The following is a 72089-nucleotide window of genomic DNA, read 5'->3' as shown; positions in this document are numbered from 1 at the left end:
GTATCCACATTTAGGTTTAGGGTTAGGAATAAATTTTACATCATGTCATTTGGCAGCCACCATCAAAATAGAAATCTCTAGAATCTAAATTAGAAGTTGGTGCAAAATTAGAAGATTCCAAAATAGGTAGTCCAACTCCTAAGAGGCATAAAGTTTGATCCTGGACTCTAATTGATGAACCATTTGCATTTTTGAAAATCTCTCTAAGAACTCTATAGAACTTTGAGAAGACTTAATCTTCCCTAACTTTTTGGGCCCATACGAGGTCATTGTTTGCCTCAAACTAAGCTTCGAACTGTTTTTAGGAGGTCTCCAGGAAGCTTAAAATTTTAATAACTTTCAAACCTTGAAATACATCATTCTTTTTTTAGAGTGCTTGAAATTTCAATTACAACATCCCCTCCAACTTGCACACTCTATCTCTTCATAATTATGGATCTATAACAAAATAACCCATTTTGTGCACTATCATGTATCTTGAGGTGCACAAACACACTAAGCCAGAAAATTAATAATGCAAATATGAGAGTTGGAATTTTTATTTGGCCCAAATGGGTATCTAAAAAAATAAATATGTTAAACAAAAACTATCACTAAGCATATTTTTGAGTAATACAAGATTATGCTAACACCACTAGATGCTTTTGCATCAATTATATTTTATCTCATGTTAAAATAGTTAGTTGAATGAAAGTTACTATGGATGTTCGCTCAATTAACTCAAAAAATCTAGCCACTAGCCTCTTGTTGATGGTAGGAGTGCCTTGTGTGGTAAAATAATTGAAAGGGCTAAATTTCTATTGACATTGAATCTTTGATGGAATGGGGGAGGAGATATTACTAATTAAGGTACATCTAGTAGATTCCAAGTCATCCATGATTCTTTGCATTCATAATTAGGAGTAGAGTTAGCTAAACTTAAGTTGCAATTGGAGTTAAAGTTAGAAGATCAAAACTATATAATTTTCTTTGAACATTGTGAAATCAAATCTTTAGAGGTACAAGAGTTGATATCCATTGAATGAATAATGTAAGTCCTCCATGTGATTACCAACAAATCACATTTATTTCACTAGGCAAGTATCATAGTTTTTTTAGTGGCTAATATTCGCCAATTGGCTAATTCTAGAAAATTTTGGCTAGTAATTTAGTTCTTAAAAATATTTAAAATCACCACATTTTTATAAAATCTGTTTCTAAAAATATTTAAATAATGTAAGATTTTCCAATTAGATAATAGAAATTATTTTATTTTTGAAAATAATGTAAGATTTGCTAATATTGTTATATTTTTTTTTCTGGAGGGGGGTTTCTTAAAGTTTACCCTAGTGAGTATCCACAATAGAAGGAACCTTGAAGTCATTTCATGTTCTTACTTTGCAAGCTTAGCATGCAAGATGACCTTATATCAAGAGATGATTGAATGTTTGATGTTTCACTCCAAAACATTGAGTAGTTGATTCTATATGTTCTAGTGAAATAAAACTCACATCAATAGTTGATATGAGAAGGGTGATTTCCAATAACATGATTGTAAAATTTATGACTTTCTTGACCTAATTTCCCATGGAGGTTACCCATCCCAGTACTACTCTAGCTTGAGCAAGCTTAACTACGAAGTTCCCTCCATGGTTAAACCCACTATGCTTGCAACCTCTTGGTAAGTCTTAATGCTTCACCTCTATGAGCATCACCTAGATCCAATGAGTGCTAAGTGTTCCATTTATTCTCATGAGAGATGGATTCATGTGTGAATCACTACTCATGATATATGGGTCAATGAATTTGACTCAAAAACTACACAGTTAAATCCTGATAGCAATATCACAATTTGACTTGTTGTGGAAAATGCCTCTTAGTTACAAATTTCCCCTTGTTGAGGCAAAAATGGCTCAAATTTTAATCAAGGATCAATACAATCATACCGATTCTAAAAAAGTGCACCAAATTGGGATATGATAATTAGAAATGTGTGAAATGGGCCACATATGGTAATAAGACCTGTGTATATCTAAATGATGATCTTAAGTGGATGAGATTAAAGAAGCAAAACCATAACTAATAGGGCCTTCATAGAAATTGGAGATATTGGATTGATAAAAGATAAGTATTTTAATTTTATTATTAAAATGCATTACAAAGCCCTATAATGCAAGCTAAGATGAAATACATTAAAATTAGTGCTAACAAGTATGGTATTGTACACCTTAGCTACTTTCTTATGGTTTAGTATACTATGAACCTTGTTTTAAGATGCCTAGATCCCATACTTTTTGGTTTAGAATGTGTCCATCATACCCCATAAATACTCATGTACCCTTTATTATGAGATAGAAAGTTGATCGTGCAACCTAATCTCTATCTATCTATCTCATTTGTAACATATTTATGTCACTAGAACCCACAACACAACATCCTCATTCCATTCTAAGTTGTAAATGTTTGAAAGTATTTTCATATGCAAACCTATTAATATTATCATTTGGACTCTATAGGATCACCTAACTTTAAATTGAATCATAAAAACTAATTGTTCTTGAGTTTGATGTGAGGATGCAACCATAAACAAGTGTCATGTAGTGGCTAGTATTTGCCTAATAGTTAATTATAGTTTAATATAAGATAATTTAATAAAAATTAGTTTTAAAAAATATTATATTTAATAATATAAACTTACCAAAGATTAAAAATTTGAAATTATATATTTAGAGATATTGTTTTATTTATAATATAGTGAAATAATTATTTATTAAATTAATTGAATGTTAAGGTTTAAAGTAAAATAATTATTAAGTCTAAGGTTAATTTTGATATTGTTTTAATATAATTTAAAATGCTTTAAATAATTTTAGACATGTAAATAATCAAAACAATTAAAAGTGAAAAACACAAATACTTTCTTTAATAAAAGAATTAAGAAAAATATAAAATATATTTGTATACAATAGCATGGATTGTTAATCTTAATTTTTTTTATAAATGATATGTTTCTATTAATGTGGGTAGTTCCTTCTAAAATATTGGCTCATTCTGTCAAATTTGTGTTTAAGATGTGAAATCTATTAACTGACCATTTCTTAGATAAATGATTTTGATCATTTTATAAGTTAAAAAACATGTTAACTTTAGAATATTTTTTAGAAAGTTAGAAAAGAAAAAATACTTTGGCAGAAATAAAAAAGTTTTAATAACGAGTTAAGATAAACACATTACAAAAGAAACAATACTTTGGTAGAAATAAAAAAGTTTTAATAATGAATTAAGATAAACTCATTACAAGCATGTAGCCTTTTGGAAAATACTAATAACTATTTTTTCCCAAAAATCCTTCAATTTTTTCCCCAAATTGATCAAAACATAGTCCAAAATCCATCAAACTTGTCACTTTGAGTCACAAGCTATCCCTATGGGTCTACACTCTCTTTGTAGGTTTGTGATATCATCATGTGGAAACATTTGATCTTGGAATAAAAGTGGTATACTTATCACAGTCAAATACATTTTAAAATCTCGCAGGTCACATTCACTTTTGGTGGGGTTCGATAGGTTTTCACTTTGAACATTCAGGGTATGTGCAAGATCATGGTGTACCAAACTATGGCTTTAAGTGGCAATGAAAAATCAGCAAATCAGGGTTATGTCAACTTTACACATAATTTTGAAGTGGTTATGGACTTTATATCAAAAAGTTGTAAGAAACTAATCTATAGGAAATTGAATGTAGTTTCTAAACTACTAGGCCTTATCAAGAGAAAAAAATAATTGATTGGTCAAAATTTTTAATTTTAATGTAGTACTACAAAAATTTTAGGGCAAAAATAAAAAGTAGGTGTATGTCTGACCACCTTAATCAAAATCAAATGATAATATTTTTTAAATATAATTATAGATATGAAAACTAGACTCATGCCCGGATGTGACGCATATTTTTTAGTATTTTTATTCCAAATAAATAATTAAATATGAATTTTCAACCAAAACTTTTTTGAAAAAAAAAAGTCTCGTGTCTGACCACCTTAACTAATAGAAAATTTTACCATTTTTTTTTTTTCTTATACTAGGTGAAGCATAGAATGTGATGCAACTTTTAGATTTAAAAAATGTTATACCATTTGAAAGTTATAGCTATTTTTCAATCAGTATGTCAATCAACACTTTACAATAATTTTTATTGATAATTAACTAATAAATACTTATCGAACATAGAATTTGATAGAAATTATATTCATGAAATTTCGAGAGTGATATTAAAAAATCCTTTTCGTTTCATTCAATTTCAATCAGAATAACATTGTCAGACGGCTACCCGAAGTCTGAGTATCACTAAAACCCTCTTCAAACACATCTTTTGGGTTGACTGGGTAGGCTTGGTAAATACCAAGCCTAATCAGATATCTGATTTCAAATCGGATATCCGATATGGCTCGGTGAATTTTGGTGGAAATTTTGAAATCCCAACCCATTTTGGAGGGAAAACATGATTTAAGAGTTATGATTTATAAATTACTTTTGTTATATTACTATGTAAATATGTATTATAATATTATATATATATATATATATATATATATATATATAATAACATAATATAAAGATATAACATATAATATATTAATATATAATAATATATTATGTTATTCTTATTATAATCTATAAATATAATTTATATTATTATTATTTTTAATAAATATAATAATGTAATATATATTATATATATATAAGTATGTTATTAATATATATATATATATAATAACGTAATATATATGTTATTAATATATATATAAGAACGTGATATATATATATATATATATAATTAATATATATGTATATTATTAATATATATGTATATTATTAATATATATGAGTCAAAGGGGGTCATAGTTTGATCTATGACCTCCTTCGACCCATTACATAACGACATATGTCCCTAGGGGTCCTAGGACCCCTAGTGACATATTAGAATCATTCTTATGGGTCGAAGGAGGTCATAGGTTGACCTATGACCCCTTTCGACACATTACATGACAACATATGTCCCTAGGGGTCCTAGGACCCCTAAAGACATATTAAAATCATTCTTATGGGTCAAAGGGGGTCATAGGTTGACCTATCACCCCCTTTGACCCATTAAATGACGACATATGTCCCTAGGGGTCTAGGACCCCTAGGGACATATTAGAATCGTTCTTATGGGTCAGAGGGGGTCATACGTTGACCTATGACCCCCTTTGACCCATTAAATGTTGGCATATATTTCTAGGAGTCCTAAGACCCTTAAGGAGATTTTAGAATCATTCATATGGGTTAAAGGGCGTCATAGGTTGACCTATGACCCCCTTCAACCCATTACATGATGACATATGTCCCTAGGGGTCCTAGCACCCCTAAGGACATATTAGAATCATTCATATGGGTCGAAGGGGGTCATAGGTTGACTTATGATCCCCTTCGACCCATTACATAATGGCATATATCCCTAGGGGTCCAAGGACCCCTAAGGACATATTTGAATCGTTCTTATGGGTTGAAGGGGGTCATAGGTTGACCTATGACCCCCTTTGACACATTACATGACGAAATATGTCCCTAGGGGTCCTAGGACCCCTAGAGACATATTAGAATCGTTCATATGGGTCAATGGGGGTCATAGGTTGACCTATGACCCCCTTCAACCCATTACATGAAGACATATGTCCCTAAGAGTCCTAGGACCCCTAGGGACATATTAGAATCATTCATGTGGGTCAAAGGGGGTCATAGGGTGACCTATGACCCCCTTCAACCCATTTACTAACAACATATGTCCCTAGGGGTCCTAGGACCCCTAGGGACATATTAGAATTGTTCATATGGGTCAAAGGGGGTCATAGGTTGACCTATGACCCCCTTCGACCTATTAAATGATGACATATGTCCCTAGGGGTCCTAGGACCCCTAGGGACATATTAAAATTGTTCATATGGGTCAAAGAGGGTCATAGGTTGACCTATGACCCCCTTCAACTCATTAAATGATGACATATGTCGCTAGGGGTTTTAGGACTCCTAGGGACATATTAGAATTGTTCATATGGGTCAAAAGGGGTCATAGGTTGACCTATGACCCCCTTTGACCCTAGAATCATTCTTATGGGTCAAATGGGGTCATCGGTTGACCTATGACCCCCTTTGACACATTACATGATGACATATGTCCCTAGGGGTCCTAGGACCCCTAAAGACTTATTAGAATCGTTCATATGGCTCGAAGGGGGTCATAAGTTGACCTATGATCCTCTTCAACCCATTAAATGATGACATATGTCCCTAGGGGTCCTAGGAACCATAGTGACATATTAGAATTGTTCATATGGATCAAAGGGGGTAATATGTTGACCTATGACCCCCTTTGACCCATTACATAATGACATATGTCCCTAGGACCCCTAGGGACATATGCGAATCATTCTTATGAGTCAAAGGGGGTCATTGGTTGACCCATGACCTCCTTTGATTCATTGCATGATGACATATGCCCCTAGTGGTCCTCGAAACCTTAGGGACATATTAGAATCGTTCTTATGTGTCTCAGGGGGTCGTAGGTTGACCTATGACCCCCTTTGACCCATTACATGATAACATATGTCTCTAAGGGTCCTAGAACCCCTAGGAACATATTTGAATGCTTCTTATGGGTCAAAGGGGGTCATAGGTTGACCTTTGAACCCCTTTAACCCATTAAGTGATGACATATGTCAAAAAAGGTCGTAAGACCCCTAGGGACATATTAGAATCGTTCTTATGGGTCAAAGGGGTCATAGGTTGACCTATGACCCCCTTTGACCCTTTACATGATGACATATATCCCTAGGGGTCCTAGGACCCCTAAGGACATATTAGAGTCGTTCTTATGGGTCAAAGGGAGTCATAAGGTGACCTATGACACCCTTCGACCCATTACATGATGAAATATGTCCCTAGGAGTCCTCGGACCCCTAAGGACATATTAGAATCATTCTTATGGGTCAAAGGGGGTGATAGGTCAACCTATGACCCCCGTCGACCCATTACATCATGACATATGTCCCTAAGAGTCATAGGACATCTAGAAAAATATTAGAATTGTTCTTATGGGTGAAAGGGGGTCATAGGTCAACCTATGAGCCCTTTTGACCCATAAGAATGATTCTAATATGTCCTTAGGGGTCCTAGGACCCCTAGGGACATAGTCATCATTTAATGAGTTGAAGACCCATAAGAATGATTCTAATATGTCCCTAGGGGTCCTAGGACCCATAGGGACATATGTCATCATTTAATGGGTCAAAGGGGGTCATTGGTCAACCTATGACCCCCTTTGACACATATGAATGATTCTAATATGTCTCTAGGGATCTTAGGACCCTTTGAGACATATGTCCTCATGTAATGGATCGCCCTATGACCTACTTTGACCAATATCAATGATTCTAATATGTCCCTAGGGATCCTAAGACCCCTATGGACATATGTCATCATGTAATGGGTCAAGGGGGTCATAGGTGTGACCTATGACCCCCTTTGACCCATATGAACTATTCAAATATGTCCATAGGGGTCGTAGGACCTCTAGAGATATATGTTTTCATTTAATGTGTCGAAAAGAATGATTCTAGGACCCCTAGGGACATATGTCACCATTTAATGGGTCAAAGGGGGTCATAGGTCACTCTATAACCCCCTTTGACCCATAAAAATTATTCTAATATGTCCCTAGCGGTCTTAGGACCCCTAGGGACATATATCATCATATAATTGTTCGAAGGGGGTCATAGGTTGCATAGGTCAACCTATGACCCCCTTTGACCCAGAAGAACAATTCTAATATGTCCCTAAGGGTCCTAGGATCCCTAGGGATATATGTCATTATTTAATGGGTTGAAGGGGGCCATAGGTCAACCTATGACTCCAATGGACCCATATGAATGATTATAATATGTCTCTAGGGGTCCTCGGACTGCTAGGAACATATGTCATCATTTAATGGGTCGAAGGGGGTCATAGGTCACCTTATGACCCCCTTTGACCAATAAGAATGATTCTGATATCTCCCAAGGGGTCCTAGGACCTCTACAGACATATGTCGTCATGTAATTTATCGAAAGGTGTCATAGGTCAACCTATGACCCTCTTTGACCCATAAGAACGATTAGGACCCCTAAGGACGTATGTTATCATTTAATGTGTCGAAGGGGATCATAGGTCAACCTATGACCCCCTTTGACCCATATGAAGCATTCTAATATGTCCCTAGGGGTCCTAGGACCCCTAGGGACATATGTCATCATGTAATGTGTCGAAGGTGGTCATAGGTCAACCTATGACTCCCTTTGACCCATACAAATGATTCTATTATGTCCCTAGGGGTCCTAGTACCTCTAGTGACATATGTTGTCATTTAATGTGTCAAAGGAGGTCATATGTTAACTTATGACCTCGTTTGACCCATATGAAGCATTCTAATATGTCCCTAAGGGTCCTAGGACCCCTAGGTACATATGTCAGCATGTAATGGGTCAAAGTGGGTCATAAGTCAACCTATGACCCTCTTTGATGCATATGAACGATTCTAATATGTCCCAAGGGATCTTAGAACCCCTAGGGATATATGTCGTCATTTAATGATTCTTAGGGGGTCATAGGTCAACCTATGACCCCCTTTGACCCATAAGAATGATTCTAATATGTCCCTAGGGGTCTTAGGACCCCTAGGGACATATTTCATCATTTAATGGGTCAAAGGGGGTCATAGGTCACCCTATAACCCACTTTGATCCATAAGAACGATTCTAATATGTCCTTAGGAGTCCTAAGACCCATAGGGATATATGTCATCATGTAATTGATCGAAGGGGGTCATAGGTCAACCTATGACTTCTTTTGACCCATAAGAATGATTTTAATATGTCCCTAGGGGTCCTAGGACCCCTAGGGATATATGTCATCATTTAATGCATCTAAGGGGGTCATAGGCCAACCTATGATCCCCTTTGACCCATATGCATGATTCTAATATGTCCCTAGGGGTTCTAGGACCCCTAGGGACATATGTCATCATTTAATGGGTCGAAGGGGTTCGTAGGTCACCCTATGACCCCCTTTGACCCATAAGAATGATTCTAATATCTCCTTAGGGGTCCTAGGACCCCTAGGGACATATGTCATCATGTAGTTGGTCGAAGGGGGTCATAGGTTTGACCCATAAGAATGATTCTAATATGTCCCTAGGGGTCCTAGGAACCCTAAGGACATATGTCATCATTTAATGGGTAGAAGAGGGTCATAGGTCACCCTATGACCCATATGAAGCATTCTAATATGTCCGTAGATGTCCTAGGACCCCTAGGGACATATGTCGTCATGTAATGGTTCGAAGGGGGTCATAGGTCACCCTATGACCCCCTTTGTCCCATAAGATTGATTTTAACATGTCTCTAGGGGTCCTAGGACCCTTAGGGACATATGTTGTCATTTAATAGGTCAAAGGCAGTCATAGGTCAACCTATGACCTCGTTTGACCCATATGAAGCATTCTAATATGTCCTTAGGGGTCCTAGGAACCCTAGTGACATATGTCATCATGTAATGTGTTGGAGGTGGTCATAGGTCAACCTATGACTCCCTTTGATCCATACGAATGATTCTAAAATGTCCCTAGGGGTCCTAGGACCCCTAAGAACATATGTCATCATTTAATGAGTTGACCTATGACCCCCTTTGACCCATATGAACGACTCTAATATGTCCCTAGGGATCCTAGTATCCCTAGGGACATATGTCATCATTTAATGGCTCGAAGGGGGTCATAGGTCAACATATGACTCCCTTTGACCCATATGAACGATTCTAATATGTCCCTAGGGGTCCTAAGACCCTTAGGGACATATATCATCATGTTATGAGTCATGAACGATTGTAAGATGTTCCTAGGGGTCCTAGAACTCTTAGGGACAAATTTTGCCATGTAATGGGTCGAAGGGGGTCATAGGTCAACCTATGACCCCCTTTGACCCATATGAACGAATCTAATATGTTCCTAGGTGTCCTAGGACCCCTAGGGACATATAAGAATCATTTTTATAGCTTGAAGGGGGTCATAGGTTAACCTATGACCCCCTTTGAGTCATCATGTAATATGTCGAAGGGGGTCATAGGTCAACCTATGACCCCCTTTGAGTCATCATGTAATATGTCGAAGGGGGTCATAGGTCAACCTATGACCCCCTTTGATCCATAAGAACGATTCTTATATGTCCCTAGGGGTCCTAGGACCCCTAGGGAGGTATGTTGTGATTTATTGGGTTGAAGGGGGTCATAGGTCAACGTATGACCCCCTTTGACCCATATGAAGCATTCTAATATGTCCTTAGGGGTCCTAAGACCCCTATGGACATATGTCATCAAGTAATGGGTTGAAGGGGGTCATAGGTCACCCTATGACCCCCTTTGACCCATTAGAAAGATTTTAATATGTCCCTAGGGGTCTTAGGACCCCTAGAGACATATGTCATCATGTAATGAGTTGAAGGGGGTCATAGGTCATCCTATGACCCCCTTTGACCCATAAGAATGATTCTAATATGTTCTTAGGGATCCTAGGACCCCTAGGGACATATATCATCATTTAATGGGTTGAAGTGGGTCATAGGTCAACCTATGACCCCCTTTGACCCATAAGAATGTTTCTAATATGTCCCTAGGTGTCCTAGGGCCCGTAGGGACATATGTAATTATTTAATGGGTCAAAGGGGGTCATTGGTCAACTTGTGAGCCCCTTTGATCCATATGAACGATTTTAATATGTCCCTAGGGATTCTAGGACCCTTGAGGACATATGTCATCATGTAATGGGTCGAATAGGGTCATAGGTCAACCTATGACCCCCTTTGACCCATGTGAATGTTTTTAATATGTCCCTAGGGATCCTAAGACCCCTGGGGACATATGTCATCATGTAATAGGTCGAAAGGGATCGTAAGTCAACCTATGACCCCCTTTGACCCGTATTAATGATTCTAATATGTCCTTAGGGGTCCTAAGACCCCTAGGGATATATGTTATCATTTAATGGGTTGAAGGGGGTCATAGGTCAACCTATGACCCCCTTTGACCCATATGGAGCATTCTAATATGTCCCTAGGGGTCCTAGAACCCCTAGGGACATATGTTGTCATGTAATGGGTCAAAGGGGGTTATAGGTCAACCTGTGACCCCCTTTGACCCATGAGAATGATTCTAATATGTCCCTAGGGGTCCTAGGACCCCTAGGTAAATATGTCATCATTTAATGGGTTGAAGGGGGTCATAGGTCAACCTATGACACCCTTTGACCTATATGAATCATTCTAATATGTCCCTTGGTGTCCTAGGACCCCTATGGACAATTGTCATCATGTAATGTGTCAAAGTGGGTCATATGTCAACCTATGACCCCCTTTGACCCATAAAAATAATTCTAATATGTCTTGATTGGTCCTAGGACCCCTAGGGAGATATGTCATCATGTAATGGGTCGAAGGGGGTCAAGGTCACCCTATGCACCCCTTTGACCCATAAGAATGATTCTAGTATATCCCTAGGGGTCTTAGGACCCCTAGAGACATATGTCATAATTTAGTTGGTCAAAGGGGGTCATAGGTCAACCTACGACCCCCTTTGACCCATATGAAGCATTCTAATATGTCCCTAGGGGTCCTAGGACCCCTACGGACATATGTCATCATGTAATGTGTCAAAGGGGGTCATAGTTCACCCTATGACCCCCTTCAAACCATATGAAAGATTCTAATATGTCCCTAGGGGTCTTAGGATGCTTAGAGGCATATGTGATCACGAAATGTGTCGAAGGGGGTCATATGTCACCCTATGATCCCCTTCGACCCATATGAATGATTCTAATATGTCCCTAGGGGTCTTAGGACCGCTAAGGACATATGCCATCGTGGAATGTGTCGAAGGTGGTCATAGATCACCCTATGACCCCATTCGACCCATATGAATGATTCTAATATGTCCTTAGGGGTCCTAGGACCCCTAGGGACATATGTCATCTTGTAATATGTCGAAAGGGTTCATAGGTCATCTTGTGACCCCCTTCAACTCATATAAACTATTCTAATATGTCCCTAGAGGTCCTAGGATCCCTTAGGGACATATATCATCATGGAATGTGTTGAAAGGGGTCATAGGTGATCCTGTGAGCCCTTTCAACCAATATAAACGACTCCAATAGAAATAATATAGTAAAAAAAATATATATATATATATTATAATAATAATAACATAATATATTATTATATTTTAATAACATAAGTCATAATATTAATAATATATTATAGATTATAATTTACATATGATAATAATAATAATAAAATATTATAGATTATAATTTATATACGATAATAATAATAATATGTATTAATAATATATATATAATATATTACATTATTATATTTAATAAAAATATAGTAAAAATAATAATAATGTATTATAATAATATATATTATATTTATAGATAATAATAATAATAATAACATAATATATTATTTCATACTAATAGATTACATATTATATCTTTACGTTACGTTATTATATATATATATATATAATATAATATTATATTATATTATTATATAATATATAGATTATATATTTTATATGTAATAGTTATGTTATTATATTATATATTATATCTTTACATATTTCATAACTCAAATTAGTTATATCACTTACAAATTCATTTTTCCCTCTAATTTTTGTGCTGCCGGTATCGGATATCAGATCTCATATCGGATATCCGATATGAGATCCAATATCCGATATGAGATCTTATATCCAATCTCATATCAGATATCCAATAAGGCTTGGGCCTTACTTTCCAGGTTTGGTACTTGGATAGGTGAAAAAAAGTCATATCAAATTTTGAAGCGCTTTTAGACGTGTTCAAACTCTATTTTTATCACATCGTCACTTTTTGGCACACCATGATTCTGCACATATTGTTTAAGAACATTCAATCACACCATGCCAAGTGTCCTATTTTATCATTAATTGTAAAAAACCTTTTTATTTCTCTTGTTGGCCCATGATTTGGTTCTCTCATGTAATTGGTTGTAAATTTTTGGTAAATCAAATAAGGGTTTTGGGGGTTAAATCTTGGATCAATCTTGACTCTCCATTTTAATTGAAAATCTATAACAGGCCAATGTTGTCTCATTTATAATTCATTAGCTTAGGAGATGGAGGTAGTAGAGAGTTAGGAGATTAGATTAGAATAGCTTAGGGAGAGATTTTATCAAATTATTGTTATAATGCTTTCAAAGTAATGAATAGTTCAATATTGATTCTTCATGGTGAATTATGTATTGTTTCTTTAAAGTGTTGCATGGTTTCCTCAATCTTTAACTCAGATTAGTGATGAGGGTACAACACAAGACAAATGATCACAACATGAAAGGAGATTTTTATTATCTAAAATGATAAGCTATTACATGCATTACAAAAAAAACAGACCCAAATATATGCCCTATGGGCTACAATATTATGAGATTATGGAGAAAAACCCTTCTCATAGTACCTTCTGCCAAACCCCACTAAAAATGTCTTTATATCTCAAGAATGGGCCTTAGGTATCCACATTTAGGTTTAGGGTTAGGAATACATTTTACATCATGCCATTTGGTGACCACCACCAAAATAGAAATCTTTAGAAACCGAATTAGAAGTTGGTGTAAAATTAGAGGATTCCAAAATAGGTAGTCCAACTTCCAAGAGGCATAAAGTTTGATCCTAGAATCTGATTGATGAACCATTTCCATTTATGAAAATCTCACTAAGCACTCTATAGAACTTTAAGAAGACATAATCGTCCCCCAGTTTTTAGGGCCATACAAGGTCATTTTGTGCCTCAAACTGAGCTTCAAAGCATTTTTAGGTCTCCAAGAAGCTTAAAATTGTAATAACTTTCAAACCTTGAAATACATTGTTATTCTTTTAGAGTGCTTGAAATTTTAATTATAACATCGCCTCCAACTCTTCATAATTATGACTCTATAACAAAATAACCCATTTTGTGCATTGACACACATCTCGAGTTGCACAAAAACACTAAGCCAAAAAAGTAATAATGCAAATATGAGAGTTCGAATACTTATTTGTCCCAAATAGGTATCTAAAAATAAAAACACGTTAAATAGAAACTATAACTAAGCATATTTTTGATTGATACAAGATTACACTTACACCACTGGATGTTTTTGCATCAACTAGATTTTATCTCATGTTGAAGTAGTTAGTTGAATGAAAGTTGTTGTGGATGTTCACCCAATTAACTCAAAAAATCCAGCCACTAGACTCTTGTTGATGGTAGGAGTGCCTTGTGTGGTAAAATAATTGAAAACACTTAATTTCTATTGACATTGAATCTTTGATGGGATGGGGGATAAGATATTACTAATTAAGGTACATCTAGTAGATTCAAAGTCATTCATGATTCTTTGCATTCATAATTAGGAGTAGAGTTAGCTGAACTTAAGTTCTAATTGGAGTGAAAGTTAGAAGATCAAAACTATATAATTTTCTTTGCACATTGTGAAAATAAATCTTTAGAGGTACAAGAGTTGATATCCATTGAAAGAATAATGTAAGTCCCTCACATGATTACCAACAAATCACATTTATTTCACTAGACGAGTATCACAGTATTTTTTAGTGGTTAATATTTGCCAATTGGCTAATTCTAGAAAATTTTGGGTAATAATTTAGTTCGTAAAATATTTAAAATCGTTGCATTTTTATAAAATTTGGTTCTAAAAATATTCAAATAACGTAAGATTTGTTAATTAAATAATAGAAATTATTTTATTTATAAAAATAATTTAAGATTTGCCAATATTTTTATATCTTTTTCTGGAGGGGGGTTGCTTAAAGTTTACCCTAGTGAGTATCCATAATAGAAGGAACCTTGAAGTCATTTCATGTTCTTACTTTGCAAGCTTAGCATGCGAGATGACCTTATATCAAGAGACAATTGAATGTTTGATGTTTCACTCCAAAACATTGAGTATTTGATTCTTTATGTTCTAGTGGAATAAAACTCACATCAATAGTTGATATGAGAAGGGTGATTTCCATGACCTAATTTTCTCTTGTTGAGGCAAAAATGGCTTAAATTTTAATCAAGGGTCAATACAATCATAATGATTCTAAAAAAGTGCACCAAATTAGGGTATGATAATTAGAAATGTGTGAAATAGGCCACATATGGTAATAAGACCTATGTAAGGAAATGATGATCTCAAGTGGATAAAATTAAAGAAGCAAAACCATAATTAATAGGGTCTTCATTAAAATTGGAGATATTGGATTGATAGATATTCACAACTTCACAAATTTAAAAATTAGCTATAAAATATCAATACATCAAATGTCAATTGATAAAATATTTTTTTTATTAGTTAATTGAAAACAATAACGAATACTAAATTTAAATTAAACATCAAATTAGATTGATTTTTTTAATTATATTATAGATGTAATTATAATGAAAATAAAGTTCAACATTGAGTTGCTAGAGTATATCAAAAATAAAAAATTATTCATAAATAAAAATATAAAGTGACTAATAGTATTTTTTTAACTATATATAATTGAATATATATTTTACTTAAAAATTATACTTATTTTTAATAAAATAAGAGAATATAGGCTTTAGTTTTGTAATATGTTGTTTGTAGGTAATTTCTAATTTAATTTTGAAAATATGACTTTATTATTTCACAATTCTTTTATTTTATTGAGATATTATACACTTATGTGTTATCTTTGAAATTTAAAATGATTATAATAAGATTCCTTCTATATTATGGAAAGTATGTGGAAAAGATATGAAAATCATGACTATGTTTTTAAAATTTAAATTTCATTAAGTTTAAAATAAATATTAGTTTTTCTTTTTTCACATTCCTTTATAGTCATTATTGTTAGAATGAGGTTGCCATTGCACCAAAAGATCAATACAACCACTCAACTTATAGTGCACAAGAGGTAGTTAAGTCCTTGTCACGAATCCTGAGGGGAGCACTAAATGCATTTCTGACAATCCCCCCAAGCATTATCTGAGTGTTTAAGGATTCAAACTTGTGATCAAGCTCTAATACCACTTGTTAAAATGGGGTTGTCGTTGCACCAAAAGACTAATCCATCAATGCTTGATACAACCACTCAACTTATAGTATGCATGAGATGGTTAAGCCCTTGTGACGAATCCTAAGGGGAGCGTTGAACACAGTTTTAACAATTATATCAAATGCTTCTCTTCTTTACTATGACTTAAGTTAGCAATCAATGTAATTACTCCTATAGTAGGTGTCATATTGAATAATATTTGTATATCATTATGTCATGTCTAGTTAGTTATTTATGTGTTTATCCCACACTTAGGATTATTTAGATAGAGGTTTAAAAAAAATATCATATAGAAAAATAAGTTTGTCTAAAGGTTAATCTCAATTGATCAAATAAATACAAGTACTTTAGTACCAATCATCCCATGACTAATTACTTTAACATGAGGAATAGTAATTTAGGAAAAGTACCTAAGACTAATAATTTTATTTAGCTTGAGAAAGATAAGAAAAAATAAAATGAATAAAGGAATGGCCAAATGTGTCAACTTTATAAACTAATATTCACTATTATAGCTTTTATCTAAAACTTTGCAATTTTATAATTATTTATATTTCATTTATCCACTATACTTCCCTTCTTAGACTTCTGTATATGAAAAACATTTGAAATCATGACTTTGTATTTTGTTAGGGTAGGATTTGTCCCCCACTACTAACATAGTGAATTATTGAGAGACTATGAGAAATCGAAGGGCCAACAAGATTATGAATGACCTGAATAGGGTACATGTGAACAATCCTAGACAAAATGGCAATAAAAAGGGAATTTTCAATTGAATGTGAGTTGTTGTTATTATTACATCTAGAACCCCTCAATTTTCTACTAGTGTTAATCAAATAAAACTTGCAAGAATGGGCATTTCATTTCCCCCTCAAAACTAGATTATTCATAGTATGGCTTGTCGGCTCCCCTAGGTATCTCTATTTCTAAATTTTTTTTTCCACTTCAAGAGAATGCTCATATTTCTTGGAATAGGGAGAGGGATAGCTCATCCCTTGTAAATCATATTTGGGTGGAGTCTTTTCTTGAGAAAACCACATCTATTCTCAAGGGCCATAGAAAATATTAATATGGAAAACCCCTATATGCTTATGAATACGAAGAAAGGTAGAACAATTAGATTTCAAAACCCCCTCCACGCTTTTTCCAAAATAGGTTAGAAATGAAAACCCCGATTCTACAAATCATAATAGGGACTCTATTGTGATCGATATTAGAAGTATTTATACTAAGCAAATGTAGGAACATTGCAAAAATATGGTCAATTTGCAAAGTGGTGTGGATTCTGATGGTTAATAGAAATCATTACAAATTGGTGGAATGGGCCATTTAAGGATCATGTAAGTATATCTATACTTCTAGAATTTTTTATAATTTTTAGACTATAAAATGTTTCCCTTAAATCAAATATATTGCATCTAGATATCATGCCTTGTAGAAAAGTTACTATTTTAAATTCATTCAGTGGTAACTAAATTTTACACTAGTCAATATAAATTTAGAAAAGTATTGAGATGTGTTAGATTATCCAACTTATCTATCTAGAACTTGTTCATAGTCAATTACTCATGAGAATAGGTGATCACTTAGGTGACTATGTTGGATTGGAGGGAAATTTCATTTTTTCCTTTGATGTAATTTTTTAGTAAATACATATCCTAACTGAAAAAAATTTGATCTGTTTGAACTAAACACTAAGAATGAAATGTGTTCTATTAAACATGAGTTTTATCAAGGTCCCATTCATGACAATGTTGTTTCAACATAGTTGCACTTTGTTATTAGGATGCTAAGACAAAAATTACACAATCTCAAATGGGTCAAGGTGATTAGCATTCATTCTAATGAGGATATGGGTGGACTCATCATTTAAAACCATCCCATAAACTCAAACTATAATCTTTGACCAAGATCAAAAAATGATATGAAGAAAATATTACATAATAACCGAAAACCCTAGATGGGTTGATGATAGAGGCAATTTCTTAGCAAGAAGTGGTTAAATATCAAATGGAGGTAAATAATTTGGCATCAAAAGAAATATTAGATCCCTTAAGAAGGCTTTGGAGTTGGAGAAAAATTATGAAGGTTTATAGGAATGATAAATTATGAAGGATGGCAAGGAAGTCCTTTGACCCCAAAATTGCAATATATATAAGCAATGGTGGGTATTCTTGTTGGAAACTACAATTGCAACAGTTTATGTATTGTCATTGATGTCAAATCTACTGATGGGACATGTTTCTATCTAATATAAATGTTATATCTATTTGATTAATGAAGAGGATTCGAGAAGTTGCTCATAAAAAAAGAACATAGAGGAAAGGTTGTGTTATGAAAAGGGAAGCTACAATGGACATTTGATTAATTAGATTTTGACAAGACAAAGTGATTATTTAATTCATGCTAAGTGATGCTAGTGTCAATTGAGCCATAGTAAGTGTCGAGAAAATTTAGAGTTGATCGAGCATCAATATTGACCAAGAAAATAAATTTATGCCAAGCTAGAAGTTCTATAGAAATCAATAAGTTCAATGGTGACTAAGTGTCAGAACTAAGTGATGGCTGAGTGACAATATTTTGAATGCATATGAGAAATCATGATTTCCAACTGAATTAGTTGATTTCTTGAGATATAGAAAGTGTGTTGAAGATAAGGATTAATGAGTTGGATGAAGGAGATGATTAGGAAAGATACCTAATAAATGAATTTGATGAGAAGTTTCTAGAAAAGAAGGAAAATGAATAGATATGTAATGAGCCTGATGAATTGAATCATGATCCCTAAGATCTACAATGATTTTGAAAATGGAAAAAGACCAAAATTACCTTTTTAAGGAGGTATAAAGAAGACCTTTAGTATGATCATGAATGATATATCCAAAGAAGAGAATAGAACAAAGAATATATGCATGTTTCCAGTAATATGGAACAAAGCTATTGAGGTTGATAAGAAAATCTAAGCAGAAGGCTTAAGTTTTTTGTGAAGAGAAGTGTGAATGCTTGAAGGGTTTCCAAGAAAATCAAGGATAGAGGTGACAAGGAAGGCTTATCAGGGAATCAACACTTGAACTAAATAGAGATTTGAAACTAAAAAGTGAGTTGTAATCATACAGATCAAACCCTATTGTTTTCTTTGCAATCATTGTAAACTATTTGTATTGAAATCCTTTTAATCAAAGGTTGGCCTAATAGTAATTCAAGACATAACAAGTTTGTGTAAATCCTTTAACAAGGTGACATTCTAATGGAATGTTTGAAAATTCTCTAACAAGGCCACTCCTAACAGGGTGATTAAATCCTCTAATGAGGTGACACTTAGCTATCCTCTTTGATCAAAAAATTCCAAGTTCAAGAACATTCAATCACACCATGCCAAGTGTCCTATTTTATCATTGGTTGTAAAAAAACCTTTTTAATTCTCTTGTTAGCCATGATTTGGTTCTCTCATGTAAATGGTTGTAAATTTTTGGTAACCCAAATAAGGGTTTTAGGAGTTAAATCTTGGATCAATCTCGACTCTTCATTTTAATTGAAATATATATAATAGGTCAATGCCTTCTCATTTATAATTCGTTAGCTTAGGAGATTGGATGTAGTACAGAGTTAGGAGATTAGATTAGAATAGCTAAGGGAGAGATTTGATCAAATTATTGTTATAATGCTTTCAAAGTAATTAATAGTTTAATATTGATTCTTCACGGTGAATTACTTATTGTTTCTTTGAAGTGTTGCATGGTTTCCTCAATCTTTAACTTGGATTAGTGATGATGGTACAACTCAAGAAAAATTGATCACAACATGAAAGGATATTTTTATTATCTAAAATGATAAGCTATTACATGCATTACAACAAAAATAGACCCAACTATATGCCCTATGGGCTACAATATTATGAGATTTTGGAGAAAAACCCTTCTCATGGTACCTTCTCCCAAACTCCACTAAAAATGTCTTTACATCTCAAGAATGGACTTTAAGTATCCACATTTAGGTTTAGGGTTAGGAATAAATTTTACATCATGCCATTTGGGGACCACCATCAAAATAGAAATCTCTAGAATCTGAATTAGAAGTTGGTGCAAAATTAGAAGATTCCAAAATAGGTAGCCCAACTCCTGAGAGGCATAAAGTTTGATCCTAGACTCTAATTGATGAACCATTTACATTTTTGAAAATCTCTCTAAGCACTCTATAGAACTTTGAGAAGACTTAATCTTCCCTAACTTTTTGGGCCCATACGAGGTCATTTTGTGCCTCAAACTGGGCTTCAAAGTGTTTTTAGGAGGTCTCCAGGAAGCTTATAATTTTAATAACTTTCAAACCTTGAAATACATCATTCTTTTTTTAGAGTGCTTGAAATTCCAATTACAACATCCCCTCCAACTTGCACACTCTATCTGTTCATAATTATGGATCTATAACAAAATAACCCATTTTGTGCACTATCACATATCTTGAGGTGCACAAACACACTAAGCGATGAAAGTAATAATGCAAATATGAGAGTTGGAATCTTTATTTGGCCCAAATGGGTATCTAAAAAAATAAACATGTTAAACAAAAACTATCACTAAGCATATTTTTGAGTAATACAAGATTATGCTTACACCACTAGATGCTTTTGCATCAATTAGATTTTATCTCATGTTAAAATAGTTAGTTGAATGAAAGTTATTGTGGATGTTCACTCGATTAACTCAAAAAATCTGGCCACTAGCTTCTTGTTGATGGTAGGAGTGCCTTGTGTGGTAAAATAATTGAAAGCGCTTGATTTCTATTGACATTGAATCTTTCATGGGATGGGGGAGGAGATATTACTAATTAAGGTACATCTAGTAGATTCCAAGTCATCCATGATCCTTTTCATTCATAATTAGGAGTAGAGTTAGCTAAACTTAAGTTGCAGTTGGAGTTAAAGTTAGAGGATCAAAACTATATAAGTTTCTTTGCACATTGTGAAAACAAATCTTTAGAGGTACAAGAGTTGATATCCATTGAATGAATAATGTAATTCCTTCATGTGATTACCAACAAATCACATTTATTTCACTAGGCAAGTATCATGGTTTTTTTAGGGCTAATATTTGCCAATTGGATAATTCTAGAAAATTTTGGCTAATAATTTAGTTCTTAAGAATATTTGAAATCACCACATTTTTATAAAACCTTTTTCTAAAAATATTTAAATAATGTAAGATTTTCCAATTAGATAATAGAAATTATTTTATTTTTCAAAATAATGTAAGATTTGCTAATATTGTTATATCTTTTTTGGGAGGGGGGTTTCTTAAAGTTGTTAGGATAAACCACGGACATAAATAAAAATTGCATGCAAATATAACCAAAAATAGAAAATAATAGATCACACAAAAATGAACACAAGGCACCAAGATTTAACGTAGTTCACCCAATCCTTGGGCTACGTCCACCAAACAGCAAGTCTGATCTTATTACAATCCAGTAATTACAACCTGATTACTATCTGTAATCCCTTACAACTCAATACCGCCACAAAAAGCAATTTTGTATCACAACACAATGAAAATACCTAACTCTAAACCCTTTTATACAAGTATTTTATCCATTTTAGGGTTATAACATGTTGGCCATATGTCGGGCATAATATGTCGGCTACAACGTCGACCACGGCCTAAATTTTTTTTTGGGGCGATGCCCTGAACCCCACTAATTATGAAGTATGTACAGTACTTTCTTGATCAATCACCATAATCTAACAATCTCCCACTTGAGGACTGATCAGGCTCCACACTAAACAACAATCTCCCACTTGGAGACTGATCCTGTAGCAATACCACTACCACATGGGGCTCCCACTAGATCAAACCACCCTGGACTCTACTATTCTTTTATTCATGTTCAGTCTAGAAGACCAACCAAAGTTGAAGAGGAGTTTAGCTTCTCCCTTGTTACAACCTTTGTCAACATATCTGTCGGATTTTCATTTGTATGAATCTTCTCCAGCTTTAACTGTGCATCATCCAAAGTTGACTGAATGAAATGGTACCACAACTGTATGTGTTTGGTCTTAGAATGCAAAGCTGAATTCTTTGCAAGATGAATGGTACTCTGACTATCTATGAAGAAATAATTATCCTTCTGAGGATGTCCCAATTCTTCCAAGAAGAACTGAAGCCATATCATCTCCTTGGTTGCCTCTATAGCAGCAACATGCTCTACCTCTGTAGGGGATAGAGCATTAATCTTCTATAACCTAGAAACCTAGCTCACGACTGCCCCACCAACAGTAAACGCATAACCTATAGTAATCCGTCTGGTATCAATATCCCCTACCAAATCTGAGTCAACATAGCCCTGCAAATCAGTAGTAGAGCCCCCGAAGTGTAAACACTTATTGGATGTTCCTCTCAAATATCTGAGAATCCACTTGACAGCATTCCAATGCTCAAATCTTGGATGACTCGTATACCTGCTAACAACTCCCACTACATGTGTAATATCTGGCCTAGTGCATACCATAGCATACATCAAGCTTCCTACAGCTAAAGCATAGGGTACCTTGGACATCTTATCCTCCTCTTTTTGTGTCTTAGGACACATCTCCTTAGTCAACTTCAAATGACTAGGTAAAGGTGTGCTGACAACTTTAGCATTCTCCATAGAGAATCGTTGCAACACCTTCTCAACATAATCAACCTAAGATAGCGTTAATGTTTTGTTCTTCCTATCTCTACAAATCTTCATACCAAGGATTTTTTTTGCTACCCCCAAATCCTTCATAGTAAATGCATGTGCTAACTAGCATTTTAGCCCTTTAATATGATCCATGTTAGACCTAGCTACAAGCATATCATCAACATATAAACATAAAATAATGTAGCTATCATCATCCAACCTCTTAAAATAAACAAAATAATCTAAATGACACCTATTATATCCATGCTCATGCATAAAACTGTCAAATTTCAGATACCATTGCTGAGGTGCTTGCTTCAAGCCATATAAACTTTTCTTCAATTCGTACACTAAGTTCTCCTTACCTTTGACCTCAAATCCCTGTGGCTAAGCCATATATATTTCTTCATCCAAATCACCATCAAGGAAGGCTGTTTTAACATCCAGGTGCTCTAAATGCAAATCTTCAGTAGCCATAAGAGTTAAAACAGTACAGATAGAAGTCATTTTAACAATAGGAGAAAATATCTCATCAAAATCAATTCCCTTTTTCCATGCAATTCCTTTTACAACTAACCTGGCCTTAAATCATTTCTTACCTCTTTTCTCTTCTTTCAACCTGTAAACCCACTTATTCTGTAAAGCCTTTTTACCTGCAGGCAACTTGCACAAATCACATGTCTTATTCTTCAGCAAAGAGTCCATTTACTCTTTCATTGCAGACTGCCACTAAATCTTAGTATCCACTTGCATAGCTTCATCATAACTTTCAAGTTCACTAGCATCAGTAAGTAAACTAGAATACAAAGAGGGAGAAAATCTTTGTGGAGGTCTAATTTTCCTCATTGACCATCTAACATTCACTGGTGTGTGTGGTATTTGTTGTTGCAGTTGTTGCACATCATGAGGAATGGCTGGAACATCAGCTTTTGCAGTATCATCCAGCACTACATAATCATCTTCTTTCTTCTCATGTTGTTGTAATAGATCTTTGTACAACACTTTCTCATTGAATATGACATTCTAACTTCTTACAATTTTATGATTTTCAAAATCCCAAAGCCTATAACCAAATTTATTAATGCCATATCCAACAAAGACACATTTCTTTGATTTAGCTTCTAGCTTGGTTCTATTTTCAGAGTCTATATGTGCAAAAGCTTCACAACCGAAGGTCTTGAGAAAAGAATAACTCACCTTCTTACCAGTCCATGCCTCCTCTGGAATACCACAATCCAAAGGAGTAGAGGGACCTCAATTAATCAAATATACAGCAATATTTATAGCCTCTACCCACATGTGTAAGGGCAACCTAGCATGCAACCTCATGCTCCTTGCGCTCTCCACTATAGTCCTGTTCATGCGTTTAGCCACTCCATTTTCCTGTGGAGTCCTTGGAACAGTTTTCTGTCTAAAAATACCATTAGTGGAGCAATAATCTTCAAATTCATGACTGCAATACTCACCACCATTATCAGATCTGAGACATTTTAATTTCTTACCAGTCTCATTTTCAACCAAGCATTTCCATTTCTTAAAAGTTTGAAATACATCAGATTTCTGTCTAAGGAAATAAACCCATACTTTTCTAGTTGTGTCATCAATAAATGTAACATAATAATGAGAGCCACCAAAGGAAGATACCTGAGCTGGTCCCCATACATCTATATGCACAAGCTCTAAATTCTTCTTTTTGTTTTCCATCTTAGTCTTTACAAAACTCACTCTCCTTTTTTTTCCATACACACAACTTTCACAGAAATCCATATTAACACATTTCAGACTTGGTAAAACTTTCTTTGAATGAAGTACTTTCATACCTTTCTCACTCATGTGCCCAAGTTTGTTGTGCCATAGTGGCTTATCAGAATCTATAGTAGCTATTTGTTCTCCCTGCTCAACTGCAGCAATTATTCCTGAACATTCATTTTTCTCTGAACAATCAGAGTAGAAGGAACAATATGACCTATACAAAGATATAAGGTGCCTACTTTCACACCTTTTGCTACTACAAGGGAACCTTTTGAAACCTTCCAATTTTTATTATTAAAAGTAACTACACAACTCTCATCACCAAGTTGCTCTACTGAAATTAAATTCCTACTCAGCCTTGGAACATGTCTTACCTCATGTAGTAGCCAATGATTCCCATTCTGCAACTTAATCTTAATTTTTCCCTTTCCAACAATCTGACAGGGTTCATTATCCCCCAAATAAACAAGCCCAAAATCCCCTTGGACATAATCAATGAAATAACCTCTATGAGGTGTAGCATGAAGTGAAGCACTAGAATCTAAAACCCATGAATCATCAACACTTTCTAAAGATAGAAGCAAAGCATCCTCTTTGGATATGTTACTTACCACATTTGCCTCCTTGTCTTCATCTGATTTATCTCCTTCATTTTTCTTTTGATTCCAACAATCTTTCTTTTTGTGCCCTCGTTTCTCACAATACCAGTAGTCGTTTGGTCCTCTTGATTGAGACTTCTTCCCTTTTGACTTTCCTCTTGATTTCCCATGATTTCTAGAGTTACTTCCTCTCTCAGTCGTTCTGCCCCTGCTTTGTGCATTCAAAGCACTTCCTGCCATAGTTCCACCTGAGGATTTCCTACGAGTTTCCTCACTCAAAACAACTCCGATCACATCATCATATTTTAGTGTACTAGATCCAGGAACATAATTACTCATAGCCATTACCAAGCCATTCTAGCTTTTAGGCAAAGAACACAAAATCAAGAGAGCCCTAATTTCTTCATCAAAATTGATACCCACAAAAGATAACTGACTAGTAATAGTATTAAACTCATTTAAATGATCTGCAACAAATCCACCTTTTGGCATTTTCATATTAAATAAACGCTTCATGAGAAATACCTTGTTTGAAGCGGAGGGATTTTCATACAGTGTCGCTAGGGTTTTCATCAAATCTTCTATTGTCTTTGCTTTTGTAATATTAAATGCCACCGATGGTGCCAAGCATAATCGAATGCTTTCGAGTGCCTTTCTGTCCAAAAGATCCCATTCAACATCTAACATAGTTCCCCGATTCTTGGCTTTGCCTTCCAACGAATTTCATAAATCCTTCTGATATAGATAGTCTTCCATTTGCATCTTCCATTACTGGAAATTCTGCCCATTAAACCTGTCAACCCTCAGCTTACCCTCATCTACCATTGCTCCACTCAACCTTGAGACTCTCACTTAACCGTGAGACTCTCACTTAACCATGAGACTTTCCTATAGAGGATAACTTAAAGATAACCTCACTTTGATACCACTTGTTAGGATAAACCATAGACATAAATAAAAACTACATGCAAATATAACCAATAACAAAAAATAATAGATCACACAAAAATGAACACAAGGCACCAAGATTTAACATGGTTCACCCAATCCCTGGGCTACATCCACCAAACAGCAAGTCCGATCTTATTACAATCCAGTGATTACAACTTGATTACTATCTGTAATCCCTTACAACACAATATCATCGTAAAAAGCAATTTTGCATCACAACATAATGAAAATACCTAACCCTAAACCCTTTTATACAAGTATTTTATCCATTTTAGGGTTACAACATGTCGGCCATATGTCGGCCATAATATGTCAGCTACAATGTACAATACTTATGAAGTATGAAGTATGTATAGTACTTTCTTGATCATTCACCATAATCTAACAATCTCCCACTTGGGGACTGATCAAGCTCCACACTAAACAACAAAAGTTTACCCTAGTGAGTATCCACAATAGAAGGAACCTTGAAGTCATTTCATGTTCTTACTTTGCAAGCTTAACATGCAAGATGACCTTATATCAAGAGAGGATTGAATGTTTGATGTTTCACTCCAAAAAATTGAGTATTTGATTCTATATGTTCTAGTGAAATAAAACTCACATCAATAGTTGATATGAGAAGGGTGATTTCCAATGACATGATTGTAAAATTTATGACTTTCTTGACCTAATTTCGCATGGAGGTTACGCATCCTAGTACTACTCTAGATTGAGCAAGCTTAACTACGAAGTTCTCTCCATGGTTAAACCCACTATGCTTGCAACCTCTTGGTAAGTCCTAGTGCTTCACCTCTGTGAGCATCACTTAGATCCAATGAGTGCTAAGTGTTCCATTTATTCTCATGAGAGATAGATTCATGTGTGAATCACTACTCATGATATATGGGTCAATGAGTTTGACTCAAAAACTACATAGTTAAATCCTGATAGCAATATCACAATTTGACTTGTTGTGGAAAATGCCTCCTACTTACTAATTTCCCCTTGTTGAGGCAAAAATGGCTCAAATTTTAATCAAGGATCAATACAATCATATCGATTCTTAAAAAGTGCCCCAAATTGGGGTATGATAATTAGAAATGTGTGAAATGGGCCACATATGGTAATAACACCTATGTATATAAATGATGATCTGAAGTGGATGAAATTAAAGAAGCAAAACCATAACTAATAGGGCCTTCATAGAAATTGGAGATATTGGATTGATAAAAGATAAGTATTTTAATTTTGTTATTAAAATGCATTATGAAGCCCTATAATGCAAGCTAAGATGAAATACATTAAAATTAGTGCTAACGAGTATGGTATTGTACACCTTAGCAAGTTTCTTATGGTTTAATATACTATGAACCTTGTTTTAAGATGCCTAGATCCCATACTTTTTGGTTTAGAATATGTTCATCATACCCCATAAATACTCATGTACCCTTTATTATGAGAAAGAAAGTTGATCGTGCAACCTAATCTCTATCTATCTATCTCATTTGTAATATATTTATGTCACTAGAACCCACAACACAACATCCTCGTTCCATTCTAAGTTGTAAATGTTTGAAAGTATTTTCATATGCAAACCTATCAAACCTATTAATACTATCATTTGGACTCTTTAGGATCACCTAACTTTAAATTAAATCATAAAAACTAATTGTTCTTGAGTTTAATGTGAGGATGCAACCATAAACAAGTGTCATGTAGTGGCTAGTATTTGCCTAATAGTTAATCATAGTTTAATATAAGATAATTTAATAAAAATTAGTTTTAAAAAATATTATATTTAATAATATAAACTTACCAAAGATTAAAAATTTGAAATTATATATTTAGAGTATTGTTTTATTTATAATATAGTGAAATAATTATTTATTAAATTAATTGAATGTTAAGGTTTAAAGTAAAATAATTATTAAGTCTAAGGTTAATTTTGATATTGTTTTAATATAATTTAAAATGCTTTAAATAGTTTTAGACATGAAAATAATTAAAAATATTAAAAGTGAAAAATACAAATACATTCTTTAATAAAAGAATTAAGAAAAATATAAAATATATTTGTATAAAATAGCATGGATTGTTAATCTTAATATTTTTTTATAAATGATATGTTTCTATTAATGTGGGTAGTTCCTTCTAAAATATTGGCTCATTCTGTCAAATTTGTGTTTAAGATGTGAAATCTATTAACCAACCATTGCTCAAATAAATGATTTTGATCATTTTATAAGTTAAAATACAAGCATGTTAACTTTAGAATATTTTTTAAAAAGTTAGAAAAGAAAAAATACTTTGGTGGAAATAATTTTTTTTTAATAACGAGTTAAGAGAAACTCATTACAAAAGAAACAATACTTTCGTGGAAATAAAAAAGTTTTAATAATGAATTAAGATAAACTCAAATTACAAGCATGTAGCCTTTTGGCAAATACTAATAACTATTTTTTTCCAAAAATCCTTCAATTTTTTTCCCAAATCAATCAAAACATAGTCCAAAATCCATCAAACTTGTCACTTTGAGTCTCAAGCTATCCCTGTGGGTCTACACTCTCTTTGTAGGGTTGTGATATCATCATGTGGAAACATTTTATCTTGGAATAAAAGCGGTATACTTATCACAGTCAAATCCATTTTAAAATCTCACAGGTCACATTCACTTTTGGTGGGGTTTGATAGGTTTTCACTTTGAACATTCAAGAACATTCAATCACACCATGCCAAGTGTCCTATTTTATCATTAGTTGTAAAAAACCTTTTTAATTCTCTTGTTGGCCCATGATTTGGTTCTCTCATGTAATTGGTTGTAAATTTTTGGTAAATCAAATAAGGGTTTTGGGGGTTAAATCTTGGATCACTCTTGACTCTCCATTTTAATTGAAAATCTATAATAGGCCAATGTCGTCTCATTTATAATTCATTAGCTTAGGAGATGGAGGTAGTAGAGAGTTAGGAGATTAGATTAGAATAGCTTAGGGAGAGATATTATCAAATTATTGTTATAATGCTTTCAAAGTAATGAATAGTTCAATATTGATTCTTCATGGCGAATTGTGTATTGTTTCTTTGAAGTGTTGCATGGTTTCCTCAATCTTTAACTCAGAGTAGTGATGAGGGTACAACACAAGAAAAAATGATCACAACATGAAAGGAGATTTTTATTATCTAAAATGATAAGCTATTACATGCATTACAACAAAAATAGACCCAAATATATGCCCTATGGGCTACAATATTATGAGATTATGGAGATAAACCCTTCTACAATACCTTCTCCCAAACCCCACTAATAATGTCTTTATATCTCAAGAATGGGACTTAAGTATCCACATTTAGGTTTAGGGTTAGGAATAAATTTTACATCATGCCATTTGGTGACCACCACCAAAATAGAAATCTCTAAAAACTGAATTAGAAGTTGGTGAAAAATTAGAAGATTCCAAAATAGGTAGTCCAACTTCCAAGAGGCATAAAGTTTGATCTTGGAATCTGATTGATGAACCATTTGCATTTATGAAAATCTCACTAAGCACTCTATAGAACTTTAAGAAGACTTAATCTTCCCCCAGTTTTTAGGGTCACACAAGGTCATTTTGTGCCTCAAACTAGGTTTCAGAGCATTTTTAGGAGGTCTCCAAGAAGCTTAAAATTGTAATAACTTTCAAACCTTGAAATACATTGATATTCTTTTAGAGTGCTTGAAATTTTAATTATAACATCGTCTCCAACTTACACCCTCCAACTCTTCATAATTATGACTCTATAATAAAATAACCCATTTTGTGCACTAACATGCATCTCGAGGTGCACAAAAACGCTAAGCCAAAAAAGTAATAATGCAAATATGAGAGTTGGAATACTTGTTTGTCCCAAATGGGTATCTAAAAATAAAAACACGTTAAATAGAAACTATAAGTAAGCATATTTTTGATTGATACAAGATTACGCTTACACCACTGGATGCTTTTGCAACAATTAGATTTTATCTCATGTTGAAGTAGTTAGTTGAATGAAAGTTGTTGTGGATGTTCACCCAATTAACTCAAAAAATCCAGCCACTAGCCTCTTGTTGATGGTAGGAGTGCCTTGTGTGGTAAAATAATTGAAAACACTTAATTTCTATTGACATTGAATCTTTGATGGGATGGGGGAGAAGATATTACTAATTAAGGTACATCTAGTAGATTCCAAGTCATCAATTATTCTTTGCATTCATAATTAGGAGTAGAGTTAGCTAAACTTAAGTTCCAGTTGGAATGAAAGTTAGAAGATCAAAACTATATAATTTTCTTTGCACATTGTGAAAATAAATCTTTAGAGGTACAAGAGTTGATATCCATTGAATGAATAATGTAAGTCCCTCACATGATTACTAACAAATCACATTTATTTCACTAGGTGAGTATCACAGTATTTTTTAGTGGCTAATATTCGCCAATTGGCTAATTCTAGAAAGTTTTGGGTAATAATTTAGTTCGTAAAATATTTAAAATTGCTGCATTTTTATAAAACTTGGTTCTAAAAATATTCAAATAACGTAAGATTTGTTAAGTAAATAATAGAAATTATTTTATTTATAAAAATAATGTAAGATTTGCCAATATTGTTATATCTTTTTCTAGAGGGGGGTTGCTTAAAGTTTACCCTAGTGAGTATCCACAATAGAAGGAACCTCAAAGTCATTTCATGTTCTTACTTTGCAAGCTTAGCATGTGAGATGACCTTATATCAAGAGAGGATTGAATGTTTGATGTTTCACTCCAAAACATTGAGTATTTGATTCTTTATGCTCTAGTGGAATAAAACTCACATCAATAGTTGATATGAGAAGGGTGATTTCCAATGACCTAATTTTCCCTTGTTGAGGAAAAAATGGCTTAAATTTTAATCAAGGGTCAATACAATCATAATGATTCTAAAAAAGTGCACCAAATTAGGGTATGATAATTAGAAATGTGTGAAATAGGCCACATATGGTAATAAGACCTATGTAAGGAAATGATGATCTCAAGTGGATAAAATTAAAGAAGCAAAACTATAATTAATAGGGTCTTCATTAAAATTGGAGATATTGGATTGATAAAGGATAAGTATTTTAAATTTGTTATTAAAATGCATTATGAAGCCCTATAATGCAAGCTAAGATGAAATAAATTAAAATTAGTGCTAACAAATATGGTATTGTACACCTTAGGTAGTTTCTTACGATTGAGTACACTATGAACCTTGTTTTAAGATGCCTAGATCCCATACTTTTTGGTTTAGAATGTGTCCATCATACCCCATAAATACTCATGCACCCTTTGTTATGAGATAGAAATTGATCATGCAACCTAATATTTTTAATATTTTTATGTCACTAGAACTCCACAACACAACATCCTCATTCCATTCTAAGTTGTAAATGTTTGCAAGTATTTTCATATGCAAAACTATTCATATTATCATCTAGACTCTGTAGAATCACCTAACTTCAAATTGAATCATAAAAACAAAGTTTTCTTGTGTTTGAATCATAACTATATTTTTCCAAAAACCAATCAAATTTTATCCCAAATCAGTCAAAACATAGTCCAAAATCCATCAAACTTGTCACTTTGAGTCTCAAGCTATCCCTATGGGTCTACACTCTCTTTGGAGGATTGTGATATCATAAGGTGGAAACGTTTGATCTTGGAATAAAAGTGGTATACTTATCACAGTCAAATCCATTTTAAAACCTTGCAGGGTTGCATTCACTTTTGGTGGGGTTCGACAGGTTCCCACATAATGAAAATTTTGTCACCAATACTATCAAGAGTCTCAAATTTGTGGGTCTATATCTGTATTTATGTTGTCATTGATGTTTAGAGCTCTAACATTACTCTGGTCCAATACATGTTAAATCTAAACTGATGCAGGTTTTCCAAGTGTAGAGCTACATTTTGAGTCTGGTACTTGTCTACTCCCTTTACCAACATGGTGCAAATTAAATTTTTTGGTCTGGTCTTATCTTGTTCGAATTCTAGAGACTTCAATGATATATATTTGGCAGCCCTGCAAAAGAAAATGTAGAAGATGGTATATGCTGAATGTTAAAGTGACTATGTTTTGATACTAAAACAATGAATATATCAACATTATATATATATGTCCACCATTTATTTGATTTAAAAATGGTAAAGTTCGATTCGATTAGATTATTACATCCTTATTATTTATTGTAAAGGTTGTATTTTTGATCTAATTCAATCAAATAACTGCTTTTGCTAACTCAATGATAGAGTACTCTTCTTTTAAGTGCAATTATGATTTTTTACATATTTGGATGGGAATGGCTTAAACATCACACACTAAGCTTAATTCCTAGACCAAAAGTGTTAAATAGTCAAAGTTTTTTTTTTTCTCCAAGCTTAATTCTTCTCTTAGTGTATGATATGTGTTTGGATGAACTATTACATTCGTCTATTCCATGGATAAATTTAGTAAGATAGCTTCCACACAAAACCATCATTGCTGGAAGGATGCAAAGCAATCATTCACCATTTTACTTGCGGAGGGATTTGAGCACTTGGAAACTTTGAATATGAATTCCCTCTTATGATGCAGAGCATTATGGACCAAAATACTATCATTATGTCAGTCACTATGTCACCACAATAGACACATAATATCAGCTCAACATTCTGGCATAGACTTGAGTCATTCAAATATTGTATATTCAACAATCAATAACAACATTGAACAACTTATATATATATATATATATATATATCACCAACACTTCATCCATGGTGTTCACTTTGTGCAGACTATTTCGTCTTGGAGTTAACATGTAAGTCCATGAATGTATCTTCCTATGAGACACTTAGCATACTCTTGCAAATCAGTCCTCATTTGCAACCTCAAAAATTCCTCAATATAAGTTTGTATTGGAACTCCTCAAAAGGATTTTGAGGATAATTTGACGTAAACTTGGCTTTGTTGATAATATCTTTTACCACATTTGGACTTTACCTTTCCTTTGGATAGGACACTGGTAATCTGGTGGTTGATTGGATGGAGTCTCTGAGAAGTGTTGGCTGCCAGCTGGGCTAGGGTTTTTCCCCTAGCCTGTTCTTGGTGTTTGATCTTTACTATTTTTCTGTTTTGTTTGGATTGTTAGCTACTGGACATAATTTGCGTCGGTGTTTTTGGAGATCTTCTGTAGTCAATTTTGGATTGGGGGTTTTATTGTTTGCATGGCAGGGCCTGAGATTTCTTCTCCATTGGTGAGAACAGATGGTTCTTCTCCAACTATGCATGCAATGCGATCTGAATCGTTTTATTCAGGGGAGAGCTCCAAGCTGAAAAAAGTTAATGGTTGTCTTCCACATAGCCATGATCGCCCTGTTCTGGTTATTCCTCCAATGGCTGTAATGGAGGACATTGATTATTGGACCAAGCATGCTTTGATATGCAAATTTCTTGGAATCCGAATTTCCCTATCCGCTCTTAAGGCATGGATCCGTCGCTCTTGGCAGGTGGAAGGCGATATGGAGATTATGTTGGTAGGGAATAGTTATTTTTTTGTTGTATTCTCTTGCATGTCTAATCGTGATTGTGTTTTTGAAGGAGGCCCTTATTTCTACAACAATGTGGGGTTATTTGTCAAACCTTGGCATTCAGGTTTTAATTCTGCTGAGGATCTCCCTTCAACAGTGCCAGTTTGGGTTCGCTTGCCTCGTCTTCCCTTGGAATTTTGGTGTGAAGACATCCTTCGAAAAATTGCTGCTTTGTTGGGGAAGCCAGCTGCAGTCGCACATCAAACCCTCGATAAAAAGGTTATTTCTTTTGCTAGAATTTGTGTTGAAATTAATTTGAATAACCCATTACCAGATTCTTTGGAAATTTGTCTGGGGGATTCTTCTTGGGTGCAGCAGTTAGATTATGAATCCCTCCCTTTCCGTTGCCGGATTTGTCATGAGTATGGTCATTTACTGCGGCAGTGCCCTCGTAACTCGAGTTTCAAAGGAGTGGATCGATCTACAGCTGAAAATGCTGGTGGTTTGGCAGATACTACAGGGAAAGGACAATCTCAAATGGTTAATACTACCAAGGGGATGAATCCACAAGATGCTACAGGTAAGGGTAAGGCTCCAATGCAGGATAAGGATGGATTTACCCCTGTTCGTCCTCGAGCTAAGGGACGTGGTCAAAAGAGGCCTTTGAAAGAAAGATTATCTGATTCAGGTTTTAACCGTTTTGAGGTGCTGGATAGTATGGTTCTAGAGGAGGGTATTCCTCCTCCTATCTCTTCTGATCTAGCTTGCCCAGATGAGAGATCTGTTCCTAATGATGCTTGTGGGGCATCTCAAGTTGTAGTATATCAGAATTGTGAGGTTCCTGTAGCTCCTGTGACAACGGCTTTGGTGACTCCTGCAGTGTTGGAAGATGATGATGTTGTTTTGGCTGACTTGGTTAAGGATGTGCTACCATCAGGTAAGGGCAAGGGATCTCCTCTCCCCTTGGGGTTGCTGCCTCGACCCTTTAAGCAGGCTTCTTCTTCTCCCCCTCTAAGGAGTGGGCGCAAAACAGACCAAGAGAAGATTAAACTCACACGAGATATATTGATTGAGTCTGGTTCAGTGAAACCTTTGGATTCTCATTTTCCCAAATCTACCCAATGATGATTATTCTCTCATGGAGTGTAAGGGGGTTGAATAGCATCCCTAGACAAAAGGCTATTCATAACTTGGTGGTTGATCATAGTCCTGATGTTTTTTGTATCCAAGAGACTAAGCTCTCTGTGGAGTCTATGGTCCAACATGCCTCTAGTATTTGGTCTCGTGGCCAATGCCAGTGTGTTGGGGCAACAGGCAGTGCTGGTGGTTTAGCTATATTTTGGGATCCTCAAAAAATTTCTCCTCTTGGTTGGATGTCTTCTCGCTCAGCTCTCTCTATGGTAGCTTCTGCTCTAGACTCAGGAGAGGTAATCATGGTTACTAATGTGTATGCACCTGTTGATCTTGTGGGAAAGGAGGAACTTTGGGAACATATTCAATATGTTAGAAATTGTCATCCTTATCATCCTTGGGTGTTAGCAAGGGACTTCAATTCAGTTTTAAGTCTGGAAGAGAAGCATGGTGGTTTGGCTAGATTGGGGCCTTCTTCTGCTCTTCTTTGGCAACACATATCTCTTTTGCATCTCTCTGATGTTAAGCCTTCTAATGGCCTCTATACCTGGAATAATCGCAGGACTGGTGTTGCTGCTATCTCAGAACGCCTGGATAGATTTCTTGTTTCTTGCTTCTGGCTTAGTGGCACCCTTACTATCTCTTCAGAAATCCTTGATTGGAGGGGTTCAGATCATTGGCCAATCAAATTTTTCGCTATAGGGGCTTATGTTCCGAAGCATCCTCCTTTTAAGTTCCAGTTGATGTGGCTTCGTGACTCCTCTCTTCATGATTTTATTTTTTGTTGGTGGAAAGATGGTGCCCCTGCATATGGTACTGCAATGTTCTCATTTTCTAAAAGGCTTCAATATTTTAAAAGGCAGCTCAAGATATGGAATAGGGAATGCTTTGGGAATCTTCACTTTATGAAGAGGCTTGCTTAAGAAAATCTTGATGTCATCACAAGGGAGATTAGAGATCGAGGTTTCTCGGAGGATCTTGGCTAGGCTGAATCCCTTGCTTCTCGAGCTCTAGAAGAATGGGAACTTCGAGAGGAAATTTTTTGGAAGCAAAAGGCTTGAGTTGATTGGCTCCAGGAAGGTGATCGAAACACTTCCTTTTTCCATAAAATAGTGCAATCTCGCCAAAATCAAAGCACTATCTCTTCTTTGGTTAATTCTCAAGGTATCCAACTGAATTCCTTGCCAACTTTGTTCCAGAGGCTATTTCGTACTTCTCTACCCTCTTCTCTGAGGACTCTCCTCCTGTTGATAATGAAGAAAATATTATTTTGTCCTGTATTCCTTCCCTTATCACTCAGGAAATGAATGATTATCTCATGCGTCCTATCTCTTTGGAAGAGCTAGAGGCGGTGGTCTTTGGCATGCCTAAGGGGAAGGCTCCTAGTCCTGATGGTTTTCCAGTTGAATTCTTTCAGGAATTTTGGGACATCATTAATCATGATTTGTTGGAGGTGGTTAAAGAATCCTATGCTAGCAAGCAGATGCTTCGAGCTTTGAACTCTACATTCTTGACTCTTATTCCTAAGAGAGAGGGTGCTAATCAATTGGAGTTTTTTAGACCAATTGCCTTATGTAATGTGGTCTACAAAGTTATTACTAAGCTGATTGTTGAGAGACTGAAAAGATGGCTTCCCATTATTATCTCAGAAGAACAAGGTGGTTTTGTTGCTGGAATACAAATTTTGGATGGGGTGGTTATTGCTACTAAGGCTATTCACTCTATGGCTACTTCAAAAGAGAGAGCCATGTTTGTTAAGCTGGATATGGCTAAGGCCTATGATAGAGTTAAATGGAGCTTCCTAAGGAGTATTCTTCTTTCTTTTGGATTTAGCTCTGACTGGGTGAGTTGGATTATGAGTTGCGTTACTTCTGCCTCTTTTTCTATTCTTATTAATGGTCAACCTTCACAACTATTTGGTGCTTCTAGAGGCCTCCGCCAGGGTGACCCTCTCTCCCCATATCTATTCATCATCATGGCTGAAGGCTTGGGCAGATTCATTAAGCATCAGGTGTCCTAGAATTCTATTCAAGGCTGGCGGTGGGGTAATGGCTTACCTTCTCTTTCCCATCTTCAATTTGTTGATGATTCTGCTCTTGCCGGTCTTGCTAGGATCAAGGAAGCTGAAGCCTTTCGACATGCTTTGGACGTTTATTTGGCAGCTTCAGGCCAGAAAGTTAATGAGCACAAATCTTTCATTTACTTTTTTAACACTCCTGATTCTATTCAGCACAGGATTGTTGGTATCCTACGGTTTCAGATAGGTTCACTTCCTTTGACTTATCTTGGCATTCCTATTGCTGTTTCCAAGCAGCCATGTCTCTTCTGGCAAAATTTGATTACCAAGCTTCAGGATAAGGTAAATCATTGGACTCATAGATGGCTTTCTACTGCTGCCCGGGTTACTCTTCTTCAAGCTGTTATCCAAGCTCTTCCTACTTATAGAAGCATGGTTCATGCTGCACCTATTTACTTTCTCAAGGAGTTTGATGCTCTTTCTCGGCAATTCCTTTGGAGTGGTAATTTGCGTAGTACTAAATGGAGCTTGGTTAATTGGGCAACTATTTATAGGCCTAAAAAGGAGGGTGGTCTTGGTCTTCGTTCTGCTCTATTGAGTAGACAAGCTTTGGCTGCTAAACTTTATTGGCGATGGTGCTCTGGACAGCATCGACTTTGGGCTCATATTATCACTCATAAATATTTTCATGGTGCTGATCCTTGCTCTGTTTCTGCACTTCCTCTTGAAGGTTGTGGCTCAATGGTTTGGCATACTTTGAAGACAGGTACGATGTTGGTGAAGAGGGGTCTGTTCTAGATATGTAAAGGAGGTTCTCAGGCTTTGTTTTGGTCTGATGCTTGGGATGGATTCCCTTCCATTTTATCCATATACCCTCATCTTCAGCCTCTTTGTGACTCTTTTCTAGCCACTGGATGGGATAAAGTGGCTCATTACAAGACTCCTTATCAATTGGGACCTGTTGTTGGTTATAGATGGAAGCATTCCTCTGATTGGCCTCCTGGAGGTACAGACATGGATCGTCGGGAGCTTTCTCAAATTCTGGCCTCTAGAGAGTGTTCCTCTTTGCTTGGTCCAGATGTATTGGCTTGGGGCGGTACCTTGTCTGGTAAATATCATGTCTTTGTTGGGTATCAGGAGATAACTAGACAATTATTTGGGGATGCTGAGGTCCCTTGGTGGAAGCAAGTCTGGAATAAAGTTTCTTGGTCCAAGTGCAATTTTTTCATGTGGCTAGTGGCTCACAACCGTTGTCTTACCTGGGATAATCTTTGTAAACGTGGATTTCAGGGCCCCTCTTATTGTGTCTTGTGTGGTAATGGAGAGGAGTCTATCTCCCATCTGTTCTTCCATTGCTCCTATTCTACTCAGATATGGCACCTTTGGTGGAGCGCTTGGGGTTGCTCTTGTCGACATGCTTCCTCTTTGCTTGAGTTCTGGGCTCGCTTGGGTAGTGCTCCCTCCAAGTCTTCTTCTCTCCATGTTGCTTGGATTGCTGGCCCATCTTTCATGCTTTGGCATATCTGGTTGGAGAGGAATCATCGCATATTCCAAGATGTTCGGCTTGGTGTTTTGCATCTTTGGTGGAAAATATCACATTCTCTCCAGGAAACTATTCTTGTGAAGTGTGAGCTTGATGGGGGTATGGATCTGGTTGATCTTGCTATCTGTAATCGCCTCAATTTTCATCTGCAGGATGGGGTTGCGGCTCATAAGTTTCCTTCTATGTCCAGGCAGCTTCACCATCAGAGGAAGGGTCGAGTTAACCGGGATGGGCACTGGACTCCTCCTCCCTGTGGAGTTCTGAAAATTAACACTGATGGTTCTTCTCGTGGAAATCTTGGTCCGGCTGGTATTGGCGGAGTGGCTCGTTGTAGTTCTGGGAATGTTAAATTTTTCTTCTCAATTCATAAGGGTGATTATACTAACAATCTCATGGAAGCTCGGGCTATTTTATATGCTGTGGAACAGTGTTGCTTGTGGGGATGGAGTAAGATTATTTGTGAGTCTGATTCCCAAGTGGTGGTGAACATGCTTTCTTCGCAAGAGCTTGAGGATGTTAGTTGGCAGCTGGCCACTGTTGTTAAGAAAATTCTTTTCTTCTCTTCCTCTTTTCAGTTCATTAGGTTCAAGTATATTCCGCGAGAATGGAATAGACCTGCTGATTGTTTAGCCAAATGGGCTTCTAGTCATGATCCGGGTTGGAATATTAGGGATAGGGAGCAACTGTCCTTTGAGATGGTGCAAGAATTTGATGATCTTGTTGCTCAGGATCGAGCTCGTTGTTGAGCTCTCCTTGTTGTATTCCTTTCTGTCTTAATAAATTTTTACCCCTCTTTTTACGACCTTTCTTTTGGATGTGGAAACAGAGCTCCCAGTATCATGAATTATAAAAGGATATTTTCTATTTTCATTAACAGTTTGGAAATTGTGATATTGCTATCAGGATTTAACTTTGGAATTTTGAGTCAAACACGTTGACCCATGTTTCATGAGTAGTGATTCAACATGAATCCATCTTTGATGAGAATAAATGGAACACTTAGCACTCATTGGATCTAGGTGATGCTCACAGGGGTGGAGCACTGGGACTTTCCGAGAGGTCACCCATCCCAGTGCTACTCCATCCTGAGCGTGCTTAACTACAGAGTTTCCTCCATGGTTAAACCCAAAGCTTGCAACCCCATTTGCAAAACCTTCACCAAGTGTTGTGCCTTATGAACCATTCATTAGAAAGCCCCTTAAGCTCATCAATTAATAAGTAGGAGATAATTTCCACAGCAAGTCAAATTGTGACATTGCTATCAGGATTTAACTCTGCGATTTTGAGTCAAACTCAATGACCCATGTTTCATGAGTAGTGATTCAACATGAATCCATCTCTGATGAGAATAAATGGAACATTTAGCACTCATTGAATCTAAGTGGTGCTTCACCCTTGTGCTCATTGAATCTAGGTTTTGACCAGTGCATTGCCAGCATATACAGTACTTGGCAATCGTACTCAACCTTGAATGGAGAGGAGAAAGTGTGGGGTTTGTGACCATTTTCGAAGACCTCTTGATTTTCACCCTTTGCATGTATAATTTTAATCAATTCAGAATGATTTTTTTTAATGAAAATGATCTACTATCTGAAGGGGTTCGGTAGCATAAAATTAAGGAAGCCATTCGTAGTTACCGACGCAAGAGAAGGGGTGATCGTCAAGGTACTTTTCAGTGTATTGTAGGCGCTGTAGTGAAAAGTATGAAAAGGTTAAATTACATATTTCCAGATTTCACACTAAACAAGGCTATATTGAGCCGCATCTCTATGTGCTCTAGGAATCAGAATGCTTTCAAAGACAAGTGTTCTGCATGGGACATTTATAAAGAATTGAGGTTGATGCTGCTGCAAATTCAGGGTTCAGAGCCGAGAGAAGGAAATGGACAGTCAGCATGTGCAAGACTACTTCACCAAACGTAATTCAAATGTTCCTAAGAGCAGCAAATTCTTCCTCTGTTGGATGGTTTCAAATTTTTATCAGAATGCAATGATTTGAGGGCTCTAAGCAGCTTATCATCTTTGCCATCGTCTGTTGCATCAGGCAACTAAGGCAAATTGCCAAACAAATTGATCATTTGGTTGCTTATACCAAACAAATTGTTGATTGTGATGTTCATGCTCTTCACCAAGATAATCAGGTTTTGCTGTATACTTATGTATTTAATTTCAATAATATCAGAGCACATTTTCTGAAATTTTATGCATATTTATGTATTTAATAGAATTTAATTTTGCACAAATTGAATGTATTGTCATGAATTTATTTCTTCTTCACTGTCAACTATCATATATTTTCTTTCTGATTGCTGACTATTTCTTCTTATGAAAAATATTCCAAATCTGATGCGCTAACATAATTAATTCTGTTACCCATGCCACATAGATCAATTCTTTTTCTTGGAGTTCATTGTTTCGAGCAACTAATTGATTAACCGTAATAAAGAAAATGATTCGACAAAGATTAGCATAGTTTAGATTCAAGGGTTTGATGCAATTTATCTTCAATAAAACACATTGGCAATAGACAATTGTATCAGAAATTCTCAGCAGTCTAGATTTCATCAAATAGTTTAAATCCCAATATAAAGACAAAAGCAAATATTCATGGCCATTTTTAATCTATTGCAAACCAAGGTTTTCTCTTGCTAAAACATGCTTCCCAGCAGATAACACAAATCCAAACAGCCATATTAAACATGATAATATTAATAGAAAAGACATTGGATTGAAATCTGAAATTCCTAGTAGAGCTCTTGTTACCAAATCAATAATGAGAATGAATATTATAGTATATACATTGTCATCCCGAGAGAGACATTGCAGAAGAAATTTTACACACTTTGCTTTGCATCAACTGTTCTTAGAAGTTAAAAAGAAGATGAAGATATTGATGTATTAATGATTTATATACCAACAATAACTAATACAAAACTTCCAGACAGCTTATCCAAAAGCTTATAAACCCTACAAATAAAGAATGAGAATTTAAAAGGGTTTACAAAATGGAACAAACTAAGGATAAATGGAATGTTCAGGGCAAGGTGAAAACACAGTACAACATGGTATCCGTTGGCCAGGGATTTCCATGCTATTTTTATTATCCCCAAACGCCCAAGGATTGGCTCCAAATTGATTTCCCTCCATTGTTATTGCAAGAGGGTTTCTAGGGAAATACTCTTCCCTATTTAAATAAGGTTGTATATGACCTCGTGTAAGGCTCTCTTGGATCTCATAGGGAATGGACATTGCTGGATTTAGAGAAGCTGAAGAGTAAAACGGTTCCATTAATGGTTGCCCAACAGAATACTCCATTGAGGGAACTACAATATTTTCAGCACCAACAATATGAGAAACCTCATATTCTGTTCTTGTAGCACCAGCAATGTGAGAAACCTCATACTCTGTTCTTGTAAGAAAATCTATTCTATCATCAACAGCTTCTAGCTTAGCATCAATATTCTTAATCCATTCTCTGATATTTTCATCGGGGAGATCATTCAAACAATTACCCAAGTAAGGATATTTCTTCATACTCATCTCAAGCTGCTCATTCTCCCTCCTCTTCATGTTCAATTCAAGCTTGAGTTTATCTATCCTCTGTTGTAAGAAAGTGCAATTATCAAGCTTCTTCTTGTCTTGTTCATGCTTGGAAAGCCTTCTGTACCCCTCAATGATCTCTTGAGCTTTAGGCATATCAGGCCACACATCAAGATGCTGCTGTTGTGATGTTTGCTGATCCACCTCAGGCCCAATGCTGACCATGCAACTATCTACTCCACAAAGAATACTCAACTCTTCAATCTTCTTTTTCAATCCTTTCTTCCTCTTCAAAATGTTCAAATTTCTTGAAGCATGTTTAGAAGTCCGTTTCAAAGGAGTCCTGGCAGGACCCATTTTCTTCTGAACAAACAAACAAGGAGAACAAAATCTATTATACAAAATTCTGATTGCATTGAAATAAAACTGAGAAGATCAATATAAAAGAAATGAAAGAACCAAAAAGTGCATTATATAAAATTTGAGTTGCATTCAAATAAGGCTGGGAAGATCAAAAGAAAAGAGAAGCAAGGTCTCACCAAAGAATCCATCAAAGAGCTGCTGGTACAGATATTGCAGATTATGGTTTAAATGTGACAAAAATATTGCAGACACTTGTATTCTTCTTTAATCACAAAGCACTCTTATTAAGAACTCTGTAAATCATAGAGTTATATCCTTCTTGAATCAAAATGCTCTTTCATTTAGAGCTCTGTAACTCAGATATATACTTTTGTTAACTTATAAAATAGAAAGAAATTAAAATCATGTTCTGAGCTTGATTTTTGGGGTTTGTTACTTTTCAAAATCGAAAAGGCAATAGTGACATAACAATAATGAAATTATAAATATTTTGAAAAAGGAAAAGAAAAATTTAAGGTATTATATACATTTTGAATCAAAATGCATTCATATTTGAAATTCTAGGATTCCCATGCAACTTAATTAATAGAAAGAAATTCAGCTCAAGTTCTGAAGTTGATTTTTGGATTTTGTTACTTTTGAAAATAGGGAAAGAAAAGTGGCATAACAGTAATGAAATTTTAAATATTTATAAAATATATATATGTAAATATTCACAACTTCTCCAGCTTTAGAATTGACTCCAAAATGTTTTAAAAATATTTTAAAAAAGAGAGATAAATATTCACAATTCTACAATTCAAAGAGTTGTATTCTTTCTAAATCAAAATGCACTCTCATTTGTAGTTCTATAATTTCCAAAAAATCAACTAAGTTCCTAACTTGATATTTTGATGTTTACTTCTTTTCAAAATAAAAGAAAAAAGTGACATAACAATAATGAAACTTCAAATATTTTAAAAAGAAATAGATAAGTATTGACAACTTAGTTAGATTAAGAACTGACTATTAATTGTTGTATACATTAAATGCCAATTTGATCTTAATGAATATAAAAAGAAAGAAATAATTATTTTATAATTCATTATAATTGAAAAAAATTATTAATATCAAATTTAACTAAAAAGTTAGTATAGACTATATTTTTAAGCTCATAGGTTTATTAATTTAGTTTTTTTACCCAAATTTTGTAAGACCATATCTATTTTTAAATTTTTCGATTGATTTTCTAATGTGAACTTGAAAACTTATTTTAAAAAAATTATAAAAACGTAATTTGTACTTTACAATATGTATTTTTATAGATTTTCAAAAACTTCCCAAAATTTGCAATATGTATTTTTATAGATTTTTCGGCTTCTATTTTTAAAATACACTCACTTTTAGAACATTATATGATTTAATATTCAAATCTTGAAATTATATTTAAATTTTTTTTATATGAATGAATATAATATATATGAATGAATATAATATATATTCATTTTTTTACTAAATCTTTTATTAAGTACAACTTTATTGGTTTTTATTTTCTATTGGTTTTAGATACACTTAAAAAAACTATTTTAGACAATTTCTAAAAATCAATCTTTAGTCTTCTAATGAAAAGTTTCTAATTTTTTCTTTTAAATAATTTTGTCAGTTTGCAGGCTTTGTTTTTATTGTGATGTATATTCGTTGGAATATTTCCTCGTTAGAAGATGAATTCAAAAGGTTTATATTAAGACAAGATTCCAAAGTTTTTTAATGTTTGTGACAATACAATTTTGGTTTCACCTATGTTTACTTTGTGCATTAAGTCCCCATTTTTTGTAAAAATAAATTGCAAGGTTTTCTCGCAAACATACAATTTCTTTGGAAAATAATCGATTTTAGAGATTTATGATGGACTTCTATTCGATGTAATCCGAGATGTTCTTGAAGTCATGATGTACATTGTATGTAGTTTATGTTTTCTAAGCATAGAAATATAAGGATTGTAGGTTTCTTGTTTTCTTAGAAATATTAACATAATTTTTTTTTTGTTTTTTAAAGGTTTCATTGCAAACATACAATTGTTTTTGGAGCAAACAATGTGACTAATTTGTTGAATGAATTACAATATGTGCATTGGTGCTTCAGATATAGAAGCTTTCAATTGCAGAGTTAGAATTACGATGTATAGGAATTAGTTCAAAAAATCAAAGAAAAAAATGTTGCATTGCAAGTAATCATATCATTGAATTTATTTAATCAGGTTTCGATAAGTTTATCTTTTACTTGTTCAAAGATTTCATTATTTTAAATTAATTTTCCATAAATTTATCTTCTACTTGTTTATAGATTTGATTGATTTAAATAAGAAGAACTACAAAAAGTTTAGTTTTATTTTACTTTGAACTTTTAGTTTCCTAAAATTAGTTTTATCTTTTTTGGGGTCTTTTTTCCTAGGTTTGGATAATGTCACACTACAACATTTGGTGTCGTTTTGTGAAGTCCAACCATCACCTAGTGACATAACCACTCATTGGCTTCCATCAGACTTTTGTTGTCACAAATTGTGACGATGAGGAAATTCGTCGTAATTGTGATAGTAGACGTTGTCATAACTTGGAAGAAGGGAGGGACAAGAGTTCATGTTCACTACGTCGCAATTGCGACAGTACGATGTCATAATCAAGACATTGAAACTTTGACTCCAGCATCACAATTGCAATGTATATGCAACAATTGTGCTATAGAAGTGATGGTTATCTGTCAGAGCATGTCATCATGGTTATGATGCTTTTGTGATAGTTGTGCTATGCAAGGGACAGATAGCTGTCAAAACTGACCATCACTTTCAAGGTGGGTCCATTGTAATTGCAACAACTAGTTATTAAAAAAAAAAATTACTTTTGTCCACTAGTAGTAGATCAGCAAGATTGACAACAAAGGTGTTTGAAATAGGTTCCACTGCCACCCAATGATCCTTATCACGCACTTGCAAGCCTCCCACCTCATTTTGTAACAGTATGGTGAGACCCCCATGATTAGAGTGGGGTGCAATGCCCATTGTAAGATCTAGTTGTGAGCACCCTAGATAAAAGTTTAATATGCCAACCTAAAAACCCTCTTCGAAGATAGTTTCTATGTAAGTTGGCTCCAACCCCAAAATTTCAAATATTGTTGCCATCAATTTCAAAGCCATTTTTCTGGTTTCCTTCAAGTATTGTCCAACAACATCTCTACTTCCATTAAAATAACAACAATGAGCCAATCAAATATATGGGCATTAGGGATTAAATTTTACTGTTTCTTAACCAAAAGAAAATCGAATTACATGAGCTTATTTTTAGGTAAATTATCACTTAGGCTTCTATAACCTAGGAGATCTTGTGATGTACTAGAAGTATAAAAAGGGTCAATCTTTTGATTTGGATGAGCTACTATCATGTGGTTTGGAGTAAATTAATGAAATCAAACTATAACTATGGGGGCATTTTGTATTTAGGTAGGGGTACAAGATCCTTTTCAATAATCAATGGGAGTGTAAAGACTATAATCATTCAAGATAGGTTGAGAGTTATATTTCAATAGTATTCTTTCAATTATAGAAAAAATCATTCAATAGTAAGAGATCTCTGCTATTTCATGATATTGCTATCATGATTCAACTCTGTAGTTTTTGGAGTTAAATTCATCAATTCATATTTCATGAGTAGTGGGTGCTTTACTTTTGTGAACATATCCTAGACCCAAAAAGTGTTATTGTTCTATTCATTATCATGAGAGATACATTGTGTAAAACACTACTTGTGAAACAATATGGGTCAATAAGTTTGACTCCAAAAAATACATAGTTGAATCCTAAAGGCAATATAACAATTTGACTTACTGTGGAAAATGTAGCCAACTTATCTCTACCATCTATAATATGAAAATATATCAGTTTCTAGATTAACTTACACATCAGATTGTAACATCAACGTTTTTAATCACAATTGATAATTTCTTATCAAAATGAAAAAATGATATAAAAAAAAGAGAAAAAATTGAATAAAGCCAAAATATTTTACTATTAGATGTAGTAATTCAGAGATACTTCTAAAATATCAAAATATGCCCTTAGCTTTTCATTAATATGAGATTATTTCAACTTATAGAAGAGAGAAACAATACCTATAATTTGGGGGATTGTCTAGAGTATGCAGCATAGGAAGGCATAAATGTATCAAAAAATCTCTCCAGTTGAAAACTTGGTCAACTTGGATATTGAAGTTGGTTCCATATCTGACTAGGTCAAGAACATCCTCATTCCCATACTTCATCTTCTCCTTAGAAGAGAGCGAGAAGAATTGATGGGCTACATCTAATATGTTGGTTATCAAAGATTCCTCAATCCCATAATTAATTACCTTTCTCATGTTCAAAATGGCTGAATTCTAAACCTAAGATTAACTAAAATTGAAACCATCAATTTGCCGCAAGTGCATACCTACACATACTTTTTTTATATATATCTAAAAATCTATATCCAACTATTGTAATCATAGCAAGGTCCGACATACTCCATCAATTCAACAACCTTATTGTAAGAGACCTTTATGTCATCCATGGAAAATAGGCCCAAACCATGTAATGAGGATGGTGCTATGCAATATATCCTCTCTCCAAGACAAAAATCAATGTTTATTGGAGGAAGTTCATTGGGGACCCATTATTTATGTAGATGTTTGTGCCTAAAGGGAACATTGGAGTTGCCTTCACCTGCATCATCATAAGAACATGACCCCCCTTGTGCAAGGAAAGATTTCATGCACTTATTGAATTTATTTATAATATTTTGACCTTGAGTCGATCTCCTTGATTTAGCCATACTAAATGTCTGACTTTCTTCTTCCATTCCTATATTTTCCTTGCTCGAGGAAGACAAATCTGACAAATACCTATTCGCTGGTACCTGCACTCCATGAAATAAGAGATATAAGTGGCAATGAGAGAGATATTTTGCAAATGGTAAAAGACATTAATCTCTATGAGGTGTATTGATTTATACCTGATGATCCATGAGACTGTGTGGGGTGTACATGAAAGGGCTTTGGGTTTTTGCATATGTAAATCAATTGTCTTATGTTAGCTAAAAAAATCATGATACATATACTCAAAATTACATCAAATTAATCATTGATCTATCAAGAACTCAATATTGAATAGCATAGGTGTTGATCACGTAACTATATATTTCATTCATGTCATTGATAATCAAACCCACTTCAATGTTAGCTAATTAAACCACCCCTCCATCAGTGATATTTTTCTTCATCCATCTCATCATCAAGATCATCATCATCATCGACATCATCACCACCACTATCATCATCAACGTCATCATCATCATCATCATCATCATCATCATCATCATCATCATCATCATCATCATCATCCTCATCATCATCATGATCAATAGAAGCATCATCATTGTGATTAGTAGCAACATCATTTGCATTAGGAGCATCATCAACTAACTCTCAATCATGATCCACTTATTCCTTTTTCTTGGTATCTTCTTCTTCCATCACATTATACTTTATCAGCCTTCCTCTTGGATCATGTCTAACAAAAATGACCAAGCCAATTTATGTGGATAAAGAGAACTAATTTGAAGGAATTAAAGTCAGATTCAATTATATCAACCAAAATGCCATAGTATCGATTTTGAGACTCTCAAGGATGTAAGTCATTTCTAGATGAAATATGGGTCACGTGGAAGACTACAGTTACCCCAGAATCAAAAGTTGTTTTCGTGTCATCTAACCTTGTGATGAAAAAGTTATAACCATTGCATAACATAGCATTGTGGTGTTTCACCTACAATAATTTCAAACATGTACACAATATTGCATCATGAGTTCAAAAATATATGGTTGATTAACAAACTTATAAGTACCTGGAGAATTCTTAAACCATATGCTAAATCTATTTCATTTTGTGCAACATTGGGATCTCCATTACAATGAGCTTGTATAACCAATGAAGACACAAATTCCAATTTAATCTATGACCAAAATGTTGACATCATTAATCCATACTGTCATCCAGTCTTGATTGTTTGGAATAAACAAATATATTGCATCCCACTCTTTAGAAACTATACAAAAGTAAATAGATGACTTAAAACACATTTACTTTGAATATTAAGAATTAATTAACTACAATAACATCTCATGATTTATTACCTTTCACTTTCCTAAATCTACCATTCCTCGCCAAGTACTCCCTTTCAAATTTTTTAATGGACCATTCTCCCTAAAATGTCTCTTAGTTGTTTTTATTTTTATTCTTCTTGTCTTTAAGCCATTACAACTCTTGAAAGGACAATAACATTTTTCATTGCCTTCTCTTTGAAATTTAGACAAAACTCTAGTGATTGTCTCCCTATTTTGATTAAGTGCCCTTGTATTATCTGACATGATTCTTCTTCATGGGAATAACTTATTCTTGTACCCTTATTGAATTGGTTGTACTTGATAGATCTATCATTGATAACCATTTCAACATACACATTGACATTAGAGAGAAAACCATGAAAAAAAATTGGACATGGTGTTCTTAATGTTTATATTTGCACATATGGTTTTGAAAGGAAAAAATTTGGTGTACTTAATGTTTATATCTGAAAAAAAATATTGGACATATTGTACTTAATATTTATATCTGCACATGGTTTTGAAAGAAAAAATTGGTGTAATTAATGTGTATATCTGAAAAAATATTGGACATGTTGTACTTAATGTTTATATATGCACATATGGTTTTGAAGATGGTAGAACTATTTGACAAGGTATTTCTTCACTGAACTACAATAAAATCACCATGTATTTCTTCATCAAACTGCATTAAAATGTGGCTATGGGCTGTAGGGCACCTAACATATAAATACAATTTTACCATACGGTATCATTTGAGTACTTTTTGTTGTAAATATATGTTGTTTTTTGTGAATCCCAATAAGTAAGTTGGCAAACTTGATATAAAGATGAAATATATATTGCATAAACACTCTAGTTTAACTATATATATATATATATATATATTGTTTGCAATAAACAAATGATAACTACAAAAACTATCAGTTTTCATTTTTTTTCTTCTTAAGCACTCTTTCTTCCTAATCATGGAGTGTGATCAAACACAAAGAATTATCTATTTTATCACTCTTTCTTCTTCACATTTTTCATCCAATGATCCCATTCCACCCCTATAAGTATGCTCCATTTATATCTCCATCTATTGCATCAACACAACTCCCATTTCATATTTATTACTTATTAAGACTATCTTTCTCTCATTCACATCTAGTCACACATTTGATAATTTGAGAAAATAAACTATTTGATTCCTTCTTGTATTCTTGAGGAAGGTCCTATTCGATATTGATGTTGTATTAATCGTGTGTGGAGATTTTCAATGTGTAGATCATTCATAGTATCATCAGATATTTTTGTGTTGGAATTTCTTTGTGTAATTTCAAATGTAAAAATCATATTCTTCTTAAGGGTACAATATATTCTCTAGAGAAGCATGGTCTTTGAATATTTGATTAGTGTATGATTGATTGATTGTTGTAAGACATATCTGTAGTGAGAAGGATTTTGTGATACTTATAATTTTGTATATTTAGTAGGTTGTGTAAAAATATTATCAATTGATTGTTTATATTCTAAAATCATAAGCAAGAGAACATTTTTTTTTTTTGAGAATTCAATAGAGGATCTATCTTTTGGGGGTTGGGTTTTTGGTGTAGGAGCACCTGGGGATTACCTAAGCAATATTATTTTTCATGTTTTTTTTGTGTGTGTGTGTGTGACTTAGGGAATTTTTTGATGTTTTGGATATAAGGTCATGTTGACCATAGTAGTAGTATAAGTGGGCTATTGTTCATAGGGTCTTAAACCTTTTGGCTACGTGCAATTAAGGGCTAGCAAGTTGTAAAGCCCTAAAAGCATGATAATGATGTCATCATGAGGTTAGTAGAGTCTAGGATGGATTGGGATGTTTTTTTCTACCTCATTTGAGGTTCTTGTTTGAGTTTGGGAAGTAATGGAGGTCATTTCGCTAAAGTTGGTAAAAGTTGCTAAAAAGATGGAAAAGTTACTAAAAATATGATGATGTCATAATGAGGTTAGTAGAGTCTAGGATGGATTGGGATGTTTTTTCTACCTCATTTGAGGTTCTTGTTTGAGTTTGGGAAGTAATGGAGGTCATTTCGCTAAAGTTGGTAAAAGTTGCTAAAAAGATGTAAAAGTTGCTCGAGAAACATTGACAAGAAAGTTGTAATTCAATGGAGAAGAGACATAAGGGGAGAATAACCAATAAAACAACATATATAAGGCATGCAAAGACCTATGAATAAGGTTGGATGCTCATTGTATGGATTGAGTGTTTTTGCAATCAGCATTTGGAAACAATTTGTATGCAGTTTCTTTGTTATCGATGATGGTGTGTAGTTAGAAGTTCAAGATCCATTCTATAACTTCTCTATCCTTTAGATTATAGTTTGTATTGATTTAGTATGTTTTAAGATAGATATTTTGATCATTTCATTTTCCTTTTGTGAAATTATTTTGGTTTTACACTGTCACTAGTTTTATCCATGCAGTTGCTAAAGATGGAGCTCTAACTCACTTTCCCATTGTCCATTATGTATGCCCTCTTGGGAATAGTGAGTAGGCTCCATGTACATAATGTATACAGAATAAAGGGCCCTCAAATGTAGAGGAAGTATTTTTAAGGTCTTTCCCTAAGCAAGCCTGTGGTGAGTCCACCTAGGGAAGGCCATAAAGTGATCAACATTACTTGTAGAGTATAAAATATAGAGTCAAAATTCCTTTTGGACATGAAAGAAGGAAGTCTTACCAACATTCCATGAAGTGGATTGGATCATACTAGTCATGAAGAGGGCCTAGATAAGTCATAATTGTTGGAGTAGCCTGTGAAGGCTAAAAAGCTTAATTTTCACCTAATTTGGGTTAGGGAAATGGGTGGAAGGATATGACCTCAAGACCCCAAAAATATTTAAGGGGATTACTAATGAAAAAATAAACCTATGAAATATTGCAAGGTTTTTTTGGAAGGCATAGGAGAAAAAGCCTATTTTCTAGGAATACGAGACCTAATAGGGATAATAGACCTAATAGGGGAATTTGGTGAGATTGGATAAGAAACTAGACTAGGAGGGATATCTAAAACCCCTACCTGATTACATTGGAGTCCCTTAGGACACCTCCACACCTCTACAAGGTTGGTTGAATAATATGGAGGATTTAGGCCTTTGAAGATGGTTTAATGGCTATGGCAAGTGAGAAAGAACACATCAAGAAGTGGAATGAGCATACAAAACTTATTGGTATTTAGGTTAGCTTAAGGAGACTAGGGGATCCTAGTGAACAAAGGGTCTTATAGGTGCTAGGGTAGGAGAGAAAAATACCCTAGAAGTCTTCAAGAAGACCAAGAGCATGAGCCAGTGATTGGTTCATCTAATCTCCCTATTATTTTTTCACCCTCAAGTGGAGGGTTTTACCAAGACAATGTACTGTGTCATTTGTTATTGAGTTTCTATTTACTGCATTCTTGCATTGTGGTTTAAAATAGTAACAAAACTAACCCTAGCTAGCAATTTTTTGTTGATTGACTAGAAAAATGAAAACTTCAAGAAAGGAATTTTATATGGGAAACCACCAATTTATAAAGCATATTGTTTCCATTGAATAGAGTGGCAACCGAATTTTAATACAAAAACTTATGAACTAGTAAAATTTCCAAAGTGGGTAAAGATTAGATAGCTTTTGACATAATACCTTCACTTCGAAATTGTAGAGATCATGGGTAACTCTCAATTGACTTTTCTAATTTTAAAGCCAAATATGTAACAAACTTGCTAAGATAAGCTAGAGATATTAATTAAAATTTATCCAAAGGTAAAATTCCTTTAATAATTAAAAATTATAATAGAAGAAGAAAGCTAATATGTTAAACTAGAATTTTAGTAAGGTAGAATTTGTGATCAAAATAAGATATCTAGAAACAAATATCAAACAGATAGCATTTTAAATAATATAAGATTCTTTCTAGATATTAGCATAATATTCAATAGTGAGACTTGAGGGTTTGTGGTAGAAACCCCAAAAGATTTTCAAAATTCTAGAATGACAGGAATTGAAGATCATTCACAAAGTCAAAAATTAACAAGGTCTAAAGAAGAATTGGGAAGAATAATGGCTAATAAGAAGATTTTTCACCGATTTTTCCATCCCAAAATCACATGTGTAGAGTTATCAATGAGTGCTATGTTAATTCCAAGAGGTATATGAATAAAAAACGATGAATGCTGTTGCTAGTAAAAACTATTTGTGTGCATGTGTAGGAAAAACATCACCACAGATGAGCATGTCAAGGAGTTTGAGTACATAGAGGGCTCATTACTCATATTTTTTGAGGGAAGATTTAGTAATAGTTATACCTTTTGAGATAAAATGCTTCAAATTCTTCTTATGCAACTATCATATATTAAGTTTTCATAGCAAAATGCCAATGATCACAGGCCCATTTCAAGCTACATTTAAATACAATGCATCCAACATAGAAATCAGTATGAATTATTTCCTTGGTTTCATTTTGAGTGAATGATTAGCATGATCACTAAAAGGTAGTAGGTTCAATTCCACAATTTTATGTGAAACTCATAAGTGTTAGTCATGCTCAAGTGTCAATCAATGGTGGTATTTCTTAGCAAATGAGCTTGGTAGAAACACTAGAAAGTGTAAGAAACTAGGCCATTTTTATGAATTTTTCAATGTCTTCTACTCGTTCAAGATGATCAAAAGTCCAATATTTGTTTTCATTTTCTCCTTTTTCCATTCAAGGCCTCACCCAAAAACCCAACTTTTGTTTTCATTCTCCCTTCAATTCAATCTATCCATTCAAAATTTGATCAAAAGACCACTTTTAGCTATCTTTTCTCTTTGTCTACTAATAAAAAATCTAGCTTCTTTACATAGAACTTAGCATAAGATAGTAGAAGCATGCCAATATTTTTTATAGCTAATTTTATGCACACACAATGTTCAACAGTACATTAGATTTTGATATTATTTCTATATATAATTCAACCATGTGTTCATTGTTGTTGTTTAGTTTCTTCATAGTAATTACATATATAAAGAGATATGTTATGCATGTAAGGATTAAAAAGGTGGTGATTGCAATAATTGTGTATTGTAACCATCTCAATAATTTTCAATACTTATGCACAAATGTGCTAATAATTGTTTACAAATTATGAAAACTTGTATAAATATCTCAACAATCATTCAAATTTTTTAACTAGTGGTACAAGTGGGCAGCTATTTGTACATGATATGTTTTTTAATGAGCTCTTAATTATTATGTTTTGGTTTTTGTGAAGTCAGTAATTACAATGTTGGGTAAGCAAGGACTAAAGGTAAATGGTTAAGTGGTGATTGGTGGTCTTCTTGTAGGTAGATTCATAGATAGGAGAACTTGGTGATTGTGTTTGTTACCATTGTAGCATGATAATGAAGAAGAAAGAGGGTCACATTCCAAGTAGTTTGAGATAAACAACGTATATTTCTAATTGATGTTTACAAATAACATAGTTTATCCAATGGTACAATGGTACAAGTGGGCTCACTCAATATGGATTATAAACTAATGGTACAAGTGGGCAATTGTTTGTACATGATATGTTTTTTAATGATCTCTTAATTATTATGTTTTGGTTTTTGTGAAGTCAGTAACTATAGTGATGGGTAAGCAAGGACTAAAGGTAAATGGTTAAGTGGTGATTGGTGGTCTTCTTGTAGGTAGATTCATAGATAGGAGAGCTGGGTGATTGTGTTTGTTACCATTGTAGCATGATAATGAAGAAAGAGGGTCACATTCCAAGCAGTTTGAGATAAAAAATGTATATTTTTAATCGATGTTTACAGATAACATAGTTGATCCAATGGTACAATGGTTTAAAAATATGGGTGGAAGGGGACTCACTCAATATTATTAATTGCCTTAATAAAATCTCTATAACTTTGTGGAAAATTAGTAATATTATCTATGAGGCTATTAACATTATAAACTCCTTTGATACTCGTGTTATAACTCATAATTTTAGAGAAGCTAATTGTACTGCTGACTGGGCAACAAATGTGGCATGCAATAGTGATCATATTATCATTTGAGGACATTATGATCCTTTACCTCTGGATGGATGCCAATTATTTCATCATGATAAATGGAGGTCTTTGCAAAAAAAAAATTAATATGATTGTGTCAGTACCATGTAATAATGTGGGGATAAGTTGCCGTGGGCATTAGGTCATTATTTTTAGTGATTTGAGCATTAACTCGCATGGATTCTGAGTCAAATATGTTATCGATAAACATCGATTAAAAATATACATTATTTATCTCAAACTACTTGGAATGTGACCCTCTTTCTTCTTCATTATCATGCTACAATGGTAACAAACACAATCACCAAGTTCTCCTATCTATGAATTTACCTATGAGAAGACCATCAATCACCACTTAACCATTTACCTTTAGTCCTTACTTACCCAACACTACAATTACTGACTTTACAAAAACCAAAACATAATAATTAAGAGCTCATTAAAAAACATATCATGTAAAAACAACTGCCCACTTGTACCACTAGTTAAAAAATGGTTATGAAATAAATATGGGTGGAAGAAGACTCACTCAATATTATTAATTGCCTTAATAAAATCTCTATACCTTCATGGATAATTAGTAATATTATCTATGAGGCTAGTAACATTATAAACTCCATACTTGTGTTATAACTCATAATTTCAGAGAAGCTAATTGTACTGCTGACTGGGCAACGAATGTGGCATGCAATAATGATCATATTATCATTTGGGGACATTATGATCATTTACCTTTGGATGAATGCCAATTCTTTCATCATGATAAATGGAGGTCTTTGCAATTTTTAAAAAAAATATAATTGTGTTAGTACCGTGTAATTATGTGGGGATAAGTTGTTGCGGGCATTGGGTCATTATTTTCAGTTATTTGAGCATTAACTCACATAGATTTTGGGTCAGTTGTGCCATTCTCCTCTTTGATTTTTGTGAGACTCTTTTTGTCACATTCATTTGGGGGTTTCAAAGGAAGAAGAACTGGGCTTTTGGTGAAAGGAAAATGGGAGGTAAGAGGACAAGGTTTGAACTAGTGAGTTGTTCGAAGTGGATGAAGAAGGAGTAGGTGTGGGATATATTGAGGCATGGTAATTTTAATAGGTATATGGAGAGGCTAAATGATAATAACCCAATCATTACACAACAGTTTATTAAAACCTAGAAGGAGGGCTCAATTATGGTGGGTAATCAACAAATGGAGATTATAGAGTATGTGATTGTTGAGGCCACATGCTTGGAGCTAGATGGTATCAATTTTATAGGGAGTGAAAACTTTCAAACATAGAAATTGAGGATTTTGTGGAGTCTGAGCATGAGAAGAGTCATTTGGTCAAAATAGGTAATTCTAATATCAATCTGGCTTTTGTTTCTTGCCCATGGCATTTTGTGTTGTTTGTGATAATGGAATACCTAACTCTTGATGGGAGATTCATGAAATGTTATGGGTACCATTTTATGCTGTCCAACCACTTTGGGCACAATATTAAGATCAATTTTCCTTACTATTTGAGGCAGTCTCTTAGCATATCTTTCCATGCTATTCAAAAAGATTTGAATGGCAAATATGTCTGCCATGAGGATCTTATGGTTCTCATCATGAATGTCGTAAAGTCCAAGAAGATCATGAGGCCTAGAGGACATTTGTAGGCTGCTGATTATGATACAAAAGGTAGCACTCTAGAGAAGGGTTATGATTTTGAAACCCAGGATGAAGCCGAGGGGGGTGAGGAGAATTTGAACAAGGGCTTTGGGGGTAGTTCAAAGAAGAAGAAAAAGGTATCTGATCACTTTGATTTAGACAAGGAAAGTGATTTTATGGAGGACTTATTGCTCAAGATTATAAAAAGAAAAGGGAGAGTAAGGGAAAGAGGATTAAGGGCATCCCTATTGTGAAGGCTTCTTCCCCTTCAGATGATGAACCCTTAACCTGAAGGATGGAGAGGAAGAGATATCCCTCAAGATGTCAGGAGAAGAAACTTAGATACAAGGGGGAATTAGATAATGAGGAGTCTAATGAACAAGGTCTACATCCTAATTTTGGTGAAAAATATGAAGGTTTGCTAAGGTCTACTAAAGGGGTGCATGATAACCCTGACACAATTCTGAAGGAGATTGGGGCTATGAAAAAATAAATACAGATGCTTGGAAGGGATATGCAAGCAGTGAGGAAAGAAGTTGGGAATGCTAGCAAAATTTCTCGTGGTGAACACACACTTGGACAACATATTGATACACTATTGGAGGTGATTGGGAGCATAGAAGATGTTAAATACCTAATGTAGAAGATCTCACAGCTGGAGGCAAAGAATAGGGCGATGGACAAAGAGTTTAATACCACCCAAGGAAAGATCACAAAACTAGAAGCCAATATGAGCAATCTGGAAAAACTGGTCAAACAAATTATAGAGAATGTGAGCACTCTACTAAAGAAATTGGAGAATGAGAAAGGTTAGGACTCTCCTCAGGCTATTGAGATTCAGGATCCTAGCAAGGATGTTAGGGCTCACTCAAAGAAGATTGAGGACATGGGCAAAACAGATGAGGTGAAGGCCGTGGCTAAAAATATGCACATCCTTGTAGACCAGGCGCTTGACCTGATCAAGACTTCTTAGTTGGCTTTTTGTTATTTTTTTGCTTACTTTTTGCTATCCTTTTTAGCAGTTCTTTTAGTGACCTCTTCGATGTATTTTTTGGAGGTCTATTTCATGTATGCTCTAGGTAGCACTCTCTATTGCTTTCTTCTTTGCTTCTTTCTATACTTTATATAAAAGGTTTTGGTTCCTTTAAAACCTATTTTTACTTAATCAAAACATAGTTGATCCAAAAAAACTTAGCACATACTATATGGACTATGGAAAACTCATCCCTATTAAAGATGGTCATGATTGAGAAGCATTGACTAATGTTGAGGCGCACCATAAAACTTTTCAAGGTTTTAAGGTTGAAGAGGATTTTGTAATAGTCATAATAGTTAGAAGTAATTAGGTTCATGTCATTTTTTAATTCAAAAAACATAGGTTTAATAGACAAGAAGTATTTAATAAACACAAAATTTTATTGTTATCTATGTAAACTAATAGGGATAGTTGAAATAATTTTGAAGAAAGATAAAATATCATAAATAATGAGAAGAAGAGAGATGGAATACTAGAGTAGATGTTAAGATGGTTGTGAAAATCCCACCTCAAGTTAAAAAAATTTGCAAATATTTGCATGCATAATGACTTTGTCATTCCAATGAGAAACATGTTTGGTTTCTTATCCTTAAGTTATCACAAGAGCTCTCAAGACAATATGAATGTCCCTAAGACCAATTACAACTCTTTCATAATCTCCTTACCTTTTCTTATATTATAGTCTTAAAATATTATAACTACAAGTATTCTCACCACAATAGTTCCCATTACTATTGTTTCAATATACTCGATACTTTATTTGCACTTGCAATGAATCTATATAGATTTTTAAGGCCTCATAAAATCTTTAGAAGTTGAAATGAATGATGTTGGAATACTTTAGAATAACTAGGGGGGTGGGGTGGGGGGGGGGGGGGGGGGGGGGGGGGGTGAATTAATTATCCAAGGTCCAGATGTATAAATAAAACTTTTCATAGCTTAGTGAAGCCATAAAACATTATTCATCATGCATGCATCCATAAGATTATGCAATCACTTAAAACTTGTAGGTTACTATCAAATCAACTTGCAGAAATGTAAAGCATAAAACATAATAGATTCATCAACACACTTGACATAATGATTTACATGGAAACCCATTTTTGGGAAAAATAACTAGTAACATGCTACTCTTTTCACTCTTATGAAGGGATGCCCTATGAAAGGCAAACCCCGTTAAAGGTTACAATACACACTATTAAATGTGACCCTATTAAAGGATTTCAATCACCTTGTTAGGAGCGAGCCTTATTAGAGGACTTTAGACCATTTACTTGGAATGTCACCCAATTAAAGGATTTACAAATGACTTTTAGGTCAATCTTAATCCAAAGGATTTACCCTAGATTGATATAATTGTTAGAGAGTAATAGTAAGGCTTTGATCCGATATAACTTATAACTTCATTTTTAGATTATGGATCACTAGTCAGTCCTCAATTCTGCTTGGCCTGCATACTTAGTAGCTTTGATAGCTTGTTCACCCTTCAAGCATTCATATCCTTAAGCCTTCTTGCTTAACATTCCATTGCATACTCTTCTCTTAGGTCACTAGATGAAGCAAAACACTTGACTCATTGTCTTCCTTAGGTTTTTGCACATAACAAAACTACTTCATGAGAAATCATTCCTATAAATAGGAAATTAAGATCTTTTTCTGCTCATTCTCCATCATCCAATTTAGGGTTTGGATGGATTAGGTAGGATACAATATATCTGCCCCACATTTCATATCTCTTCTAGAAACTTCTCCTAGAATCCACTTTGAATTCTCTTTAAAATGGTTTACCTTGAATTTTGTGCCACCAACTCATCAACCTTATCTTCCACCTAGTTCACATAATCCAAGAAAACAAACTTGTCAGCTTAGATTTATCGAATTTACAATCTTTTAAATAATGCAGTAGTTAGACATTATCAAGCTTCTGATGCTCGACACATACTGTGTTGCTTGAAATCCACTATGAAATTACTCATCACGAACCAAATTTTATTGGTGCTCGACATCAACTAGACTTTATGCAACATCCACTATTCTGCTCAACATACACTGGAATGAACTTTTACTTGACTTCAACTAATTTTTTGCTTGGCTTACTCTATCTTTGCTCAACACCTACTATCCACTCGGTCAAGCTTGGAATTCAAACTTTATGTAACTTGTTCTTCTAAAGTTTCTTAGTGCAACTAGCCGTTGTAACCTTAAGTAGATTATTAATACATCATGTTATCATTTTCTTAACTAATTCTTGTACTTCATTACATAATCATAACTCAACCTTTCCTCTAGGTGCTATTGTTACATCTTTTGATGGAATCCTCTTCATCAATCAAATAAGTGATAGTACTTTAATCTTATAAGAAATTGTCTCACCATCAAATACTAGGTTTGACACTAGTGACAAAACAATGATTGAAGCATATTTGTCATAGTTGTATGTTCTCAAAAATCTCCCTCTTTCAACAATCTCCTTCTTTGATTAGCTTTTTCAATCTATTCTTAACAATCTCCCTGTTTGGCATTGATGACAAACCAAATTGATCAACCAAATGGTAAACACCTTGTTCAACCAAACTGACTAGGTTAAAATAATAAGACAATACCAAAAAGAAAACTTGTATTGAAATCTCCCCCTCTATCAACAACTTCCATCTTCTGAATAGGTTACAAACTCTTTCCTATAACTCCCTCTTATTCTTCTTATATCTTCCTCTTTATTGTATCTCCCTCTTACTAGGTAGATGTTAGGATTTCTCTTTCTTTTCTCTCCTAATCAACAACTGTCTCCTTCAGAAATTATCTCCCTCTTAGGATTAGTAAACTCTCCCTCTTTGACAACAATCTCTTGATATAATCTCTCCCTCTTGATTAGTCAATCCCTCTTGATCAGTAAAACTCTCCCTCTTTGACAACAATGTCAAAGACTTGTCATCTTTAACATGATAGATATAAAAAAAATTAATTTCTTCAATTTCTCCCTCTATCACCTTGTTTGTGACTAATTTGAAGTTTTAGCTCTTTGATTAATTTATGAAGCTTCTAAAGTAAGATCCTCTACATCAATGTGTAACATATGAACATCAAATTTTTTGATGCAGGGCACTCCTCTTGTTACTTAGATAGCCTTAGATAGGGGTATCACCCCTATTTTACCTCTTAGTCACTCTTGAGCATCCTTAGGTAATGCTTTTGTGAAGATACCAATAATTTGTTCCTTTGTGTTGACATACTCCATCTTCACCTCTTTATCATGAACTCTCTCAAGTAATGATATTTGATTGAAATGTGCTTAGTCTTTGTGTGCATCATTTGATTATTTGATATATTGATAGCACTTTTATTATCACAATAAAGTTTCACTGGTCTTGTGATCTCTTCCTTCATTCCTTTGAGTAACTGTTTGATCCATACAATGCTTGTACAATTTACAACAACAACAACATATTCAACTTTAGTAGTAGATTGTGAAGTGCAATTTTATTTCTTGCTAGTCCATGTAACTAGCCCCTTGCCTAAGAAAAATACTCCTCCACTAGTGCTCTTCCTATCATCAATGTTTCTATCCCAATCAACATCAGTGTAGGCTCTCAGTTCAAATTTTTCATTCTTCTTATAGTATAGACCAAACTCTTCTATTCCTTTCAGATATCTCATTATCCTCTTTACAATCATCAAGTGATGCTCCCTAGGATTAGCAGAGAATATTGCAACTATCCCTATAGATAATGCAATATCAGGTCTACTATGCACTACATATTGTAATTTACCAATCATAGACCTATACAATGTTTGATTCACCTCAGCTAAATCATCATTCTTTGACAACTTGTGTCCTGTCACCATAGGTGTACTTACTGGTTTGGAATCCTCCAAACCAAAAGTTTTCATTATTTCCTTGACATACTTTGAATGAGTGATATATATACCATATGTCATCTGATATACTTGCAAACTCACAAAAAACTTGATCTCGCCAAACATAGACATTTCAAATTCTTGCTTCATCTGATTTGAAAAATCCTTACATAAAGTATCTTGACCTCCAAATATGATATCATCAACAAATATTTCAGATAACAAAATACATTTTCCTTTCTCTATTTTCATGTATAGATTGCTATTATCATTAGTCCTTTCAAATCCAATCTTCACAAGATAATTATGAAGTCTCTCATACCATGCTCTTGGTACTTGTTTCAAACTATACAGAGCTTTGTGTAATCTACATACCATGTTCTTATTGTTAGCATCAACAAAACCTTATGGTTGTTCTATGTAAAATTCTTCCTCTAATATGCCATTTAGAAATGTAGATTTAACATCCACCTAATAAATTTTGAAACCTTTGTATTCAGAATAAGCAAGTAAAGTTCTTACTCCTTCCAACCTAGCAACATTAGAGAATATCTCTCCATAGTCATTTCCTTTTTCTTGTGCATATCCCTTGCAAACTAATCTTGCTTTGTTCCTTGTGACTTCACCATTTTCATCTAGCTTGTTTCTAAATACCCATTTTGTGCCAATCACATTTTCATCTTCTAGTCTAGGAACTAGATTCCATATTTTTTTTTCTCTATTTTTTCAATCTCTTCTTCCATGGCTTTACTCCAGTCTATATCTTCTAATGCATATCTCACTGATTTGGGTTCTTTCAAACTTAGCAAACATGTATCATCTTTCAATTTGTTTCTTGTAATTGGTCTAGCATCTTTATCTTTAATGATTTGAGTAGTAGGATGATGTATTTTGACATACTTAGACAATCTTGGTTTAGCTCTTGTTTCTTCCTTTTTTCTTTCAACTTCAGAGTCATTATGTACATCTCTATTAGGTAGCTCAACATCTCTTTCATCTACACTAATCTTTGAATCAAAATGTGCATCCACTTCATTCTGTAACTCAACATCTATATGTAACTTAGTTCTTGAATGAAACTTGGTATTCATAGGGTGTGACTTGACAGTCACCGAAACTTGCTATTGATTTGTAGCTTGATTTGTAGCATCTTCATTAGTAGGCATACCTTCATAAAAGTATATAAATGATTTGTATTATTCTAGTTCTTTCATAGGTTCAACCTCATAAACCTCTGTATATTCATCAAAGTTCACATTTGCACTTTCCACAATTTTGTTAGTGTTAGTATTTAAACACTTATAAGCTTTACTTCTTGTGGAGTATCCTAGTAATATACCTTCTTCACTTTTTGCATCAAGTTTACCATTCCTAACATCTTTAAGAATGTAACATTTGCTTCCAAATACCTTAAATTATTTTACATAAGGTGAGCATCCATACTATAGTTCAAAAGGTGATGAATGAGTTCCTTTCTTGAATTGTATATGGTTCAAGGTATAGACAACTATAATTACAACTTCTCTCCAATATTTTAAAGTAACATTATTCTCCATCATGAGTGTTCTAACATAATCCATTATAGATCTGTTCCTCCTTTTAGCTATTCCATTTTGTGGAGGGATTCTAGGGTAAAATGTATTTCTTTTGATTCCTCTATCATTATAGAACATGTCAAACTCATTTGATGTGAATTTTCCTCCTCTGTCAGATCTTAAACAAAATAGAATTTTACCTATTTCCTTCTCAAATCTTGCTAAGTACCACTTAAACATTTAGAAAACATCAAATTTTTGTTTGAGAAACATAACTGTAATCATCCTAGAATAATCATCACCAAAAAACATTATGTAATTATCTCCTTTGTAACTATGCACATCAATTAGACCACACAAGTTAGTATGAACAGTCTGTAGTATTTCTTTAGAGGTGTGAGTTTTACTCTTAAAACTTGACTTTGTCATTTTGCATAACTGACATTATTTGCAAATTACATTATCGGGCTTCTTCAACTTAGGCAAACCTCTAAGTTTTCTCATATTATTGATGCTAACCAAGTTATCAAAATTGAGATGACATAACCTTTTGTGCCACAACCACACATCATCAAATTTTACAACAAGACAAGTAACATCCTCTATATCAAGATAGAATATATTACTCCTAGTTTGATCACTCTTTCCAATCAATTACCCATTAGTGTCATGTATATCTTAGTAATCTTATTTTCAAACTCAACCTTACATCCCAAATTATTAAGTTATGACACTCAACAAATTATAGTTAAGTCCTTCAACATAGTAAGCATTGTCACATAAAATCTTATTTGTGAGTTTGGTAGAATGTTTTCCTTTTATCAGACACAGTGCATCATTACCAAATCTTACACTATTTCCATCATAACAATTTAGGTTAATGAACTTACTTTTTTCTCCAAGCATGTGATATGAACACCCACTATCAGTGATCCATCTACCATTCTTGTTCACACAAGTCACAAGTGCAATTACCTCATCTTCATCAGATTCATCTTTCATCACAACATATACCACTTCATCATCATTTTCATTAGAATCATCCTTTGTTTCCTCTTCAGCAATGTAACATGATAATTTTCCTTTGTCTTTTTAGTCCTTGCTATCTTCATCTATTCTACTCTTATATTTGTCACCACCTCTTTAATTCTTCTTCTCTAAACATCTAGTAGAAATATGACCAACCTCATTACAATTGAAACAAATGATAGGTAATTTAGCTTTGAACTTACCTTTACCTTTGTGGAATCTTCTTTCCAGTAGTGCTTCAAGTTGTTCAACATCCTCCTCATCTATATCACTGTCACTAGACACATACTTGTTCTTTTTCTTATTTTTCTTCTCTTCAAGTTCTTTTAATGCTACCTTATCTTTGAAAGTAGATTCAATACTCTCAAGTTTGTAATTATCAAAGTTAGATAGCTCAAAATCAGTGAGTCTACCTACCAGACCTTCAAGTGATAGATCATTCCTTGGTATACATCTTAGTTCTTTTATTGTAGAAACTCAAATAGCATATATAGGCAGTATTGTTCTCAAGACTTTACTCAAGAAAACGTCATCATCTAATTTACTAGTAGCTCCTCTTATTGTAGTAACAACTTATTTTATCCTTGCAACACATTGAGCAATATTGTCACCTTCTTCCATAATCATATCATTAAACTTACCTCTAAGACTTTTAGCTTTGGCTCTTAGAACATTTTCATCTCCTCCATAGATAGTGATTAGAACATCCCACATTTTCTTTGAACTATCAAGACCTTTGATATCATCAAATTTAGTATAGCTTAAGGTAGAGGCAATATCCAACATTGCCTAGTTGTGTTCTTTCTTCTTAGTCATATCCTCAGTAGTTGGGGCACCAACATGATTAATATGCTTAGTGGTAATGGTAGATTTTGCATGATCTTCAAGTCCTCCAAGGTCTAGCTTCATCAAACTTTTCCATGGAGGAAATTTATCTCTATTAAGCTTGGGTACTTCTCTTTTTGACATCTTGATCTTTGTGCTTGTAGTACCATCAAACTAGTCCTCTTAAGCATATGACTCTGATACCAATTGTTGGAAATTTATAGAATAAATTAGAGGAAGGGTGAATCCATTATCCAAGGTCAAGATGTATAAATAAAACTTTTCACAGCTTAGTGAACCCATAAAATATTATTCATCATGCATACATTCATAAGATTATGCAATCACTTAAAACTTGTAGGTTACTATCAAATCGACTTGCAAAAATGTAAAGCATGAAACATAATAGATTTATCAAAACACTTGACACAATAATTTACATGGAAACCTAATTTGGGGAAAACCACCAGTAACATGCTACTCTTTTCACTCTTTAGAAGTGATGCCTTGTGAAAGGCCAACCCTATTAAAGGTTACAATACACACTATTAAATGTGACCATGTTAAAGGATTTCAATCACCCTGTTAGGAGTGAGCCTTGTTAGAGGAATTTCCACCATTCACTTGAAATTCACTTGGTTAAAGAATTTACAAATGATTGTTAGGTCAACCTTGATCCAAAGGATTTACCATAGACTGATACAACTGTTAGAGAGTAACAGTAAGATTTTGATCTTATACAACTTACAACTTCATTTGTAGATTATAGATCACTGTTTAGTCCTCAATTCTTCTTGGCCTTCATACTTTGTAGCTCTGATAGCTTGTTAAACCTTCAAGCATTCATACCCTTAAGTCATCTTTCTTAACATGCCATTGTAGACTCTTATCTTAGGTCACTAGATGAAGCAAAACCCTTGACTCCTTGTCTTTCTTAGGTTCTTGAAACATAACAAACTTGCTTCATGACCAACCATTCCTATAAATGAGAAATTAATATCTTTTTTTTCTCATTCTTCATTGTCTAATTTAAGGCTTGGATGGATTAGGTAGGATACAATGTATCTACCCCACATTCATATGTTTTCTAGAAAATTCTCCTATAATCCACTTTGAATTCACCTAAAAATGGTTTACCATGAATTTGGTGCCACCAACTCATCAACCTTATCTTCCATTTGGTTCACATAATCCAAGAAAATAAACTTGTTGGCTCAAATTCATCGAATTCATAATCTTTTAAATAATGTAGCAGCCTAACATTATCAAGCTTCTGATGCTCAACACATATTTCATTGTTCAACATTCACTGTGAAATTACTTGGCACAAACTAAAGTTTACTAGTGCTTGGCATCAACTAAACTTTACTCAACATCCACTATTTTTCTCGGCATATACTAGAATGAACTTTTACTTAGCTCCAACTAATTTTCTACTCAACTTTCTTTGTCTTTGCTCAACACCTACTATCCATTTAGTCAAGCTTGGTAGAAAAACTTTTTGTAACTTGTTCTTCCAAATTTTCTTAGTGTAACAAGCCTTTGTAACCTATTGGAGTTCTTTCTACTATGGAACTTATCAAGTTGATTTAAACTATATTCTTCTATAATTTTTCGATAAACCTTCTAAAAATAGTAGCTAATTATAATTACAAAAGTAATGTAAATAAGTGATGACCAACACTTAATTTCTTGATACATTAAAAAGTAAAATGATTTGTTGTTGTGAATGTTCTGTAATGAAATGAATCATCAGTATAAACTTGAACTTTGGAATGGACCAGTACCTTGTCCAATGGGATATAGAGTCAAAGATTAGCAGATTTGGACCTTTTTAATCAACTTGTGATTAGAAGTGTCAACATTAAACTCTAAGTTTCATTCTGATTCTCATCCTTTTCACAAACCCTAAACCTTATCAATTACAAAAAACAATTACTCAGTTCATTAAATTAGCAGCAATCAATAAGAGATAGATAACCTTTTGAATTGCATTAAATTGAAGGAAACTTGTTTGTTTAATCCTAAGGCTACAAATATATGAAAAAGAGATAAAACCTCAAAGGTAATGATAATTAAGGATAAATCCTTCTCATTTAGATCTTAATAGTGCTAATAAAAACTCCTAATATGACACATAGACAAAACATTAGGTCCCAAATGCTTGCTTTTTTGTAATCAAGTATGCATACAAATGAACTCATTCAGATAACTATAGAACAAATGGATGGACTAAAAAATAATACATGACATATGTGAATAATTATATAGACAACCGACCCCTACTTCTCATTTTGGAAATCCATATATAGGATTGCAACAAGCTACAAATGAGAGGAGGATTGCTGTCAAAAAGTTACTGGATACAAAATTTTGAAAGAAGAGAACCAAAAGGTACACAAAACATTCTTCCAAAATGTTGATAAAAAAAAAAAAGTACCTAAGGAAGTAAAGGAATATTTATATTAGGCATCTAATCTTATTTTTCTTTGTCCTTTATCTATCCTATTTACAGAATATCTCAACTACCTCTTGCCGATAGAGCTTTAATTTCTCCTAATGCTTCCCATACATATATTTCCCTTTTGGTGGGCCATTCTGTAACTTTTACTTCTTGTAAGTTTGGAGTGGTCTTAGTCCACTTGGCATCCATGACTGCTTTAGATTCAACAATGAATTTATTTAAATCTAATTCTACCTTGAACATAGAATCAATCAATTTATTAAAAGGAATATCTAAAACATCTTAAAAAATTTACACTGTAGCCTATTGGGTCAAAATATTGTCAAATGAAGTTGACCAGTACTTCTAGTCTTTCAATGTGCTAGAAATATCCAAAATTGATGGTATATAGGGCTACATTCCCTGAGACAAATTTTTTAATTTGCCTCATATAACTCACAATTTTCTAGTGAAGAAACCCATCAATTACTTCACTACTCTAGTCCCTCCTTTACTGTAATTATTTTGTCAGGAAAATCTAGCTCCTTAGCCATCAATACAATTAGCCTCTCTAGGAATTGAATATATGGCCCCCAAAGATTGAATATGGGTGATAGCCATGATAGTGCCTCATTGCAAAATTGTTTAGCACTTTGAAAAGAAACATAAAAATGATGAGCCTATTGAGATATTTTTTTCAACACTTCAATTATGTGACTCATCATACTTCTAAGGACACTTGTCCTTATATCTCCTCCCTAAAGATTAGATGGAGCATCAATGCCTATTCTTCTTGGTTTTGATGCCTCCTTTTCTTCAATATTCTCTGTTTGCATCGGGGCCCTAGCAATATCCTTGGCTGGCTATTGTCTTTCATGTTCCTTTTCTCCTTGTAATGGAGCAACCCTCTATTCTACCTATGTAATTTGTTCCCAGAGAGATGCAACCTCATTTTCAAGTTCCTAAACCTTGGCCTCAAGTTCTACAATTCTCTCTTTATATACATGGCTACTCCTAAGCTCATCTCCATAGAGCTTCTTGACATCAATGTAATCATGTATGGATTTGGCTAATCTTGTTTCTATCTCCTCTACCTTGGCTTCATTCATAAATGCAATTTTTAAAATTTTTTTTGAAATTTTTGTGCCAAAGGTTCCATGTAGAGTCCATAAAATCATGTTACCTTGTTAAGTAGTTTGTACATCCATTAATTTTGGCTTATTTGAGGTAGTAGCCATACTCCGGACTGCTATAGATTTGGTATCAATATTGAAACCAGTCTCTCTATTCAATCCATCTACACTAATTGCCTCATAAGAAATGACACTCTCCTACCTCCTTATCTGATCAAGCATAAATGCTTATTCCAAATCACATCTAGGCACAAGTAACATGGCACTTCTCTGCACTAGATCCTTGGCCTCCTCTAGAGTCATTACTTAACTCTTAAGATCATAGGCTTGTAGCTTCTCAATAAGTTCAATCATTTGCTCACTAGACTCTCCTAGCTTCATTTTCAACACAAGTCCACTCTATTTTATCTTGTATAAGAAGTTCTTAAATTAAGTGGACTTGATGAATTCATCATCCTCTAGGAATTGTTGAGCTTGGATGATCCTATCATCTAGCCTTCTTGTTGCACGTTCCAAGTCTATGAGAGTATTTTCTGCTGCATTAACTATGTTTTTAAAATAATTTTGTCTTAATTCAACAAAATACTAACTACTTCCTAGCAAGATCTGTAATGTCCTTTGTTTGACCTAAGTAGGGATGTGGACAATCTTCTACCTTTTGTTTCCCTTTGCCATCCATGATGCCTGAGGTGCATCATCCTCTTCTACTTCAAGGGTTACATCTAGCTCAGGGCTATCAGGGTAAACTCTATCTTCTTCTCCTATTGGGCCCTCTAGAATTATAGCCATGATCTCATCATGGTCCATGACCATCTTCCTAATCCTTTGAGGATAAGGGATATCCATGTATAATCCCAAAAATTGGGGATCTATTCTTTTCAGTTCTCTTTCTACCCTTAAAACATCATCAAGCTTTGCTTGCTTGTCAGTTTCCTCACACTCTGCTAATATGTTTGGAATAATATCCTCATGAGGCAATTCCTTAGTGCTAGGCAATACATAGTTTCTCATTTCCTTAAGGGTGACCCTCATCCAATTATCAGGGTCAAACATTCTATAGGGGCTAGTAGGAAAATTGTAGTGATGGAGGAAAGAATGAATTGGTTTAGGGCTTCTTTTCCAATTGTAAAATCACCAATCCTAAAACATCTACACAAATGTTCCTCTATGCACTTTGGGTCCAAAGTATTCCCTATTGACCATAAATAGTTGCGAGCTAAATTCAATTATTCCTAACCTAGGAGGGATAAATTTAGGCAATATATGAGGTGGTTGAGGACAACCATGGACTCTCATTAAAGAAAATGTGGGAAATAGAAAAATATCTCCCCAGTTTTGTTCAAGTCTCTTTCGCTCAGGAAGCAAAGCTAGTGTCAAAAGGCCTTTCAAAATATTAGGATCCCTAAAGTATTCTAGATCTAACATTCTCATGATTACAACACTAAAATTATTAAAAAATGAGATAGAATCAACAAAGTGATAACAGTTATCCCATACCAGTGTCCATAGCTACATTGGTAGGTTTCCATTTATATCGAAAGTTTGATCAATGAAATCAAAGCTTATGTATCCTATATTCTTGTAGAGAATCAAGTGCATAAGTAGTGAATAATGATGGAAGGTGAAATCCTTTAGTTCCCCACTCTGAGCCCTGGTAATATTCTCTCTCATCACTTCTAGAATATGATTGACATAATCATATTTCCCACCATGGTAGGCATCATGTACATCTCTTACAATTATGAATTCTACCCCATAGACCATATCAAACCCATCCTTTCCCACTACCTTATGGACACCAGATATAGTTTTAACAAAATAATTCTTGAATTTATCTAGTGGCATCATCTTATCAACCTTCTTAGGGTAATCACCAACTTCCTTCAAGTCCATGGGAATATGTTGTACCATTGATCTCCCAGTGTATACCTTGGTGTTTGCTTCAAATTTCCTCTATAAATCCTTTAAATCTATAGGTTGACCCATAGCTCCATTCAATCCAAAGGCCTCAATGAATGATTCTCGATATAGGGTGCATAGGATAGTCCCATCCGTTCTATGGAAAGATTTCATGGCCAGATTGTAGAATCAAAATAGGGCCTTCATCAGGTCTACATCTACAAAGACCTCTAGAAATATCAACTTGGCAAGATTCTTCTTCCATGGGTTGCATACAAGAATTTTCTTCTCCTTGTTATGATAGAAGTATTTGAAAAGCTCTAAACCCTTAACACTAGGGCATTTAGCATCTTTTCATAGGGTATATGTGTAATGTCCCTTTACTTATTTTTTTATGATATTTCCAGCCTCAAATCAGAACTTTAAAATCAAACAACCAATATTACAAAGATCTGCCAATTTCCCAATAAAACCCAAATCGGGTATGTCCAAATTAGTGCCAAAAACTTCACAACTTCACATATTATTAATAAATCTGAAAATAGATATTTTTACAGAAATTTCAGCAGCATAACAGCCTACAAAATGACATTTCCAGATTTGTGTAGCCTTTACACAACAGCTCACAAATGTAGGGCAAAACTATGCACAATCGGGCTCCCGAAATTAACACAAAAAATGCCCGAAAACACCACAAAACACTCATAAAATATCTCAGAAGTTTAATCATGACCCAATACATATATTTAGCTCTATTTTAAAATCATAAAGTCTGAAATATAGCAACAAACCAAACTGATATGAAACACTCAACTGAAAACCCAAACTCAAACCAAAAACAACCCCGAAAACACCCAAATCGGCACTATTCAGCACAAAGGCAAACTCTGTATGAGCATGCACATGGAATGGCTTCAAACTCCCATCCTTAGCCTTCCTAGAAACCTACAAACTCCCATTCTTGGGTCTCCTTCTCAACAGGTTTGGCAGCCTCTGAAGAACAACAAGAAAATTAGCAAGAATCAAGATGTAGAATGAGCCCAAAATGCCTCCAAACCCCTTTTAAAGAGGGCATAACCCTAACTCACGTCCAAGATGGGTTAATAAAATATAATTTAATAATAATTTTTATTTATTAGTCCATTGGTTTCCAAAGATTAGCCCCTTTTTCCGAAATTTCAGCTTTTTGGAGCCTGCCTGCCTTAACAAAGTTTATTTTTTTTTAATTATTTGAATAGGGGACATGACAAGTCCTCCTCTCCCAAATATTGCTTGTCCTCAAGAAATGAAGGTTGGAATTCTCAAGAATATGTGCTCCTTCCCAAGTTGCATCCTCTAGTGGTAATCCTTTCCATTTGACCAAATGCTCTATGATGCTCCTATTTCTCAACCTTTTCTCTCTTGTATCCAAAATCTCTTCTGGTATCAAAACTAATTTCCCTTCATCATCAAGAGGTGGTAATTCTATAGATACTATGGTTTGATGGCCTAGAACCTTCTTTAAGCAAGATACATGAAAAATATTATGTATTTTGCTGTTTGGTGAGAGCTCCAATTCATAAGCTACCTCTCCTACCTTCTTGATGATTTTATAAGGCCCATAGAACCTTGGCTTGAGTTTCTCTGCCCCACTTCTCTTCAAGGTGCTTTGCTTATATGGCTGCAACCTAACAAATACCAAATCTCCCACCTCAAAAGATCTTTCAATCCTTTTCCTGTCAGCATATATCTTTTGTTGGTTTTGTGCATGTTGTAGATTATACTTGAGGGACCTTATTATGTCTTGGCTTTGCTTGATGAAATCACTTGCTGTGGGTACTCTACTATCGGAAAGTATTAGATCAACAAAGGAAAGGGCATCATAACCATAAAGAGCACAAAAATGAGGCATACCAATAGACATGTGATGAGATGTATTGTAACAATACTCCCCTAGATGTAACCATTTCACCCAAGCATGTTGTTGATTTGAAACATAGTTCCTCAAATATCCTTCTATCCATTTATTAACTATCTCTGTTTGTCCATTTGTTTGAGGGTGATAGCTAGTACTAGGAGTGAGTTTAGTTCCTACCAAATGAAAGAGCTCCTTCCAAAAAGAGCTGAGGAATCTACTGTCTCGGTCACTAACAATGTTTCTAGGCAAACCATGTAATCTAAAAATTTCCTTGAAGAACAATTCGGCCACTTGTGATGCCTTGAAATTAGATGTGATAGG

The 72089-nt window shown here is 34.2% G+C and overlaps 1 protein-coding gene and 1 pseudogene across 1 annotated transcript; both read right to left on the bottom strand.

Annotated features, from left to right (window-relative positions):
- Positions 1–41386: 41386 nt before the first annotated feature.
- Positions 41387–42268, bottom strand: LOC149580078 (agamous-like MADS-box protein AGL36). Its single transcript, XM_089803343.1, has 2 exons — positions 41768–42268; positions 41387–41728 (listed from the first exon to the last, which is right to left on the bottom strand). Exons 1-2 carry the CDS (start codon positions 42266–42268, stop codon positions 41387–41389), a joined length of 843 nt encoding a protein of 280 aa, XP_089659469.1.
- Positions 42269–45131: 2863 nt separating this feature from the next.
- LOC149580077 (fe(II)/2-oxoglutarate-dependent dioxygenase 4-like) lies at positions 45132–47138 on the bottom strand (annotated as a pseudogene).
- Between the last annotated feature and the right edge of the window lie 24951 nt (positions 47139–72089).

Source organism: Cupressus sempervirens, chromosome 1, assembly GCF_028749045.1.
Source record: "Cupressus sempervirens isolate cs-2001-9-10 chromosome 1, ASM2874904v1, whole genome shotgun sequence".
In the NCBI taxonomy this organism is placed as follows: Eukaryota; Viridiplantae; Streptophyta; class Pinopsida; order Cupressales; family Cupressaceae; genus Cupressus; species Cupressus sempervirens.
Note: the sequence above shows the minus strand (reverse complement) of the source record. Positions and strands in the feature narration are given on the sequence as shown.

What these genes read in the sequence shown, in the direction of transcription:
- LOC149580078 (XM_089803343.1), bottom strand. Translation starts at nt 42,268, where the DNA reads ATGGGTCCTGCCAGGACTCCTTTGAAACGGACTTCTAAACATGCTTCA. An exon ending in TTACAAGAACAGAGTATGAG is followed by an intron (nt 41,729 to 41,767) that starts GTTTCTCACATT and finishes ACAGAATATGAG; the next exon opens with GTTTCTCATATTGTTGGTGC.